Source organism: Pipistrellus hanaki (genome assembly GCF_964339955.1).
Source record: "Pipistrellus hanaki genome assembly, chromosome: 4".
NCBI lineage: Eukaryota > Metazoa > Chordata > Mammalia > Chiroptera > Vespertilionidae > Pipistrellus > Pipistrellus hanaki.
The window spans coordinates 92,488,727-92,560,460 of record NC_140506.1 but is presented as its reverse complement, the minus strand read 5'-3'; the positions used below and the strand labels follow the sequence as shown (position 1 = coordinate 92,560,460).

The 71,734-nt window shown below is 47.3% G+C and overlaps 1 protein-coding gene and 2 pseudogenes across 4 annotated transcripts; 2 read left to right on the top strand and 1 right to left on the bottom strand.

The window, feature by feature from the left end:
* Positions 1-6,806: 6,806 nt before the first annotated feature.
* On the top strand, positions 6,807-7,167 carry LOC311621761 (eukaryotic translation initiation factor 1-like; annotated as a pseudogene). The gene has a single exon. The product of its transcript is annotated as a eukaryotic translation initiation factor 1-like (transcript).
* Positions 7,168-19,520: 12,353 nt separating this feature from the next.
* On the bottom strand, positions 19,521-47,042 carry LOC311621304 (tryptase beta-2-like; the record flags this gene model as incomplete). 2 transcript variants are annotated; one of them, XM_084881243.1, is made up of 6 exons in its annotated part: positions 19,521-19,857; positions 19,929-20,092; positions 20,246-20,511; positions 20,624-20,798; positions 46,715-46,775; positions 46,975-47,042. In XM_084881243.1, the coding sequence occupies 5 exons, from the start codon at positions 46,773-46,775 to the stop codon at positions 19,693-19,695; spliced, it is 831 nt and encodes a 276-aa protein (XP_084737369.1). In that variant the 3' UTR covers positions 19,521-19,692. The 2 variants fall into 2 exon arrangements, with proteins under 2 accessions (XP_084737369.1, XP_084737368.1); XM_084881242.1 differs by lacking the exons at positions 46,715-46,775; positions 46,975-47,042 and adding an exon at positions 20,940-21,003.
* LOC311621053 (eukaryotic translation initiation factor 1-like) lies at positions 31,254-31,596 on the top strand (annotated as a pseudogene). Its single transcript has one exon. The product of its transcript is annotated as a eukaryotic translation initiation factor 1-like (transcript).
* Positions 47,043-71,734: the final 24,692 nt, after the last annotated feature.

Genomic DNA, 71,734 nt, shown 5'->3' with positions numbered 1-71,734 from the left:
AGGCTCCTTGTTTTGGAAATGCTGTTAGAAACCCGAGTCTGGGCTTCATTGGTGTTAAGCAGCACCGGCATAGATCATGGTGGACCCCAAATTACCTGAGCCTCCAAAATACACTCCTCAGGAGGGGGAATGGGCCCAGAAAGAAGGGGGCAAGAGAACAATGGAAGGCTGGTGGATACTCCCAGATCACTGGGTCTAGGTCCCAGAACAGTTAGCCCATAAGGTAGTCTTCCCACAGCATGGACTCACTCATTTAGAAAAGACTGCTCTAGAAACTTTGTTAGGCAGGTACTACGTAATTGCCCATCTACTCTCCTTGTGTGCCCCAGTCTCTCAGCATTGCCTCCTCTGTGCTCAGAATAATGCCAAGCAGGGTCCTGTGGGACCCATAGGAGTTCAGTGCTGTGGGCAAGCTCCTTTTGAGGACTTAGACATAGATTTTAGAAATAGGGCCTAGCAGGGGGAATAAATACCTTCTAGTCTTTGTTTGCACCTGTTCAGGTTGGGTCAAGGTGTATCCCACTCACACTGAAAAGGCGAGAGAAGTCACTAAAGCATTGCTGAAGGACATAATTCCGATGTATGAAATGCCTCTGACCATAGGGTCCGATAACGGCCCAGCTTTTGTAGCAGAAATAGTACAACAGGTAGCCAAGGCTTTAGGAATTAGATGGAACCTACATACAGCTTACAGGCCTCAGAGTTCAAGGAAAGTGGAGCACATGAACCAGACTCTAAAGCAGGCTATGGCTAAGCTTTTCGAAGAGACAACCTTACACTGGACAGATATCTTGCCCCTTGTACTCCTGTGGATACACTGTACCCTGAGGGTCAGGGTAGATTTCTCTCCCTTTGAAATTTTAGATGGTAGACCCCCTCCCTTAATTCGGCCAAAGGGAGATTTGGGGGAAGTAGGGAACTTAGAAATCCATAAACAACTACAAGGACTTGGAAATACTGTCTTTGAGGTCCACAGGTGGATTATTGACCGATGACTAGCCATCTCTCTAGGAACAGCTGTACATACTTATAAAACGGGAGACCAGGTTTGGGTAAAGGATTGGAAAAAGGAGCCCCTTAAGCCTACCTGGAAAGGACTCTATGCAGTCATATTACCACCCCCATAGCTCTTAAGGTTGCAGAACCCACCATTCCTGGGTGAAGACAGCCCACCAGCCAAGTGACATCCAGTCTGAGTGGAAGGTGACCTCTGACCAGAAACACCCCCTGCAGGTCACTGTCAAGAAGACAGCAGACCTGGCCAAGCAACCTGCTCCAAGGAATTCAGATAACACCTGCTGAATTCTCCCTAACACTAATCTTTCTTATCCCCTCCTAAGGTAACATGCTCTAGTATTTCTGGATAATCACTGGCTTTATCTGATAATTCTTATTTTGTCTTTTTATGAGTGCCAGCAGAATCTGAGACTAGTACCAGGAGGAGAACTCATGTGCTCTTGCTGGGACACAGAAGCACCATAAAATTACTGCTCCTCACACAGCAAGGAAAGACAGGCCTTATCATAAATTGTTGGATTACACCTTGTCATGCCATCCTTTGCTCCTTGCTTAGAAACGCACTACCAAAATAATCTAGACTGGGTAGTCCACGAGAAAACCCAATCAAGCTAGATTTTGTTAGTTATACTTATCAGCCTGCAGCATGTTAGGATTCTACTACCAAATGCCCTTGGGGAGTTGGGGGGAGGAATTGTATTGGACGGAAAAAATAATAATAGGACCTGTCACAGCCAATGTGCAGCTAACTAATGTTGTCAATTCAATTTACAATTTAGTATTTTTGTTGTTATTAATCCTCACCAAGGAGATATATATATTATATTATTATATTATATATATTATATTATTATTATTTTGGTGGTCTTTTAGATAGAGTGCAGGGAGGGGAAGAAGAGAGACAGAGAGAGAGAAAAACATCAATATGAGAGAGACACATCGATTGATTGGCTCCCGCAGGCATCCTGACCAGGGCTGAGGAACAAACCTGTAACCCAGGTACATGCCCATGACCAGGAATCAACTCTCTAACCACTAGGCACACTGGACAGGGGCAATTCACAGTCTTTCTAATGCGAAAAATGATTGTGTTTTTGAACAATCGCTTCTCAAACAGCCTTCCACAATGGATTAAGTTGGAGAATCAAGGTTCCACTCTATTGTCAAAGAGCAGCATGCTCTTCTTTTTTCTGCTTTTGCGTACACTAATGTTACAGATACATTATTCTTAATAGTCAAAAGGCAAAAATAACTCAAGTGCCCACGACAGATGAGTAGGTAGGTAAAATGTAGTCCATCCACTCAATGGAACATGATTCAGCCATAAAACCAAGGAACCCCAGGTGGTTCCAGCAGCCCCCAGAAGTTTGGGTAGAGGCCTGCCCACACCTGGGTCTCAGACTTCTGCCCCCAGAAGGTGAAAATCCCTCACTGCTGCCTGAGCCACCCAGGCTGGGGCACTTTGTTGTGGAGCAAACCCAGCTGTCAAGAAGCAGCAGGAGTAAGAAGCCAGAGACACTTCCTGCTGGAGTTCAAGTGCTGGTTGCAAGCAGGCATGCTCACCGACTGGAACTGAGTTCCCCGGAGAAAGGAAACGTGGGGCTCGGCGGGGTGGCAGAGAGCAGCAGGGAGTGGAGGTGCCCATGGTGTCTCTGTTGGGGGCGGGGAGGGCTGGGCACTAGCAAAATACAGGGTGCGTGTGCATTTTTCTGTGAGTGCCTTCTCCCAAGTCCTGATGTGCAGAAAGCCTGTAGCCTTGATCGCAGCATAGCCTACACCAGTGTTTCCCACCCTTCTCTCATGATGAGAATCACCTGGTGGAGTTGTTAAAACACAGATTCCTGAATCCCAACTAAGAAGTGCTAAACTAGAGTTTTTGGGAACATATAGGTAAAATTGTATACTTAACTAGTGCTCTAAGACAGATTTTATATACAGAACACTAAGTTAGGTATGCAATTTTACCTATATGTTCTCAAAAATTCTAGTTTAGCACTTCTTAGTTGGGATTCAGGAATCTGTGTTTTAACAACTGCACCAGGTGATTCTCATCATGAGAGAAGGTTGGGAAACACTGGCCTACACAACCACCAGACATCTGGCGACAGGAAGAACCAAGGACCGGACCATCACATCAGCAGAATGGTTTGCAGCCAGCAGAAGTTTGTAAAACCCTGCCATCCCTTCAATCACCGCTGATTGCTTTTTGGGCCTCAGCCCCGCTGCACACAGGTGCCTGAAATAAAAGCTCGATACGTGATGGCTTCATATCACAGGTGAGTGACCTGGCCAACTGTGAACTCTTTAGATCTTATTCATCTTAAAATCAGGTGCTCTAACAGAAGACACTGAAGAGGGGAGAAGGGAGACTACCTAGTGCCAGTCTAGCACTTTCTCAGTTCTTATGTCAGCAAAATACATTTCACTTACCCTGGCTGGTTTGGCTCAATGGTTAGAGTGTCAGCCCTCAGACTGAAGGGTCTCAGGTTGGATTCCAGTCAAAGGCACGTACCTCTGCTGCAGGCTGGATCCCTGGACCTGGTCGGGGTGTGTGAGAGAGGCAACCAACTAATATGTCTCTCTCACCTCCATGTTTCTGTCTCTCCCCCTCCCTTCCACTTTCTCTAAAAGTCAATGGGAAAAATATACATAAACTGATGAACAAAAATAGATCCATAGACAAATGCAGGGGATATGTGTGTGGGGGGGGAGGAGGGTCAGAGAGCAACAAAGGACTTGTATGCATGCATGTTAACATAACTAAGGGACACAGACACTGAGGTGGTGAGGGCTTCCCTGGGGTGGGAATGGCTGAGGGTCAATCAGGAGAAAAGGAGACAGATGTAAAACTTTAGACAATAATAAAAAGTAAAAATAAATAGGATCAAAAAAATAAAATCCTGGGGTGAGGGTTAACAAAATAAGAAAGAAATTTCACTCAAGGATTTTCTTGTCAAATACAATTGTGTCTTGTAACCCAAGGTTAATTCTCTTTTCAATCAAAGCAAAAGACTTTAATGATAACCTTTTACTCCCAAAACCTGCCATCCAAACGTAAAAGTTAGCTCGCCATCTGTCCTGAAAAATCCTGTGGGTGGGACTTCTGTGGGAGTGAATGGCTGAACATTGATAAGAGTTTACAGCTCTCGGGTGCTGCATCCTCCTCCCATGGTCAGCAAATATCTGTCCATTTTACTTGGACCTTTTGTCCTTTAGCTCAACTGTACAATTTCCTCTCCGAAATCTTGCACGTGTTGATCATGTAAAGAGCTGCCTCGCCGCACCCATGTTAGTTCTGACATTGTGTGCAGATGGCCTTGGGAGATCCGTGTACACTGCCATGTTGTTCCTGGTAGCCTCCTCCCCTCTCCCCTGATCCTCACTCCTTTTGTGTGTTTCTGATCGCTGTGTGCTGCCTGGAGTCACCTGCACTGTCTGGGCCTCCCTGTCCATCATCCCTCATTCAGAGGCAGCACAACTCTGAATGGTGTAAAATGGACTACATTTTATCTGCTAGCATTAGGGTAAGTAGGATGTTTGCTGAGGGCTCTGGGAGAGCCACCCTTATCATTTAAAGAAGTCACCTATGGCCTAAGTTTGCTATGAGTTTCATCACAAACTGTGGTTGAATTTATCAACCAAATAAAAATTTTTTTTTCCATATCTATTGAGATTATCAGATGGCTTTTATAATCTATTTCTGCTCCGTTAATGTGGCATTTTGCACTAATTGCTGTTAAACTATGGTGGTTTAGACCTTCCTGGGTCTTTTGGTAATTATTTTATATGTTGGGAGTTGATTTGATAATGTTTTACTTTGGGTTTGTTCAATCTATGTTCATAATGGAAAGTTGCCTGAAATTTCCATTTATTGTCTGTGCCTGGTTCTGTGCTCCAGTGTGTCAGGCAGCTGCCTCCTTTCTGTTCCCTGGAAGATCGCTGGACCTTAAGTCTCAGTGTAATTCTTCCGGAAGCCACGCTGTGCTGTAACTCTCCCATGTTCTACTTTATATTTTAGTTCTGGGTAGATGTTCACCACCCAGAAGCTGGCCTTTCATGAATCTACATCTGGTCCTGCTTCCCATTCTCCTAAAGTCAGTTCCCATGAGTTATACTTGCCTAAAAGTTGTCCATGTCACCTGAGGGCAAATTTGTTTAATGTGGTTGTTCATACTAACCTTTTCTGATTAAAAAAAAATCTTTATCCTGTCCATGTTTCTGTTCATCTCTTTAGTGCTAATATTACAGGCAGAGTGCATGAAATTCGTGCATGAGGGACACCAGCCCCCCCCCCCCCTCGCACCCCGCTGTTGGAGTGTCCCTCAGCTTGGCCTGCACCTTCTCCAATCTGGGACCCCTTGGGGGATGTCCAACTTCTGATTTTGGTTTGGGCCTAAACTGGCAGTTGGACATCTCTCTCACAATCCAGGACTGCTGGCTCTCAACCACTCACCTGCCTTCCTGCCTGATTGTGCCTAACCACTTCTGCCTGCCTGCCTGTTACCCCCTACACTCCCCTGCTGGCCTGATTGATGCCTAACTGCTGGCCTGATCACACCCATTTGCTCTCCCCTGCCAGCCTGATTGCCCCCAACTGCCCTCCCTTATTGGCCCAATCGCTCCCAACTGCCCTCCTTGCTGGCCTGGTCGCCCCCAACTGCCCTCCCTGCTGGCCTGGTCACTCCCAACTGCCCTCCCCTGCCAGCCATCTTGTGGCGACCATCTTGTGACAATGGCATGATGTCACCTATGCTTTTATCATATAGGATTATCTGTTCATCAGTTTTCCTGCCTGACCAATCTTGCCAGAGGTTTGTCTATTTCATTAAACTTAAGGAACTCACCTTGAGCTTTGCAACCCTGTAATTTCTTTATCATCTAGTCCAGGTGATTCTTTTCATTTATTTTTAATTACCCCTGACTTTCTTCCCTTAGTTGGCTGATCTTTTATTCTCTTCCTTATGCTCCCTCTCTCGGTTTCCTCTGACATCTTTTTTCTCATTTATTGACTTCAACAGGACATTCTCTGTTCTGTTTATACTATATCCAGAAAGGACTGCTCATCTCCCTCCACGTGCAAGCCCCAGTGTCTCTGTGAATGTTAGGATGTGGTATTGTCAACATTGTGAGTCATGTATACTTTTTAATTTTCATTCTGACATTGCTTTAGATTCTGAAATTCTAAAGTATAGAAGTATATTTTTTTAATATCACAGTGTAGGAGGGCTTGTGCCCATTTTGATATAAGTGTGAGAAAGCTTAAAATACAAATGTATCCTGTTGTCTTCCAATACCAGGTAACTGAAAGTGACCTCTGAGAACAGAAATTCAGGCTCAGTATTTGCTGAGGGCGTAAACAAAGGCAGAGAAATACATGGCCAGTGTCAGTTACAAAGATGGGCTACAGGACGCCCCTCATAAACTCAGACAGTGAACTTGGCAAGTGGCCTTGTCGCATGGTGTTCGCTGTGATCTGCTCCTGTCCAACGTCTATCAAAGTTATATGTGACTATATGTCTGCATGTATCGGAGCTTCCCAATCCATGCAACTGGACAACCACACACAGACACACACACATACACACACACACACACACACACACACACACACACACATGCACGTATGTGAAGTCCTTCATCCGGCATGGTTCAATATTCAGGCTCTGAAAGAGGGGCTGCACTCAAATAAAAGAGACAAGACAATAAACAATAATTTGGGCCCCAGTGACTGAGCAGCCGCTCAGCAACCTCCTCTTGAATCCCCCTCGCCTCTGGACGCTCTGTCCCCGCTGCCTGCCTTCTCCCGCCGCAGCCTTCCCCAGGCCGTTTCCACCCAGGAAAAGGAATCTTATTGTATGTCCACTGCCCAGAACCTCCACTCTTTCCACCCCTTTGCTGATGCAAGTAAGGGTGATGATCGGCTTCCCGGTGGCGCTGAGGATTATATCCACACAAGAATCCAACAGAGAAACGGCTGCAAGACCCTTATTTGCCTGCAATCGTACTGTCATTGAGCACCCAGAATATGGAGAAGTAACTCAACTGCAGAGTGACCAGTGCAAGAACATATGCCAGTTCCTCCTCGAGATTGGACTGGCTAAGGACGACCCGCCGAAGGTGCATGGGTCTTATGTGCTTTTGGGTCACTGAAGCTTATGTGAGGGTTTCTTTGTATTGAGTGGAATTTCCCATCTGTCCCTTGTCACAAGTTTAAAAACCTCACAGCTGGTATAATGTCACCATTTGGGTCTGCTTTTAGCTTGGACTAGTGTGGCTCCTTCATGCAGGAAACTGAAAAGAGCCATGCTCTCGAGTCTTGAAGTCCCTCATTTACACAGAGGCCAAGCCTGGCAGTGTCCAGCCTGAAACAGCAACACCGTGAGGTTTCAGCCAAACCCATTTTCTGGCCAAAGCTCCTCACCAGATTTCCTTGCCCTCAGAGAATGTCTCCCCCTGAACAGCCTTCAGTGAAGCTGAGAGGAGAGGGCTCAGGCAGCAGCGCCATGTGCACCACTAGAGGGAGCTTTCAGTAGCCAAAGGTCTCCCCCTGACCAGGTGGATGGAGCTCAGAGCAGCCTGCCACCTTCCCTCCAGGAAGTGTAAGGACTCATAGTTGTCCAAACGCCATAATTTGAGACCAATCTTCTATCTAAGTTAAACTTTTGACAAGGGAACAAATTTCAAACTGAATTGTCAGTCATGTAGTTTTAATGTTATTTAAATGAAACTTGTTTTCAGAAACACCTAGGAAAAAAAAAGAAACAATAATTTGGAAATATTGGAGAACCATGCGAGAGCCTAGATCAAGAGGAAGAACTCTGCATGGGCCTTGCCTTCCTTTTATTCAGTTTGGGATACATCTATAGCCCTTAGGCAGGCAATTTCCAATAATAGACAGACTATCTTATCAGTAAAGATGTACATGACTGTCTGGTAGGAAAGTTGCTTCAGCTACTGTTGACTGAAATATACAGTGGGTGCACAGCTCTGACCTTTGCTAGAGCTCAAGGGTCACCAGCTTTCCTGACTCCTTGACCAAACCTCTCTGCTAGTGAAAACAATGGGCGGCTTCCCACACATATATGCTCACATACATGCAGAAGATGGTGCATGGGCACACGTGGAGAGAGGCCCTAGGAGGCTCCGGGTGCAGGGGGACCAGCCTGGGGCTGAGAACCCAGTCATGGGTGGCAGTCTGCCTGCGGGACCCTGGGCTTCCAGCCTTCTCTCCCAGCATGCCCTGGAGCCAGGGGGAGCAGCCAGGCCACTGCACCTAGCCCCTCTTCTGGCAAAACTGATCACCTCAGGAGAAAGCAATCCAACTAACAACCAAGACACTGGGAACATCCCTCAGAGAGGCTGCTGGAACCTCCAGCTGTGAGGCCTGTGTGGTAGGAGCACAGTAGGCAAACCCTAGGGATCCCGGGTGATGCCAGTCAAAACTCCTACCCATTAGAACACGGTGGGTCCCAGGGTGCCTGGGCCTCAGGAGGAGGGAGAGTGGAGAGTGGGGAGCCAGCAGGAGGAAGAAGCCACATCAGTCTGGGTGTCACAGGCTGGCACCTCCACGTCTAGGACAGAGGCCTGGCTGTGGGAGGACAGCACCAGGAAAGGAGTCAGGGAGCAGCACACAGAACTCGGGGGCCTTGGTCAGAGCCCCAGTGGGCACTGCGGAGAGGGGTGCTGCCTGGTATCCGTTCCCAGGTGCTGTCCTCGGTGAGGAGCAAAGCAGTCCTGTGGACACAAAGCTGCGCTGGGGCCTGTGTCCCTCTGAGCAGTAGGGCAGAGTGAGGGAGATTCAGTGTCCTTGTCTGTGTGCTCGCAGTCGTCCTGAGATTTGGTGGGGCCCCAATGGAACAGTCAGTGATGTGAATGAGGGCCTCTGGGAGCCTCCCTGCCCCGAGTCCAAGACCTCCACTGTGACACGTGAGGACCCGTGGACGCTGGCACAGTGCTGCCCACAGAACACCCACCCACCCTCGCTGTCCAGCTACCACTGAGGTGCTGCACAATGGGGCTGTTAGGTAACAGAAGCTGTGCTTTTTGCCCACCTGCCCTCAGCCTTCCCGATTAGGGCTCTGACATCCTCATCACAGTTCCGGCTTTGGTCCTGTCCTTGATCAAAAAACCCTAGTGCACTGTTGGTGGGAATCCGGTGCAGCCATTGTGGAAAACAGTATGGAGTTTCCTCAAAAAACTCAAAATGGAACTGCCATATGACCCAGTAATCCCACAGATTTTGTGATCCCTAAACACCACCAGGTAGCCGAGTCCGATGCAATAGCAGATAGCCCATATTCAATGCTAGCATGGTCTCTGTCCCACTTACACAGATAGCTGTGTGGTGGAAGAGAGAGAGCTTCAACAGATCAAAGGGTTTTATGGGGTGGTGATGTCACTATTTTGGCTGACCCGGATTGGTTGGGGGAAGGTTAGGGTCTAGTTACACAATGACATGCAAAATGGATGCTTAGGAGTTAGCCCCGCACTGCCCTTTCACCACTTCTAGGAATGAATTTCAAGAAAACAGAAACACCAATCAGAGAACAGAAACACCAAACACCCACCCAGCTCCACCCTCACTCTGGGCATCCATTCCTCTCACTCAGACCCAGCACCCTGGGCCCTCCAATGGCAGCCTGAGGCCATAGGGACCCCTGCTCAGAGCAGAAGACACTGCACTGCCCACCCTCCCTCCCACACAGCTGCTGGCTCAAATGCCCACGAACACGTTATCTCAGCGTCCCTCATTTTATCTTTTTTTTATTAATCCTAAACCCAGGGTATTTTTTCTGCTGGTTTTTTAGAAAGAGTGGAAGAGAGGGGAAGAGGAGAGACAGAGAGAGAGACATCAGTGTGAGGGAGACACATAGATTGATTGGCTTTGGCAGACATCCTGACCAGGGTTGAGGAACAAACCTGCAACCCAGGTACATGCCCTTGACCAGGAATCAAACCCACGACTCTGGTGCAGGGACCAACGTTCTAACCACTGCCCAGGGTCCATTTACATTCTTTCTTTTTAAAAAAGATATCTATTATTATTATTTTTAATTTTTATTGTTTAAGGTATTATAAATTGTAGTATATGTCTCTCTCCACTGCCCTCCACTGACCTCCCCCTGGCCTCCCCTACCTACCGGCACTTGCCCTCATCCCTCCACTCCCAATGTCTTGAGTCTGCTAGTTGTGCTTATATGCATGCAAGTCCTTCGGTTGATCTCCTACTCTCTCCCAACCCTCCCCTACCTTCCTGGTATAGTTTGATAGTCTGTCCAATGCTTCTTTCCCTCTGTCTAATTTTGTTCAACAGTGTGTAATGTTCTTTATTACCCGTAAATGAGTGAGATCATGTGGTATTTTTCTTTCACCGACTGGCTTATTTCACTTAGCATAATGCTCTCCAGATCCATCCATGCTGTTGCAAATGGTAAGAGTTCCTTCTTTTTTATATCAACATAGTATTCCATTGTGTAGATATACCACAGTTTTCTAATCCATGCATCTGCTGATGGGCACTTATGCTGTTTCTAAATCTTAGCTATTGTAAATTATGATGCTATTAAAATAGGGGTGCATACATCCCTTCTGATTTTTTAAAAATATATTTTATTGATTTTTGTACAGAGAGGAAGGGAGAGAGATAGAGAGCTAGAAACATCGATGAGAGAGAGTCATCGATCAGCTGCCTCCTGCACACCCCCTACTGGGGATATGCCAGCAGCCAAGGTACATGCCCTTGACCGGAATTGAACCTGGGTCCCTTCCGTCCCCAAGCCGATGCTCTATCCATTGAGCCAAACCGGTCTCGGCCCTTCTGATTTGTGTTTCTGTTTTCTTGGGATATATTCCTAGAAGTGGGATTCCTTGGTCATATGGCAGTTCCATTTTTAGTTTTTTGAGGAAACTCCATACTGTTCTCCACAGTGGCTGCACCACTCTGCATTCCCACCAGCAGTGCACTAGAGTTCCTTTTTCTCCACATCCTCACTAGCACTTGTCATTTGTTGATTTGTTGATGATAGCCATTCTGACATGTGTGAGGTGGTACCTCATTGTTGTTTTGATTTGCGTCTCGGATGATTAGTGACTTTTATCATGATATCACGTGTCTCTTGGCTTTCTAAATGTCTTCTTTCAAAAAGTGTCTATTTAGGTCCTTTGCCCATTTTTTGATATGATTGTTTATCTTCCTTTTGTTAAGTTGTCTGAGTTCCCTGTAAATGTTGGAGATTCAACCCTTACCAGAGATAACTATGGCAAATATGTTCTCCCATGCAGTGGGCTTTCTTATTGTTTCATTGATAGTTTTTTTAGCCATGCAGGAGCTTTTTATTTTAATGTAGTCTCATTTGTTTCTTTTCTCTTTAATTTACAGTGCCCTAGGAACTGTATTGGTAAAGATATTGCTATGAGTAATGTCTGCTATTTTGTTGCCTATGGTTTCTTCTGAGATTTTTTCTTACATTTAATTTCTTTATCCATTTTTAGTTTATTCTTGTGTATGGTATAAATTGGTGGTCTAGTTTCATTTTTTTTTTTTTGCAAGTATCTGGCCAGTTTTCCTAACACCATTTATTGAAGAGAATGTCTTGTCTCCACTGTATGCTCTTGCCTCCTTTGTCAAATATTAATTGAGCATACCAGCTTGTGTCGATTTCTGGGTTCTCTGTTCTTTTCCATAGATCTATATGCCTGTTCTTGTGCCAGTACCAGACAGTTTTGAGAATAGTGGCTTTGCAGTATAGCTTAATATCTGGTATTGTGATCCCTGCAACATTATTCTTCTTTCTCAAGATTGCTGCAGCTATTCAGGGTCATTTTTATTCCAGATGAATTTTTGGAGAATTTGTTCTTGGTCTTTAAAGTATGCCATTGGTATTTTAATGGGGATTGCATTGAATTAATAGGTTGCTTTAGGTATTATGGACATTTTAATGATGCTGATTCTGCAAATCCATGAACATGGTATATTCTTCCATTTGTTCATGTCTTCCTCTATCTCTTTTTTTTTAGTGTCCTGAAATTTTCTGAGTGCAGGTCCTTTGTCTCCTTGGTTAAGTTTATTCCTAGGTGTCTTAATTTTTTTGTTGCAATGGTAAATGGGGTTGCTTTTAAAATTTCTCTTTCTGTGAGTTCATTATTGGTGTATTCAAAAGCCATAGACTTCTGGGTGTTAATTTTGTAACCTGCTACATTGCCTAATTCATTTATTAAGTCTAATAATTTTTTGATGGACTCTTTGGGGTTTTCTATTACAATGTCATTTCATCTTCGAATAAGGGCTGTTTAACTTCTTCCTTTCCAATTTGGATTCCCTTTATTTTTTCTTCTTATCTGATAGCAATGGGTAGTACTTCCAGTACTATGTCGAAGAGGAGTGGTGAGAGTGGGCATCCCTGTTTTGTTCCTGTTCTTAAGGGAAATGGTTTTTGCCCATTGAGTATAATGTTGGCCTTGAGTTTGGCATATATGGCTTTTATTACGTTGTGGTATGATCCTTATATTCCCACCTTGCTGAGAGGTTTTTGTTTGTTTGTTTGTTTGTTTTGTTTTTGTTTTGTTTTTTATCAAGAAAGCGTGTTGGATTTTGTCAAAAGCTTTTTCTGTATCAATGGACCTGATTATATGGTTTTTATCTCTCAGTTTGTTTAGGTGTTGTATCACATTTATTGATTTGAGGATATTGTACCATCCTTGCATCCTTGAGATAAGACCCAATTGGTCATGGTGTATGATCTTTCTAATGTAATGCTGGATTCGATTTGCTAGAATTTTGTTGAGGATTTTTAACATTTATGTTCATCAGGGATATTGGCCTGTAATTCTCTTTCTTTTTATTGTCTTTATCTGGTTTTGGGGTTAGGGTAATGCTGGCTTTGTAGAAACAGCTTGGAAGTGCTCCTTCCTCTTAAATTTTTTTGAATAGTCTGAAGAAGATGGGTTTTATTTCTTTGAGCATTGGGTAAAATTTCCTGTGAAGCCATCGAGTACAGGACTTTTGTTTGTTGGAAGTTATTTTTTTTATCATTATTATTACTTCTTCAATTTCCTCCATAGTTATCGGCCTATGCATGGGTGGGGACCCTTGGCCTGGCTGGCAATTAGGGCTCATCCGGGTTGGCAGGCAGAGGAGGGATCCAGGGAGGTTGGCTGTGGGAGTGCATTGACCACCAGGAGGCAGCTCCTGCATTGAGGTCTGCCCCTGGTGGTCAGAGTATCATCATAGAGATCAGTAGACTGGTCATAATGGTCCCTTAGGCTTTTATATGTATTATATACATGAGATTTGGGGTTGTTCTCTGGTCAATTTTTCTTCTATCTTAGATTGATCTGATTTTGTTGACCATATCAGGGGTTTCCTACCATAAACTGTTTTCCCCCCTTTCTTTGTTTGCTTTTTGTTTGTTTTCTTAATCCTCATCTGAGAATATTTTTCCATTGATTTTAGAGAGAGTGGAAGAGAGAGGGGAACATAGAGAGAAGCACGTCGATTAGTTGCCTCCTGCACCTGCCCTGACCAGGGCCCAGATCAGGGATGAGCCTATGACCAAGGTACTTGCACCTGACTGAAATCAAACCCGGGACCTTTTGGTCCTCTGCTGACTCTATCCACTGAGCCAAACCGGCTAGGGCTCTTTCCCTTTTGTTGGGTCCAAGTTCCTCAGCCAGGGACATGACCTCTTTGGATGTGGGAACTGGAAGAAAATAGGAGTGGCTGTAGGAAGGTGGGTCATGCTTTATTGCAAACAAAGCGGTCACAACCGGCTGGCCAGTGGCAACTTATATACTCACTCAAAGAGCAGCGGCCTAGGGCTAGTTAGTGACACCTGTGCTCATTATAATAGCAGGTTATGTGAGAGTGCACCTGTACAGCACCAGTAGTGCAATACTGAGTCATGGCCCTTACGCATGCAGATGGCAAAGAGCCTTAACAGTAATACTGCTGTGTCACTGCCTTCATGCATGGCCCGTGGGCCTTTAGCCTCTGGCGCACTCTGGTCAGGCAGGGCCCCACACCTTTGGTCCTGTGTGGAGGGGGCTGGCTCTGGTGTGAGGACCTGGAAACTTATTGGCCGGTGATGTCTGCTCCTCTTTCTTCATCCCACCTGTAGGGAGTGTCCCCTGAATTCCTTCTATTCTGCCTCATGACTTTATTTTTTATTTTATTTTAAAAAATATATTTTATTGATTTTTTACAGAGAGGAAGAGAGAGGGATAGAGAGTTTGAAACATCAATGAGAAAGAATCATTGATCAGCTGCTTCTTGCACACCCTCTACTGGGGATGTGCCCGCAACCAAGGTACATGCCCTTGACCGGAATCGGACCTGGGTCCTTTCAGTCCGCAGGCCGACGCTCTATCCACTGAGCCAAACCGGTTTCGGCTGCCTTATGACTTTAAATCCGGGGGGGAGGGATGACAGGCAAGGTCACCAGTCCCTGGGTACAGACAAGGCTGAAAGGTCCTGAAGTGGGGACAAGTGGACTTGAATGGCCTCTTGCAATGGGAGGCTCCTCCTGCCTCCTGTCTGGGCCTTTTCTCCCCACCGTGGCCCTGACCCCTCCACAGAGGGCAGGCGCCAAACCAGCGGCCGGTCGTGTCCCAGGAAGGTTTCTCGCCCCTCGCTGGGAGAATCCAGAATCTTTGCTGAAGGCGCCCTGGGACCCCATCGCCCTCTGACCCCACACCTATAAGTTGTGGAGAGGCAGGGGCAGGTGCCAGAACAGCAGGCCTGACCTGGTGTCACAGAGGAAGCCCCCACGGAGGAGGGTCCCGCACATACTTCGCTGGTTGTCTGTGAGAATGGAGGCTCTGAAGGGAGGGAGGGTATGGATCCTGAGCACCCCCTCCCCTGCTTCCTCTGTCATCTGTGTGGCCTCAGGAAGGTACCTCCTCCCGTGCCACCCATCGCCCTTCCCCCCTCCCGGTGCCCATTGATGCAAACATTACAAGACCACAGGGCTCCTGATGGGTGTTCTCCTCAAGGAGGAGGTGTGGGTGCCATTAGGTAGTTTTATTGACTTGCAACAAGTAAAGGAGACAGGATTCACATTTAAAGGCCCACCGCCCCGAAGGGAGGCTTAGCTGTTGCTCATATACAGTATGTGGTTAACTACACATTGACTTCAGCTTTGCAGCTGGCTACACTTACCTAGCTGGTTCCTGTCAAGCTCATCCTGCTTATACTGGTTAGGCCCCCCTCATGACTGGGTGCCTGTGTAGGCAGTGAATGGAGGCTTGGGGCACATGGGTTGTCTCCTGGGGTCTTAGCCACACCCTCCTGGGGAGCACATTGCTGCTGTGAGCTGGGCACGGGCTGGATTGAAGGGGAGATGAGAGGGGTTGGGTGAACTGGGAGAGACTCAGGAATGAGGGGAATGGCTTGGGTCCCTGGAGGGTTTCTCCTGGGTGTGGCCAAGGGTGCAGAAGGCCAGCCAAGGAGTAAAAGTTCAGAAACAAGGAAGGAGGGAGGGACCCCACCACCTGGAAGTGCCCCACCACTCAGACCTCTGTGTGCAGACAGCCCTAGGCCACACTCCCAAGGAGGAGCTGGTGTGTCGTCGCCACCTGCTGGCCAATTTAGGGAGATTTTGCTCTTGGGCCTGGGACCCCAGAGAGGGAATAATAACTACAGGTTTCGTTAGATCCATTAGCTAAAGATCTGTGTGCTCCAAAGCTTGGCCACACTGAATTCCTGTTTTTCTGGCAGAAAAATGGGTTGCTGCTCAGATCTTTCAAGGCAAATATCTTTAAGAAAAGACTTCTAGCCCTTGTCAGTGTGGCTCAGTTGGTCGGAGCATTGTCCTGTGTAACGAAAGGTTGTAGGTTCAGTTCCTGATCAATGAGTGTTCAGAAGGCAACTGATGTTCTCTCTCACATTGATGTCTCTCTTTCTCTTCCCCTCTCTCTAAAATCAATAAGCATATCCACGGGTGAGGATGAAAAACAAAAAAAGACTTCCATGATGAAAAATTTTAAATTAGCTTTATCTTGCATGCGCACATAATTAAATGAGCCAATATTAAGTCTACAATTTGAGTTGGACCAATGCATACAGTCACATAAGCACCACCATAGTCCAACTGGACAACCTTCCACCACCCCTTTGCAATCAGCCCCACGTGCCCTCTGGGGAGGGTCAGTAAAGACCCAGGAGGGAGGGAGGATGGAGGAGGAGCTGAGGTCAGGCCCAGATGTTCCTTGTGTACACCCTGAAGTGAGGGCTCATCACGTCCATTTGTCCCACAGGGACCCTGCAGTCCAGGCAGTGAGTGGCTATCTCAGGGGCACACAATCAGACTGAAACCGGACACAATGGATCTGAGACCGCCTGCCATTACTTGAGCCAAATTCAGCAGAGACAGTTGAATCATATGTGAGTATTTATTCCAATAATGCCGGCAGTGTGGGGAGAGCAGTCAGTCATCCTTGGAATTCTGCTCTGACCAGTTGGCTGGTTATAGACACACGAGGGAGAAGCTAGTCATGTGCAGCTGCAAGTATAACAGGGAAAGGGGAGGGCAGGGTCTGCAGTCCGGCCTTCAGGAGCTCAAAGTCCAATAACAAGGTGGCCAGCCTTCTGTGATGTACAAACAGCTCAGTCCGTTCCTGGGGCCGGAGAATGGTCAGCGTTCCTGAGGCAAACTCGCGTAGGGGGTCAGGGTCAGGCACAGCCACCAAACCAAAGCACATCCTGTCCTTGGTCTGTTCTCAAATGTAGTTCTTTTCTGAGTCACGGACCCACCCAGGCATCTGATCTTCTTACAGCCTTGTCTCCTCCTCCCGTTCCCCAGGGTCTGTAAGGAAACTCTAATCAATAGTGAGGGGAATCATCACTAAACACCTGAGGCTCTGTTCTTCTCACCTACTATCCAGACCGCAGCAGGCCTGCCTGGTGTGGCTCAGGGGTCCAGCATCGACCTATGAACAAAGACGTCAAGGTTCAATTCCCTCTCAGGGCACATGCCCAGGGTTGTGGGCTGGATCTCAGTGTAGAGCATGCAGGGGGCAACCAATTCATTATTCTCCCTCATAATTGATGTTTCTATCTCTCTCTTCCTTCCTCTTTGAAATCAATAAGAAATTGTCTTCGGGGGGCGGGGGGGAATACCCCAGCAGGACCCATCATCACCCCAGACACCAGGCTGCAAACCTGGGCCTTTCCTCCTTGCCTGGCACAGGTGATGTCAGTGCTGCCCCCTCCTGGAAGCTCGCCGCAGTTCCCAGGCACCTTGGCTCCTCTGTCCTCGGGGAGCCTGGTCTTGGGGTCCTCACAAGGATCCCAGCTCAACGCCCAGCTTGAACCCAGCAGAGACAGGTCAGGCCCTGTGACCAGACTCTCCCCTCCCTGCCCTCCCCCGTGCCCCTGTCCCCATCCCCACCTTCAGGTCCTGTGACCAGGCTCTCCCTGCCCTGCCCTCCCCAGTACCCCTGTCCCCATCCCCACCCTCAGGTCCTGTGAAGTCCACCAAAGACCAGCCGGACACAGCTCCAGCTGCCCAACTACGGCAGCCCTCCCAAACAGTCCTCTGTCTGGCCAGCGCCTGGTGACCCAGCTGACTAGGGCTTCTGGGAAGGGCTAAGACTTTCTGGTCCCAACCCCCCACTGCCTGCCTAAATCCAAATCAGGCACCCCATGGGAGCCCCCTCTCTGAGATGTGGAAACTGAGGCACGGGGCAGGCTGCCTGAAGACTCACCAGGACCGAGCTGCTCCGGGAACAGCCAGAACTCCGTCCCGCCAGCACCCGGCCCAGAACCTCAGCTCAGAGGTGCGGGAGCCACGTGGCTCCGATGAACACGGACGTAAGTGGCACCACCTCTGGGTGCAGGCTGTGTGAACAGGTGGCAGCCGCACTCAGGAGGTGACCTCAGGAAAGGGGAAAGTGCCCTTTCTGTCCAGCTCAGGGAGTGGGGCTGCAGCCCAGGCTGGCCCGGAGGCCGGATGCTGCCCAGTGTGGGGAAGGGCAGGTCCAGAAGAATACAGTCCTCTGCCTTCTGGACCCCCAGGGCCTTTCCTGGTCCCCACATGATGGGACTTCAGGGCCTTCACATGTTTTAACTCATTTGCCTCAAACTTTGAGACCCCTCATTCCACCATCACCCCATACATGGTTTCCTGCAGGACCCCCAAGCCCCTGATTGCAGGCCTGCTCTCCAACAAGAAACTCCGATCACCATGGGTGTGGCCTTCTCCATGACTGACATAACTCGGTTCCATTTTCCAGGAGAGCACAGGGAGGGGTGGCGCACCCCAGAGTGCCACCCTCGCCCGGACCTGGTGTGCGGGTCAACAGCAGCCAGTGACCATGGGCCTGCACAGAGCGCCCTCAGGAGAACCCATGTGGGCACAGAGGAAGGGCTGTCCCCTCACAGCTCCCTTGGCCCAGAGGAAGGCCCGCTGACCCTCCCTGATAAGCCAGCACTCACTGTGTCTGTCACTGCCGCTGGCTGAGCGCCTCCAGATCCCAGGGCCAGACAAAGGGAAGCGGGGTTCCCGGCCTCCTCCCTGCTCCCCCAGTGTGGGTGTCTCAGCCCCAGGGCCCCCATGTCGCTTTCCTTCCTTGCATCCCCACCAGAGGAGCCCTTGTCCCTCAGTGTCCCCAGAACAGCCTGCACTGTGCAAGGTGAGCAATCCAGGGAGCTCAGCTCCCGACCACAGTGGCAGCCCCGAGAGAGTTGGGTAGAGAGGGAGGGGGGAAGGTGGTGGCCGGCCCCTCTCTGCTCTCACACGGAGGAAGGGCAGAATTCTGGCTGCAATCATATGGTTAAGGGTGACAGGGAAGGAGGTGGTGAGCTCCCCACCACGGTGTCCACAGCGGGGAGGCTCAGGTGAGAGGGCAGAGGCCCTCCCATGGAGCTCGGGCAGCGGAGCTTGGGCATGGTCGCTGTGCCCAGGAGACAAGTCGCATGCACAGCAGCCGAAGGCACAGAACCAGTGGCCACGGGACCTGAGCAGTGACAGGAAGCTCGCTCGGCAACCACTCATCCAAGTTGCGGACACATTGGACAAGGGCCTGGGGCCGTCAATGTTGCAGGCGGACACCTGCCCCCTGAGAGTCTCCTGATGTCCACATGTGTGTGCACAGTGCGGCCTGAGACTGAGGACGGGGCTGAGAGGGTGGGCACTGCGTGGTAGGAGGGTCCCAGGGTGTGGGGCCAATCGTCTATCTACATTGTGACCCCAATGCTGGGTACCTGGCTGCCCTTAGAATTATCCTGGTTCATAGGTCAATGCTCAACCGCTGAGCCACTCTGGCTGGGCTAGAGTCGTCTTTTAAATGCTCTGTGTTGCTTTCTGTGTCCTGAATTCCCATGACCGCTCCCTGAGGAGACACAGCCCCAGGCACCAGGGGCTGAGGAGGGGGTGTCCCCCGGCAAGGCCAGTGCTCAGGGCTGGGTTCCCACCTTGGCTGTGTGTCTGTCACTCGAGCCCTCCCTCCCCCTCGGTGAGGCCCACAGCAGGACACATGGCCACAACCACATGTGCTCTCCACACACTTTAATTAGGGGCAGTGCCCACCACCCATCCCTGGGCTGGGAAGGGTTTTCTGGTGGAGCTCAGAACAGGGTGCAGGGAGGTGGAAAGGGCAGACACTGGGCAGGAAGCAGTGGTCGGGGACAGGAGGGGGCTGGGTTCTTCTCAGCCGCAGGTGGCAGCCCGAGGGAGGGGCTCAGGGCTCCTTGGGGACATACTGGTGGATCCAGTGCAGGTAAGAGGTGATGCGTGTGTAGATGCCGGGCTTGTTGGGTTTGCCACAGCCGTCACCCCAGCTGACCACACCTGCCTGCATCATCGTGCCGTTGACCTCGCAGACCAGGGGTCCTCCAGAGTCGCCCTGGGGAGGAGAGGGGTCAGCAAGGGGCTGCAGAGGTTAAGGGGTTTGCCTCGGGGGAGGACACAGCGCACCTGGCAGGGGCCCCTATTCTTGGTCCCCGCACAGATCATGTCCTTATGGACGATCCGGACGTTGTCCCCGGTGTAGAGGCCAGCGTGGTATTCGGAGTCACATTCGCTGTTTTCCACGATGGGGACCTTCACCTGCTTCAGGGGGTACGGCGGGGGGAGGGGCACTGAGGCGAGAGGAGAGCATTCAGCACCAGGGAGGAGGCCAGCACTGCCCCAGCCTGCTGTCAGGACCCCTCCCCCAACGGAAACCAAAGGTTGGGTTTTGGGTGTAACTGGTCCCCACTCCCCCAAGCCCTCCAATGGTGCCTGACACTCACCTTCCTCTTGCACACCACCCCAACCTGTCACCCAGCAGGGGGTGCCCGGAGAAAATGTCTCCATGGCAGGGGGCAGAGCCACCCACTGATATTTGCCAGAGATCCTCACGGGCTCCTCCAGCTCCAGCAGGGCGATGTCTGCCCCGTTCTCGGCGGTGTAGTAGTTGGGATGCACGATGACCTGGTTGACGGGCAGCAGCTTGTCCCGGTAATAAAGGTGCTGCTCCCGCAGCTGCACCCTCAGGTCTGTGGGGTCTGTGATGTCCCTGGAGGGAGGGGCACCTACTCAGGGGACTGAGCGGCCTCCTGTCCACCCAGGAGGGAGTGGGGATGCAGTCCCAGGTCCAACCACACCCACCAGCCCACATGGGCACTCACGGTCCCACGCAGTTTGCGGCGGTCAGCACCCACTGGGGGTGGATGAGGGAGCCCCCGCAGATGTGTTTCCAGTATTCGTCTTGTAGGAGTCTCAGGCTCACCTGCCAGGGCCACTTGTCTCCAGGGGCCTCCTGCCCCCCCACGATGCCCACTCTCTCCCGGTCCTGGCTCGGGGCTGGGGCAGGAAACACCCTCAGGACACATACCGGCCCCTGTGCCCACACAAACCTGGGCTTCTCTGAGCCCACCACCCCTTGTGGAGCAGGTGGGGGGAGGGGGAGGGGCAGGGACAGGGCTGAGCAGGGTCAGGACTCACCAGGGGCCGCGTGGTCCGGGCTCAGCAGCAGGAGGGGCAGTGCCAGCACCAGCAGACTCAGCATCTGGAAGGAGCCAGGAGGGGCTGCTTGACCCAGGGGGGCTGAGCCCAGCAGGGGTCTGCAGGGTGTGGGGGCAGATGGAATCGAGGACCCCGGGATGAGGGGTCAGTGCAGATCCAGGGTCTGAGGTCCTGCTGCTCCAGATGTGAGGCTCAGCTACTCAGTGCACTAACCCCAGGTAGTGGGGTCTGGTGGGGTGCTTACCTTGACAGGTTGCTGCTGCTATTGCCCCAGCCCAATCTTCCCTCCCATTTATCCTTCCAGTTGGGATGGGTGGAGGGTTCAAAAGAGGAGTTGCTCAATCCTCCAATCAGGGGTGGAGGAAGTGGATGATTCAGACCCAGGGCCCTGATTCCCCTGCCAGGATTCCTTGGGTATCTGACAACATCCATGTCCGGGTGTTATCTAAGCAGTTCTGCTGATCTCCATGATACCTTGCTATCTTGGGATCTAAGTGTCATCACTGAGGGACAGGCAGTTGGAAATGACAGTTAGATAACAAGCAGCTAGTGCCACTTCCCCTTGGACACCCCCCAGCCAGGCCCCACTACCCCTGGCCCCCGCCCTCCACAACCAAGGCTGACCACTATCCCTGCCTGTTCATCCTTTCAGCTCCTCAGTCTCTTGGGCTTGCTGGTTACCAGAGCCTCTAGCCCACCTCCCCCAACACCCAGAGGCCTGATCCTTTTCTGTCACCCACTGCCATCCAGATGGCCCCTCCTGTGGCCTAGGGGAGCCTCGGGCTGCCCCCTACCCTGACCAAACACCCGCCTGGCACTGGGACCCATCTGTCCCTGGTTGGCTCCTACACATCTGTCCCAGGTGACCAAGTGCTTGGTCCCGTTCCTCTCCAGATGTTGGGTCAGCTCTTTGCCCTGTGACCTCAGTTCCTTGATAAGGTCCAGCAATGTCTTGATTTGCAGTTTGTGAGTGATGTTCTTCCTAGCCGTCTATAGGAAGAACATCATTCACAAAGTGATGACTAAGGCCTGGAATACATGCAAAGGTGGTTTAACATGTGAAAATTAATCCATGTAATTCATCATATTGACAAACTGTAAAAGAACAGCTATTATCTTATGCTTAGTGGAAGCATTTTTTTTTTTAACACAATTCAACACCCATTTCAATCCAACAGAAATTCTCAGCAAATTAATCAAGACAGCATGCTATAGTTATTTCTGTTGAATTGAAATGGGTGTTGAATTGTGTAAAAGTTTTTTTCTGCCGCTAAGCATAGGACAATAATAGCTACTCTTTCATAGTTTGTCAAAATAATGAATTACGTGGACTGATTTTCACATGTTAAACTAATTTTGCATTCCTGGAATGAATTACACTTGACCGTGATGTGTCAGCCTCTCCATATTTGGAGGAACTCAATTCACCAAAGTTGGTTTAAGGATTTTGGTGGCTCGCTCTAGGAGGGACACTGGTCTGTAGTTTTCTTCCCATACAATATCTTTGGTTTTCTTATGTAAACTTCTCTGGGTCACAATGTGTTATCTAGATCCCATCTATATAGCTCCTGATTCAATCTGCTAATATCTTGTTGAGGATTCTCATGTTTATGCTGATGAGGGATATTGTTCTGTAGTTACCTTTTTATGTAATGTCTTTGACTTATTTTGGTATGAGGGTAATCCTGACCTTATACAAAGGAGTTGGGTAGTGTTCTCTCCAACTAGGATAGATTATGTAGGTTTGGTATTCTTTCTTTCTTAAATGTTGGGTAAATATTTCAGGGAAAACATCCGGGTTTGGAATTACCACAAAGTCAGGCTTGAATGACACAATCATTTTCTCATGATTCTTTGGTCAGAGGCATGTCCTGGGTCTCAGAGGCTAAAGCCCAGGTATGGGCAGGGCTGCATTCGTCCCGGCGGCTCTAAAAGAGAATCAGTTCCTGGACACTTTCAGCTTCTAGCGGCCCCCCAAGTGCTTCAGCTCCTGCCTGTCCTCCATCTTCAAAGGACGCCGGGAGCATCTCTCCGACACCCACCATCCCCTGCCCACAGCTGGGAAGAGCCTGTGATTTTAAGGACTCACCTAAGGACACTGGGTGCATTTGGACGGCCTAGGGAACTCTCCTGTCTCAAGGCCATCACCTTAGTCACATCCACAAAAGCCTCTGTCCCGTGAGCCCACAGGCAGAGGCACAGGCGCAGGGGTGAGGATGAGGACATCTTGGAAGGGCCATCCTTCTGCCTCCCAAGCACAATGGGCTGCCAGTGGGGAGAGAGGGTCCCAACGCTGGAGGCTAACTGGGGTGGGACAGGTGAGGGCCCCATCTCCCTTCCTGTGGGGGCCTAGATGGCACTGTGTGATCCAGGAGGCGGATGACCTGTGTTCCTGCAGACCTACCTCTAGCCCCTAAACTGGGGCCACATCAGGCCCCCAGAGGCCTGGACAGGTGGTGCCATTGCCATCCTTATCATCATCAGGGTCAATGTGGAACACCCACTTCAGAGCTGAAGCTGTTGGCAGGACTTGGTAGGAAGGAGACAGGTCTGCACCCCAAGAAGACTGGTCCGGGATCATCAAGCAATGTCTCAGTTCCCCCAGATCTGAGGAGATCACTGACCTACAATGACATCCAACTCTGCCTGTGATTGGGAGCTAGCTGGGGGTTCTGGAAGTCCTGGCCCCTCCCAGGGCCCCATAATCAGCTCAGTGATCTGGTTCTGGCACGACAGGGGACGGTTAGGAAGGGCTGCCCCGGGCTGGGCAGCTGGTGATGTGTCTCTCTGATCTGTGGTGGAGACCACAGGACCTGCGGACGGTGAGGCAATACTCCTCACAGGGCTTGAGATGTCTCTCTTAGGCTCATTTGGGCCTGGAACTCTAGGTTTGTATTTCTTATTTAGAAATATACTTTTAAATTTTAGAACAGGTTTAGATTCATACCCTACACCCAATTTCCTCTATTATTAACATTTTTAATAGTATGATCTATTTGCTATAATTAACTAAAGGCCCAGTATAGGAAATTCATGCATGGGGTTAGCTCAGTCGAATCTGCATCCTCTCACAGTCTGGGACTGCTGGCTCCTAACTCCTCTGCCTGCCTGCCTGATCACCCCTAACCATTTGCTTGCATGCCTGATCACCCTTAACTGCTCACCTCCCCTGATTACCCCTAACTGCCTTTGCCTCAGCCCCAGCTACCGCAGCTTTGTCTGAAAGGACATCAGGAATGACATCTGGAAGGTTGTTTAGCTGTCTTGTCTAATTAGCATATTACTTTTATTTTTATAGATGACCCAATGTGATACACTATACTAAGTATAATTTCTGGGTTTATTCGGATGCCCTTACTTTTCCCACAATGGCCTCTTTCTTTCCCAGGATTCCATCCAAGCCCCACATGACATCTAATTGTCTTATCTCCTTAAGGTCCTCTGGGCTGTGACAGTTTCTCAGACACCTGGCTCTTCTTGAACAATTGCTGCCTCAATGATAGAATCAGCCATTTCTCCAAGGCTCCTTGTTTTGGAAATGCTGTTAGAAACCCGAGTCTGGGCTTCATTGGTGTTAAGCAGCACCGGCATAGATCATGGTGGACCCCAAATTACCTGAGCCTCCAAAATACACTCCTCAGGAGGGGGAATGGGCCCAGAAAGAAGGGGGCAAGAGAACAATGGAAGGCTGGTGGATACTCCCAGATCACTGGGTCTAGGTCCCAGAACAGTTAGCCCATAAGGTAGTCTTCCCACAGCATGGACTCACTCATTTAGAAAAGACTGCTCTAGAAACTTTGTTAGGCAGGTACTACGTAATTGCCCATCTACTCTCCTTGTGTGCCCCAGTCTCTCAGCATTGCCTCCTCTGTGCTCAGAATAATGCCAAGCAGGGTCCTGTGGGACCCATAGGAGTTCAGTGCTGTGGGCAAGCTCCTTTTGAGGACTTAGACATAGATTTTAGAAATAGGGCCTAGCAGGGGGAATAAATACCTTCTAGTCTTTGTTTGCACCTGTTCAGGTTGGGTCAAGGTGTATCCCACTCACACTGAAAAGGCGAGAGAAGTCACTAAAGCATTGCTGAAGGACATAATTCCGATGTATGAAATGCCTCTGACCATAGGGTCCGATAACGGCCCAGCTTTTGTAGCAGAAATAGTACAACAGGTAGCCAAGGCTTTAGGAATTAGATGGAACCTACATACAGCTTACAGGCCTCAGAGTTCAAGGAAAGTGGAGCACATGAACCAGACTCTAAAGCAGGCTATGGCTAAGCTTTTCGAAGAGACAACCTTACACTGGACAGATATCTTGCCCCTTGTACTCCTGTGGATACACTGTACCCTGAGGGTCAGGGTAGATTTCTCTCCCTTTGAAATTTTAGATGGTAGACCCCCTCCCTTAATTCGGCCAAAGGGAGATTTGGGGGAAGTAGGGAACTTAGAAATCCATAAACAACTACAAGGACTTGGAAATACTGTCTTTGAGGTCCACAGGTGGATTATTGACCGATGACTAGCCATCTCTCTAGGAACAGCTGTACATACTTATAAAACGGGAGACCAGGTTTGGGTAAAGGATTGGAAAAAGGAGCCCCTTAAGCCTACCTGGAAAGGACTCTATGCAGTCATATTACCACCCCCATAGCTCTTAAGGTTGCAGAACCCACCATTCCTGGGTGAAGACAGCCCACCAGCCGAGTGACATCCAGTCTGAGTGGAAGGTGACCTCTGACCAGAAACACCCCCTGCAGGTCACTGTCAAGAAGACAGCAGACCTGGCCAAGCAACCTGCTCCAAGGAATTCAGATAACACCTGCTGAATTCTCCCTAACACTAATCTTTCTTATCCCCTCCTAAGGTAACATGCTCTAGTATTTCTGGATAATCACTGGCTTTATCTGATAATTCTTATTTTGTCTTTTTATGAGTGCCAGCAGAATCTGAGACTAGTACCAGGAGGAGAACTCATGTGCTCTTGCTGGGACACAGAAGCACCATAAAATTACTGCTCCTCACACAGCAAGGAAAGACAGGCCTTATCATAAATTGTTGGATTACACCTTGTCATGCCATCCTTTGCTCCTTGCTTAGAAACGCACTACCAAAATAATCTAGACTGGGTAGTCCACGAGAAAACCCAATCAAGCTAGATTTTGTTAGTTATACTTATCAGCCTGCAGCATGTTAGGATTCTACTACCAAATGCCCTTGGGGAGCTGGGGGGAGGAATTGTATTGGACGGAAAAAATAATAATAGGACCTGTCACAGCCAATGTGCAGCTAACTAATGTTGTCAATTCAATTTACAATTTAGTATTTTTGTTGTTATTAATCCTCACCAAGGAGATATATATATTATATTATTATATTATATATATTATATTATTATTATTTTGGTGGTCTTTTAGATAGAGTGCAGGGAGGGGAAGAAGAGAGACAGAGAGAGAGAAAAACATCAATATGAGAGAGACACATCGATTGATTGGCTCCCGCAGGCATCCTGACCAGGGCTGAGGAACAAACCTGTAACCCAGGTACATGCCCATGACCAGGAATCAACTCTCTAACCACTAGGCACACTGGACAGGGGCAATTCACAGTCTTTCTAATGCGAAAAATGATTGTGTTTTTGAACAATCGCTTCTCAAACAGCCTTCCACAATGGATTAAGTTGGAGAATCAAGGTTCCACTCTATTGTCAAAGAGCAGCATGCTCTTCTTTTTTCTGCTTTTGCGTACACTAATGTTACAGATACATTATTCTTAATAGTCAAAAGGCAAAAATAACTCAAGTGCCCACGACAGATGAGTAGGTAGGTAAAATGTAGTCCATCCACTCAATGGAACATGATTCAGCCATAAAACCAAGGAACCCCAGGTGGTTCCAGCAGCCCCCAGAAGTTTGGGTAGAGGCCTGCCCACACCTGGGTCTCAGACTTCTGCCCCCAGAAGGTGAAAATCCCTCACTGCTGCCTGAGCCACCCAGGCTGGGGCACTTTGTTGTGGAGCAAACCCAGCTGTCAAGAAGCAGCAGGAGTAAGAAGCCAGAGACACTTCCTGCTGGAGTTCAAGTGCTGGTTGCAAGCAGGCATGCTCACCGACTGGAACTGAGTTCCCCGGAGAAAGGAAACGTGGGGCTCGGCGGGGTGGCAGAGAGCAGCAGGGAGTGGAGGTGCCCATGGTGTCTCTGTTGGGGGCGGGGAGGGCTGGGCACTAGCAAAATACAGGGTGCGTGTGCATTTTTCTGTGAGTGCCTTCTCCCAAGTCCTGATGTGCAGAAAGCCTGTAGCCTTGATCGCAGCATAGCCTACACCAGTGTTTCCCACCCTTCTCTCATGATGAGAATCACCTGGTGGAGTTGTTAAAACACAGATTCCTGAATCCCAACTAAGAAGTGCTAAACTAGAGTTTTTGGGAACATATAGGTAAAATTGTATACTTAACTAGTGCTCTAAGACAGATTTTATATACAGAACACTAAGTTAGGTATGCAATTTTACCTATATGTTCTCAAAAATTCTAGTTTAGCACTTCTTAGTTGGGATTCAGGAATCTGTGTTTTAACAACTGCACCAGGTGATTCTCATCATGAGAGAAGGTTGGGAAACACTGGCCTACACAACCACCAGACATCTGGCGACAGGAAGAACCAAGGACCGGACCATCACATCAGCAGAATGGTTTGCAGCCAGCAGAAGTTTGTAAAACCCTGCCATCCCTTCAATCACCGCTGATTGCTTTTTGGGCCTCAGCCCCGCTGCACACAGGTGCCTGAAATAAAAGCTCGATACGTGATGGCTTCATATCACAGGTGAGTGACCTGGCCAACTGTGAACTCTTTAGATCTTATTCATCTTAAAATCAGGTGCTCTAACAGAAGACACTGAAGAGGGGAGAAGGGAGACTACCTAGTGCCAGTCTAGCACTTTCTCAGTTCTTATGTCAGCAAAATACATTTCACTTACCCTGGCTGGTTTGGCTCAATGGTTAGAGTGTCAGCCCTCAGACTGAAGGGTCTCAGGTTGGATTCCAGTCAAAGGCACGTACCTCTGCTGCAGGCTGGATCCCTGGACCTGGTCGGGGTGTGTGAGAGAGGCAACCAACTAATATGTCTCTCTCACCTCCATGTTTCTGTCTCTCCCCCTCCCTTCCACTTTCTCTAAAAGTCAATGGGAAAAATATACATAAACTGATGAACAAAAATAGATCCATAGACAAATGCAGGGGATATGTGTGTGTGGGGGGAGGAGGGTCAGAGAGCAACAAAGGACTTGTATGCATGCATGTTAACATAACTAAGGGACACAGACACTGAGGTGGTGAGGGCTTCCCTGTGGTGGGAATGGCTGAGGGTCAATCAGGAGAAAAGGAGACAGATGTAAAACTTTAGACAATAATAAAAAGTAAAAATAAATAGGATCAAAAAAATAAAATCCTGGGGTGAGGGTTAACAAAATAAGAAAGAAATTTCACTCAAGGATTTTCTTGTCAAATACAATTGTGTCTTGTAACCCAAGGTTAATTCTCTTTTCAATCAAAGCAAAAGACTTTAATGATAACCTTTTACTCCCAAAACCTGCCATCCAAACGTAAAAGTTAGCTCGCCATCTGTCCTGAAAAATCCTGTGGGTGGGACTTCTGTGGGAGTGAATGGCTGAACATTGATAAGAGTTTACAGCTCTCGGGTGCTGCATCCTCCTCCCATGGTCAGCAAATATCTGTCCATTTTACTTGGACCTTTTGTCCTTTAGCTCAACTGTACAATATCCTCTCCGAAATCTTGCACGTGTTGATCATGTAAAGAGCTGCCTCGCCGCACCCATGTTAGTTCTGACATTGTGTGCAGATGGCCTTGGGAGATCCGTGTACACTGCCATGTTGTTCCTGGTAGCCTCCTCCCCTCTCCCCTGATCCTCACTCCTTTTGTGTGTTTCTGATCGCTGTGTGCTGCCTGGAGTCACCTGCACTGTCTGGGCCTCCCTGTCCATCATCCCTCATTCAGAGGCAGCACAACTCTGAATGGTGTAAAATGGACTACATTTTATCTGCTAGCATTAGGGTAAGTAGGATGTTTGCTGAGGGCTCTGGGAGAGCCACCCTTATCATTTAAAGAAGTCACCTATGGCCTAAGTTTGCTATGAGTTTCATCACAAACTGTGGTTGAATTTATCAACCAAATAAAAAATTTTTTTTCCATATCTATTGAGATTATCAGATGGCTTTTATAATCTATTTCTGCTCCGTTAATGTGGCATTTTGCACTAATTGCTGTTAAACTATGGTGGTTTAGACCTTCCTGGGTCTTTTGGTAATTATTTTATATGTTGGGAGTTGATTTGATAATGTTTTACTTTGGGTTTGTTCAATCTATGTTCATAATGGAAAGTTGCCTGAAATTTCCATTTATTGTCTGTGCCTGGTTCTGTGCTCCAGTGTGTCAGGCAGCTGCCTCCTTTCTGTTCCCTGGAAGATCGCTGGACCTTAAGTCTCAGTGTAATTCTTCCGGAAGCCACGCTGTGCTGTAACTCTCCCATGTTCTACTTTATATTTTAGTTCTGGGTAGATGTTCACCACCCAGAAGCTGGCCTTTCATGAATCTACATCTGGTCCTGCTTCCCATTCTCCTAAAGTCAGTTCCCATGAGTTATACTTGCCTAAAAGTTGTCCATGTCACCTGAGGGCAAATTTGTTTAATGTGGTTGTTCATACTAACCTTTTCTGATTAAAAAAAAATCTTTATCCTGTCCATGTTTCTGTTCATCTCTTTAGTGCTAATATTACAGGCAGAGTGCATGAAATTCGTGCATGAGGGACACCAGCCCCCCCCCCCCCCCCCTCGCACCCCGCTGTTGGAGTGTCCCTCAGCTTGGCCTGCACCTTCTCCAATCTGGGACCCCTTGGGGGATGTCCAACTTCTGATTTTGGTTTGGGCCTAAACTGGCAGTTGGACATCTCTCTCACAATCCAGGACTGCTGGCTCTCAACCACTCACCTGCCTTCCTGCCTGATTGTGCCTAACCACTTCTGCCTGCCTGCCTGTTACCCCCTACACTCCCCTGCTGGCCTGATTGATGCCTAACTGCTGGCCTGATCACACCCAATTGCTCTCCCCTGCCAGCCTGATTGCCCCCAACTGCCCTCCCTTATTGGCCCAATCGCTCCCAACTGCCCTCCCTGCTGGCCTGGTCACTCCCAACTGCCCTCCCCTGCCAGCCATCTTGTGGCGACCATCTTGTGACAATGGCATGATGTCACCTATGCTTTTATCATATAGGATTATCTGTTCATCAGTTTTCCTGCCTGACCAATCTTGCCAGAGGTTTGTCTATTTCATTAAACTTAAGGAACTCACCTTGAGCTTTGCAACCCTGTAATTTCTTTATCATCTAGTCCAGGTGATTCTTTTCATTTATTTTTAATTACCCCTGACTTTCTTCCCTTAGTTGGCTGATCTTTTATTCTCTTCCTTATGCTCCCTCTCTCGGTTTCCTCTGACATCTTTTTTCTCATTTATTGACTTCAACAGGACATTCTCTGTTCTGTTTATACTATATCCAGAAAGGACTGCTCATCTCCCTCCACGTGCAAGCCCCAGTGTCTCTGTGAATGTTAGGATGTGGTATTGTCAACATTGTGAGTCATGTATACTTTTTAATTTTCATTCTGACATTGCTTTAGATTCTGAAATTCTAAAGTATAGAAGTATATTTTTTTAATATCACAGTGTAGGAGGGCTTGTGCCCATTTTGATATAAGTGTGAGAAAGCTTAAAATACAAATGTATCCTGTTGTCTTCCAATACCAGGTAACTGAAAGTGACCTCTGAGAACAGAAATTCAGGCTCAGTATTTGCTGAGGGCGTAAACAAAGGCAGAGAAATACATGGCCAGTGTCAGTTACAAAGATGGGCTACAGGACGCCCCTCATAAACTCAGACAGTGAACTTGGCAAGTGGCCTTGTCGCATGGTGTTCGCTGTGATCTGCTCCTGTCCAACGTCTATCAAAGTTATATGTGACTATATGTCTGCATGTATCGGAGCTTCCCAATCCATGCAACTGGACAACCACACACAGACACACACACATACACACACACACACACACACACACACACACATGCACGTATGTGAAGTCCTTCATCCGGCATGGTTCAATATTCAGGCTCTGAAAGAGGGGCTGCACTCAAATAAAAGAGACAAGACAATAAACAATAATTTGGGCCCCAGTGACTGAGCAGCCGCTCAGCAACCTCCTCTTGAATCCCCCTCGCCTCTGGACGCTCTGTCCCCGCTGCCTGCCTTCTCCCGCCGCAGCCTTCCCCAGGCCGTTTCCACCCAGGAAAAGGAATCTTATTGTATGTCCACTGCCCAGAACCTCCACTCTTTCCACCCCTTTGCTGATGCAAGTAAGGGTGATGATCGGCTTCCCGGTGGCGCTGAGGATTATATCCACACAAGAATCCAACAGAGAAACGGCTGCAAGACCCTTATTTGCCTGCAATCGTACTGTCATTGAGCACCCAGAATATGGAGAAGTAACTCAACTGCAGAGTGACCAGTGCAAGAACATATGCCAGTTCCTCCTCGAGATTGGACTGGCTAAGGACGACCCGCCGAAGGTGCATGGGTTGTAAGTGCTTTTGGGTCACTGAAGCTTATGTGAGGGTTTCTTTGTATTGAGTGGAATTTCCCATCTGTCCCTTGTCACAAGTTTAAAAACCTCACAGCTGGTATAATGTCACCATTTGGGTCTGCTTTTAGCTTGGACTAGTGTGGCTCCTTCATGCAGGAAACTGAAAAGAGCCATGCTCTCGAGTCTTGAAGTCCCTCATTTACACAGAGGCCAAGCCTGGCAGTGTCCAGCCTGAAACAGCAACACCGTGAGGTTTCAGCCAAACCCATTTTCTGGCCAAAGCTCCTCACCAGATTTCCTTGCCCTCAGAGAATGTCTCCCCCTGAACAGCCTTCAGTGAAGCTGAGAGGAGAGGGCTCAGGCAGCAGCGCCATGTGCACCACTAGAGGGAGCTTTCAGTAGCCAAAGGTCTCCCCCTGACCAGGTGGATGGAGCTCAGAGCAGCCTGCCACCTTCCCTCCAGGAAGTGTAAGGACTCATAGTTGTCCAAACGCCATAATTTGAGACCAATCTTCTATCTAAGTTAAACTTTTGACAAGGGAACAAATTTCAAACTGAATTGTCAGTCATGTAGTTTTAATGTTATTTAAATGAAACTTGTTTTCAGAAACACCTAGGAAAAAAAAAGAAACAATAATTTGGAAATATTGGAGAACCATGCGAGAGCCTAGATCAAGAGGAAGACCTCTGCATGGGCCTTGCCTTCCTTTTATTCAGTTTGGGATACATCTATAGCCCTTAGGCAGGCAATTTCCAATAATAGACAGACTATCTTATCAGTAAAGATGTACATGACTGTCTGGTAGGAAAGTTGCTTCAGCTACTGTTGACTGAAATATACAGTGGGTGCACAGCTCTGACCTTTGCTAGAGCTCAAGGGTCACCAGCTTTCCTGACTCCTTGACCAAACCTCTCTGCTAGTGAAAACAATGGGCGGCTTCCCACACATGTATGCTCACATACATGCAGAAGATGGTGCATGGGCACACGTGGAGAGAGGCCCTAGGAGGCTCCGGGTGCAGGGGGACCAGCCTGGGGCTGAGAACCCAGTCATGGGTGGCAGTCTGCCTGCGGGACCCTGGGCTTCCAGCCTTCTCTCCCAGCATGCCCTGGAGCCAGGGGGAGCAGCCAGGCCACTGCACCTAGCCCCTCTTCTGGCAAAACTGATCACCTCAGGAGAAAGCAATCCAACTAACAACCAAGACACTGGGAACATCCCTCAGAGAGGCTGCTGGAACCTCCAGCTGTGAGGCCTGTGTGGTAGGAGCACAGTAGGCAAACCCTAGGGATCCCGGGTGATGCCAGTCAAAACTCCTACCCATTAGAACACGGTGGGTCCCAGGGTGCCTGGGCCTCAGGAGGAGGGAGAGTGGAGAGTGGGGAGCCAGCAGGAGGAAGAAGCCACATCAGTCTGGGTGTCACAGGCTGGCACCCCCACGTCTAGGACAGAGGCCTGGCTGTGGGAGGACAGCACCAGGAAAGGAGTCAGGGAGCAGCACACAGAACTCGGGGGCCTTGGTCAGAGCCCCAGTGGGCACTGCGGAGAGGGGTGCTGCCTGGTATCCGTTCCCAGGTGCTGTCCTCGGTGAGGAGCAAAGCAGTCCTGTGGACACAAAGCTGCGCTGGGGCCTGTGTCCCTCTGAGCAGTAGGGCAGAGTGAGGGAGATTCAGTGTCCTTGTCTGTGTGCTCGCAGTCGTCCTGAGATTTGGTGGGGCCCCAATGGAACAGTCAGTGATGTGAATGAGGGCCTCTGGGAGCCTCCCTGCCCCGAGTCCAAGACCTCCACTGTGACACGTGAGGACCCGTGGACTCTGGCACAGTGCTGCCCACAGAACACCCACCCACCCTCGCTGTCCAGCTACCACTGAGGTGCTGCACAATGGGGCTGTTAGGTAACAGAAGCTGTGCTTTTTGCCCACCTGCCCTCAGCCTTCCCGATTAGGGCTCTGACATCCTCATCACAGTTCCGGCTTTGGTCCTGTCCTTGATCAAAAAACCCTAGTGCACTGTTGGTGGGAATCCGGTGCAGCCATTGTGGAAAACAGTATGGAGTTTCCTCAAAAAACTCAAAATGGAACTGCCATATGACCCAGTAATCCTACAGATTTTGTGATCCCTAAACACCACCAGGTAGCCGAGTCCGATGCAATAGCAGATAGCCCATATTCAATGCTAGCATGGTCTCTGTCCCACTTACACAGATAGCTGTGTGGTGGAAGAGAGAGAGCTTCAACAGATCAAAGGGTTTTATGGGGTGGTGATGTCACTATTTTGGCTGACCCGGATTGGTTGGGGGAAGGTTAGGGTCTAGTTACACAATGACATGCAAAATGGATGCTTAGGAGTTAGCCCCGCACTGCCCTTTCACCACTTCTAGGAATGAATTTCAAGAAAACAGAAACACCAATCAGAGAACAGAAACACCAAACACCCACCCAGCTCCACCCTCACTCTGGGCATCCATTCCTCTCACTCAGACCCAGCACCCTGGGCCCTCCAATGGCAGCCTGAGGCCATAGGGACCCCTGCTCAGAGCAGAAGACACTGCACTGCCCACCCTCCCTCCCACACAGCTGCTGGCTCAAATGCCCACGAACACGTTATCTCAGCGTCCCTCATTTTATCTTTTTTTTATTAATCCTAAACCCAGGGTATTTTTTCTGCTGGTTTTTTAGAAAGAGTGGAAGAGAGGGGAAGAGGAGAGACAGAGAGAGAGACATCAGTGTGAGGGAGACACATAGATTGATTGGCTTTGGCAGACATCCTGACCAGGGTTGAGGAACAAACCTGCAACCCAGGTACATGCCCTTGACCAGGAATCAAACCCACGACTCTGGTGCAGGGACCAACGTTCTAACCACTGCCCAGGGTCCATTTACATTCTTTCTTTTTAAAAAAGATATCTATTATTATTATTTTTAATTTTTATTGTTTAAGGTATTATAAATTGTAGTATATGTCTCTCTCCACTGCCCTCCACTGACCTCCCCCTGGCCTCCCCTACCTACCGGCACTTGCCCTCATCCCTCCACTCCCAATGTCTTGAGTCTGCTAGTTGTGCTTATATGCATGCAAGTCCTTCGGTTGATCTCCTACTCTCTCCCAACCCTCCCCTACCTTCCTGGTATAGTTTGATAGTCTGTCCAATGCTTCTTTCCCTCTGTCTAATTTTGTTCAACAGTGTGTAATGTTCTTTATTACCCGTAAATGAGTGAGATCATGTGGTATTTTTCTTTCACCGACTGGCTTATTTCACTTAGCATAATGCTCTCCAGATCCATCCATGCTGTTGCAAATGGTAAGAGTTCCTTCTTTTTTATATCAACATAGTATTCCATTGTGTAGATATACCACAGTTTTCTAATCCATGCATCTGCTGATGGGCACTTATGCTGTTTCTAAATCTTAGCTATTGTAAATTATGATGCTATTAAAATAGGGGTGCATACATCCCTTCTGATTTTTTAAAAATATATTTTATTGATTTTTGTACAGAGAGGAAGGGAGAGAGATAGAGAGCTAGAAACATCGATGAGAGAGAGTCATCGATCAGCTGCCTCCTGCACACCCCCTACTGGGGATATGCCAGCAGCCAAGGTACATGCCCTTGACCGGAATTGAACCTGGGTCCCTTCCGTCCCCAAGCCGATGCTCTATCCATTGAGCCAAACCGGTCTCGGCCCTTCTGATTTGTGTTTCTGTTTTCTTGGGATGTATTCCTAGAAGTGGGATTCCTTGGTCATATGGCAGTTCCATTTTTAGTTTTTTGAGGAAACTCCATACTGTTCTCCACAGTGGCTGCACCACTCTGCATTCCCACCAGCAGTGCACTAGAGTTCCTTTTTCTCCACATCCTCACTAGCACTTGTCATTTGTTGATTTGTTGATGATAGCCATTCTGACATGTGTGAGGTGGTACCTCATTGTTGTTTTGATTTGCGTCTCGGATGATTAGTGACTTTTATCATGATATCACGTGTCTCTTGGCTTTCTAAATGTCTTCTTTCAAAAAGTGTCTATTTAGGTCCTTTGCCCATTTTTTGATATGATTGTTTATCTTCCTTTTGTTAAGTTGTCTGAGTTCCCTGTAAATGTTGGAGATTCAACCCTTACCAGAGATAACTATGGCAAATATGTTCTCCCATGCAGTGGGCTTTCTTATTGTTTCATTGATAGTTTTTTTAGCCATGCAGGAGCTTTTTATTTTAATGTAGTCTCATTTGTTTCTTTTCTCTTTAATTTACAGTGCCCTAGGAACTGTATTGGTAAAGATATTGCTATGAGTAATGTCTGCTATTTTGTTGCCTATGGTTTCTTCTGAGATTTTTTCTTACATTTAATTTCTTTATCCATTTTTAGTTTATTCTTGTGTATGGTATAAATTGGTGGTCTAGTTTCATTTTTTTTTTTTTGCAAGTATCTGGCCAGTTTTCCTAACACCATTTATTGAAGAGAATGTCTTGTCTCCACTGTATGCTCTTGCCTCCTTTGTCAAATATTAATTGAGCATACCAGCTTGTGTCGATTTCTGGGTTCTCTGTTCTTTTCCATAGATCTATATGCCTGTTCTTGTGCCAGTACCAGACAGTTTTGAGAATAGTGGCTTTGCAGTATAGCTTAATATCTGGTATTGTGATCCCTGCAACATTATTCTTCTTTCTCAAGATTGCTGCAGCTATTCAGGGTCATTTTTATTCCAGATGAATTTTTGGAGAATTTGTTCTTGGTCTTTAAAGTATGCCATTGGTATTTTAATGGGGATTGCATTGAATTAATAGGTTGCTTTAGGTATTATGGACATTTTAATGATGCTGATTCTGCAAATCCATGAACATGGTATATTCTTCCATTTGTTCATGTCTTCCTCTATCTCTTTTTTTTTAGTGTCCTGAAATTTTCTGAGTGCAGGTCCTTTGTCTCCTTGGTTAAGTTTATTCCTAGGTGTCTTAATTTTTTTGTTGCAATGGTAAATGGGGTTGCTTTTTAAATTTCTCTTTCTGTGAGTTCATTATTGGTGTATTCAAAAGCCATAGACTTCTGGGTGTTAATTTTGTAACCTGCTACATTGCCTAATTCATTTATTAAGTCTAATAATTTTTTGATGGACTCTTTGGGGTTTTCTATTACAATGTCATTTCATCTTCGAATAAGGGCTGTTTAACTTCTTCCTTTCCAATTTGGATTCCCTTTATTTTTTCTTCTTATCTGATAGCAATGGGTAGTACTTCCAGTACTATGTCGAAGAGGAGTGGTGAGAGTGGGCATCCCTGTTTTGTTCCTGTTCTTAAGGGAAATGGTTTTTGCCCATTGAGTATAATGTTGGCCTTGAGTTTGGCATATATGGCTTTTATTACGTTGTGGTATGATCCTTATATTCCCACCTTGCTGAGAGGTTTTTGTTTGTTTGTTTGTTTGTTTTGTTTTTGTTTTGTTTTTTATCAAGAAAGCGTGTTGGATTTTGTCAAAAGCTTTTTCTGTATCAATGGACCTGATTATATGGTTTTTATCTCTCAGTTTGTTTAGGTGTTGTATCACATTTATTGATTTGAGGATATTGTACCATCCTTGCATCCTTGAGATAAGACCCAATTGGTCATGGTGTATGATCTTTCTAATGTAATGCTGGATTCGATTTGCTAGAATTTTGTTGAGGATTTTTAACATTTATGTTCATCAGGGATATTGGCCTGTAATTCTCTTTCTTTTTATTGTCTTTATCTGGTTTTGGGGTTAGGGTAATGCTGGCTTTGTAGAAACAGCTTGGAAGTGCTCCTTCCTCTTAAATTTTTTTGAATAGTCTGAAGAAGATGGGTTTTATTTCTTTGAGCATTGGGTAAAATTTCCTGTGAAGCCATCGAGTACAGGACTTTTGTTTGTTGGAAGTTATTTTTTTTATCATTATTATTACTTCTTCAATTTCCTCCATAGTTATCGGCCTATGCATGGGTGGGGACCCTTGGCCTGGCTGGCAATTAGGGCTCATCCGGGTTGGCAGGCAGAGGAGGGATCCAGGGAGGTTGGCTGTGGGAGTGCATTGACCACCAGGAGGCAGCTCCTGCATTGAGGTCTGCCCCTGGTGGTCAGAGTATCATCATAGAGATCAGTAGACTGGTCATAATGGTCCCTTAGGCTTTTATATGTATTATATACATGAGATTTGGGGTTGTTCTCTGGTCAATTTTTCTTCTATCTTAGATTGATCTGATTTTGTTGACCATATCAGGGGTTTCCTACCATAAACTGTTTTCCCCCCTTTCTTTGTTTGCTTTTTGTTTGTTTTCTTAATCCTCATCTGAGAATATTTTTCCATTGATTTTAGAGAGAGTGGAAGAGAGAGGGGAACATAGAGAGAAGCACGTCGATTAGTTGCCTCCTGCACCTGCCCTGACCAGGGCCCAGATCAGGGATGAGCCTATGACCAAGGTACTTGCACCTGACTGAAATCAAACCCGGGACCTTTTGGTCCTCTGCTGACTCTATCCACTGAGCCAAACCGGCTAGGGCTCTTTCCCTTTTGTTGGGTCCAAGTTCCTCAGCCAGGGACATGACCTCTTTGGATGTGGGAACTGGAAGAAAATAGGAGTGGCTGTAGGAAGGTGGGTCATGCTTTATTGCAAACAAAGCGGTCACAACCGGCTGGCCAGTGGCAACTTATATACTCACTCAAAGAGCAGCGGCCTAGGGCTAGTTAGTGACACCTGTGCTCATTATAATAGCAGGTTATGTGAGAACACACCTGCACAGCACCAGTAGTGCTACTGCTGAGTCATGGCCCTCGCGCATGCAGATGGCAAAGGGGCCTTAACAGTAATACTGCTGTGTCAGTGCCTTCATGCATGGCCCGTGGGCCTTTAGCCTCTGGCGCACTCTGGTCAGGCAGGGCCCCACACCTTTGATCCTGTGTGGAGGGGGCTGGCTCTGGTGTGCGGACCTGGAAACTTATTGGCCGGTGATGTCTGCTCCTCCTTCTTCATCCCACCTGTAGGGAGTGTCCCCTGAATTCCTTCTATTCTGCCTCATGACTTTATTTTTTATTTTATTTTAAAAAATATATTTTATTGATTTTTTACAGAGAGGAAGAGAGAGGGATAGAGAGTTTGAAACATCAATGAGAGAGAATCATTGACCAGCTGCTTCTTGCACACCCACTACTGGGGATGTGCCCGCAACCAAGGTATATGCCCTTGACCGAAATCGGACCTGGGACCTTTCAGTCCGCAGGCTGACGCTCTATCCACTGAGCCAAACCGGTTTCGGCTGCCTTATGACTTTAAATCCGGGGGGGAGGGATGACAGGCGAGGTCACCAGTCCCTGGGTACAGACAAGGCTGAAAGGTCCTGAAGTGGGGACAAGTGGACTTGAATGGGCTCTTGCAATGGGAGGCTCCTCCCGCCTCCTGTCTGGGCCTTTTCTCCCCACCGTGGCCCTGACCCCTCCACAGAGGGCAGGCGCCAAACCAGCGGCAGGTTGTGTCCCAGAAAGGTTTCTCTCCCCTCGCTGGGAGAATCCAGAATCTTTGCTGAAGGCGCCCTGGGACCCCATTGCCCTCTGACCCCACACCTATAAGTTGTGGAGAGGCAGGAGGCAGGGGCCTGAACAACAGGCCGGACCTAAAGTCACAGAGGAAGTCCCCAAGGAGGAGGGTCCGGCACATACTTCGCTGGTGTGAGAATGGGGGCTCTGAAGGGAGGGAGGGTATGGATCCTGAGCACCCCCTCCCCTGCTTCCCCTGTCATCTGTGTGGCCTCAGGAAGGTAACTCCTCACGTGCCACCCATCGCCCTTCCCCCCTCCCGGTGCCCATTGATGCAAACATTACAAGACCACGGTCTCCTGATGGGTGTTCACCTCAAGGAGGATGTGTGGGTGCCATTAGGTAGTTTTATTGACATGCAACAAGAAAAGGAGACAGGATTCACATTTAAAGGCCCACCGCCCCGAAGGGAGGCTTAGCTGTTGCTCATATACAGTATATGGTTAACTCCACATTGACTTCAGCTTCGCAGCTGGCTACACTTACCTAGCTGGTTTCTGTCAACCTCATCCTGCTTATACTGGTTAGGGCCCCCTCATGACTGGGTGCCTGTGTAGGCGCTGAATGGAGGCTCGGGGCACATGGTTTGTCTCTCAGGATCTTAGCCACACCCTCCTGGGGAGCACATTGCTGCTGTGAGCTGGGCAGGTGCTGGAAGGAAGGGGAGATGAGAGGAGTGGGGGGTGGTGAGCTGGGAGAGACCCAGGAATGAGGGGAATGGCTTGGGTCCCTGGAGGATTTCTCCTGGGTGTGGCCAGGGTGCAAAAGGCCAGCCCAGGAGTAAAGGTCCAGAAACTAGGAAGGAGGAAGGGACCCCACCATCTGGAGGTGTCCCACCACTCAGACCTCTGTGTGCAGACAGCCCTTGGCCACACTCCCTAGGAGGAACCTTTGTGTAGATGCCACCTGCTTGGGGTTTAGGGAGATTCCCCACAGTGGGAATAATAACCACAGGCTTCATTTGATTTATTAGCTAAAGATCTGTGTGCTCCAACGCTTGGCCACATTGAATTCCTGTTTTTCTAGCAGAAACATGGGTTGCTGCTCAGATCTTTCAAGGCAAATATCTTTAAGAAAAGACTTCTATTCTAGCCCTTGTCAGTGTGGCTCAGTTGGTTGGAGCATTGTCCTGTGTAATGAAGGTTGGGGGTTCAGTTCCCGGTCAGTGCCTGTACAGAAGGCAACCGATGTTCTCTCTCACATCGATGTCTCTCTCTCTCTTCCCCTCTCTCTAAAATCAATAAGCATATCAACGGGTGAGGATGAAAAACAAAAAAAGACTTCCATGATGAAAAATTTTAAATTAGCTTTATCTTGCATGCGCACATAATTAAATGATCCAATTTTAAGCCCACAATTTGAGTTGGACCAATGCATACAGTCACATAGGCACCACCATAGTCCAATTTGACAACCTTCTGCCACCCCTTTGCAATCAGCCCCACGTGCCCTCTGGGGAGGGGCAGGAAAGACCCAGGAGGGGGGAGGAGGAGGAGCTGAGGTCAGGCCCAGCTGTTCCTTGTGTACACCCTGAAGTTAGGGCTTATCGCCTCCATTTGCCCCAGAGGGACCCTGCAGTCTAGGCAGCCAGTGGCTCTCTCAGGGGCTCACAGTCAGACTGAAACCAGGCACAATGGGTCTGAGACCGCCTGTCACTACTTGAGCCAAATTCAGCAGAGACATGGTTGAATCATATGTGAGTGTTTATTCCAATAACTAGAGGCTCAGTGCATGAAAATTCATGCACTATAGGGCTGGTCTCTCAGCCTGGCCTGCCCCCTCTCACTGTCTGGGAGTCCTCAGGGTCGGGAGGCGAGCCAGCAATCAGGGGAAGGTGACACCCCCATCATACTTCTGCTGCTGCCATGCTGGTGGAGCAAACCTCGGCCGGTCCAGGGTACCTGAGCCTTGGGCAGCCATGGGTGGCTGGGCAGCTGCCATCCAAGGCTTGTCTGTGCCTCGGGTAGGCCTTGGGCAGCTGTGGGCTGTGGAGACTAAACACCTCCATCTTGTGGCTGTGGGTAACCCCATCTTTGAGGGTGGGACAGTCAATTTGCATAGTCCCTCCTTATTGGCTGTAGGTGTTTCTGACATCTAATCCACAGCATGAGGGTTAATTAGCATATTCCCTCTTTATTAGATAGGATGCCAGTAGTGTTGGGAGAGCAGTCAGTCACCCTGGGAATTCTGCTCTGACCAGTTGGCTGGTTATAGACACACGAGGGAGAAGCTAATTATGTGCAGCTACAAGTATAACAGGGAAAGGAGAGGGCAGGGTCTGCAGTCCGGCCTTCAGGAGCTCAAAGTCCCATAACAAGGTGGCCAGCCTTCTATGACGTACAAACAGCTCAGTTCGTTCCAGGGGCCAGAGAATGGTCAGCAAACTCGAGGAGGGGGTCAGAGTCCAGGCACAGCCACCAAACCAAAGAGTGTCCTGTCCTTGGTCTGTTCTCAAATGTAGTTCTTTTCTGAGTCACGGACCCACCCAGGCATCTGATCTTCTTACAGCCTTGTCTCCTCCTCCCGTTCCCCAGGGTCTGTAAGGAAACTCTTATCAACAGTGAGGGGAATCATCACTAAACACCTGAAGCTCTGTTCTTCTCACCTAGTATCCAGACCACAGCAGGCCTGGCCGGTGTGGCTCAGGGGTCCAGCATCGACCTATGAACAAAGAGGTCAAGGTTCAGTTCCGTGTCAGGGCACATGCCCAGGGTTGTGGGCTGGATCTCAGTGTGGAGCATGCAGGGGGCAGCCAATTCATTATTCTCTCTCATCATTGATGTTTCTATCTCTCTCTTCCTTCCTCTTTGAAATCAATAAAAAAAAAAATAGTCCTTTGAGGGGAAATACCCCAGCAGAACCCATCATCGCCCCAGACACCAGGCTGCAAACCTGCGCCTTTCCTCCTCGCCTGGCACAGGTGATGTCAGTGCTGCCCCCTCCTGGAAGCTCGCCGCAGTTCCCAGGCACATTGGCTCCTCTCTCCTCGGGGAGCCTGGTCTTGGGGGTCCTCACAAGGGTCCCAGCTCAAGGCACAGCTTGAACCCAGCAGAGACAGCTCAGGCCCTGTGACCAGACCCTCCCTGCCCTGCCTTCCCCCGTGTCCCTGTCCCCATCCCCACCCTCAGGTCCTGTGAAGCCCACCAAAGACCAGCCGGACACAGCTCCAGCTGCCCAGCTTCGGGCAGTCCTCCCAAACAGTCCGCAGTCTGGCCAGCGCCTGGTGACCGAGCTGACTAGAGGCCTCTTGGAAGGGCTAAGACTTTCTGGACCCAACCCCCCGCTGCCTGCCTAGATCCAAATCATGGACCCGATGGGAGCTTCCCCTTTGACATGTGGAAACTGAGGCTCAGGGGCAGGCTGCCTGGTGACTGACCAGGACGGAGCTGCTCCAGGAACAGCCAGGACTCCGTCCCGCCAGCACCCGGCCCAGAGCCTCAGCTCAGAGGTGCATGAGCCACGTGGCTCCGATGAACACGGACATGAGTGGCACCACCTCTGGGTGCAGGCTGTGTGAACAGGTGGCAGCCACACTCAGGAGGTGACCTCGGGAAAGTGGAAAGCGCCCTTTCTGTCCAGCTCAGGGAGTGGGGCTCAAGCCCAGGCCGGCCCTGCCAGGCCCCGGGGGCCCGATGCTGCCCAGTGTGGGGCGGGGCAGATCCAGAAGAACCCAGTCCTCTGCCTTCTGGACCCCCAGGGCCTTCCCTGGTCCCCACATGATGGGCCTTCAGGGTCTTCACCTGTTTTAGCTCATTTTCCTCCATCATTGAGGCCCCTCATTCCACCAGCACCGCATACAAGGTTTCCTGCAGGATCTCCACACCCCCAGATGGCAGGCCTGCTCTCCAACAAGAAACCCAGTCACCATAGGTGTGGCCCCTCGATGACTGAGGAGACTCGGTTCTGTGCCCATTTTCCAGAGAGCACAGGGAGGGGTGGCGTACCCCAGAGTGCCACCCTCGGCTGGACCTGGGGTTCGGGTCACCAGCAGCCAGTGACCATGGGCCTGCACGGAGCGCCCTCAGGAGGACCCATGCGGGCCCAGAGGAAGGGCTGTCCCTCCCAGCCCCCTTGGCCCAGTGGAAGGCCCGCTGACCCTGATAAGCCAGCACTCACTGTATTTTCACTGCCGCTGGCTGAGCGCCTGGAGATCCCAGGGCCAGACAAGGGGAAGCGGGGTGCCTGGCCTCCTATTTGCTCCCCCAGTGTGGGTGTCTCAGCCCCAGGCCCCCCATGTCCCTTTCGTTCCCTGCACCCCCACCAGGGGATGAGGAGCCCTTGTCCCTCAGTGTCTCCAGGTCAGCCTGCCCTGGGAAAAGTGTAGATGCGCTTGTGCAAGGTGAGCAATCTCAGCCCACGGACCACAGAGGCAGCCCCAAGAGTGTGGGGCGGAGAGGGCGGTGGCCGGCCCCTCTCTGCTCTCACACAGAGGAAGGGCAGTATTCTGGCTGCAATCAGATGGTTAAGGGTGACAGGAAAGGAGGAGCTGAGCTCCTACTATGGTGTTCACAACGGGGAGGCTCAGGTGAGTGGGCAGAGGCCCTCCCACACGGACCTGCCAGTCTGCACCATGGGCAGTGGAGTTCGGGTATGGACGCTGTGCCCAGGAGGCAAGACGCAGGCACAGCAGCCAGAGGCACAGAACCAGCGGCCCTGGGACCTGAGCGGTGACAGGAAGCTCGCTCGGCCACTGCTCATCTAAGAGGTGGACTCATTGGACGAGGGCCTGGGGCCATCAGTGTTGCAGGTGAACACCTGCCCAATGAGAATCTCCCGATGTCCACATGTGCATGTGCAGTGCAGCCTGAGGATGAGGAGGGGCTGGGGAGAGCGGGCACTGCGTGGTCGGGGGGCCCCAGGGTGTGGGGCCAAGGGTTTATCTACATTGTGACCCCAATGCAGCTTACCTGGCTGCCCCTAGAATCCTCTTTTTAAAAACGTTTTATTCATTTCAGGGAGGAGGAGAGAGAAACATCCATGAGAGAGTCATCGACGGCTGCCTCCTGCTCATTCTCCTTCTGGGAACTGAGCCCACATCCTGGGCATGTGCCCTGACCAGGAAACAAGCCGTGACCTTCTGGTTCATAGGTCAATGCTCAACCGCTGAGCCATTCTGGCTGGGCTAGATTCCTTTTTTAAATGCTTTTTGTTGCTTTCTGTGTCCTGAATTCCCATGACTGCTCCCCGGGGAGACATAGTCCCAGGCACCAGGGCCTGGGGAGGGGATGTCCCCACAGCCAGGCCAGTGCTCAGGGTCGGGTCCCCACAGTGACACACAGTGGCTGCGTGGCTGCCCTTGCAGCCTTCCCTTCCCCTTGGTGGGACACATGGCCACAACCACATGTGCTCTTCCCACACTTTAATGAGGGGCAGTGCCCATCACTCGCCCCCTGGGCTGAGGAGGGGTTGGCTGGGGCTGCTAAGGGCAGGGGGTATGGGAGGTGGAAAGGGCAGACACTGGGCAGGAAGCACTGGTCTGGGGACAGGAGGGGGCTGGATTCTCCTCAGCCCCAGGTGGCAGCCCGAGGGAAGGGCTCAGGGCTCCTTGGGGACGTACTGGTGGATCCAGTGCAGGTAGGAGGTGACGCGGGTGTAGATTAGGGGCCTGTTGGGCTGGGCACAGCCACCTGCAACCAGGTGCCATTGACCTTGCAGACCAGGGGCCCTCCAGAGTCGCCCTGGGGAGGAGAGGGATCAGTAAGTGGCTGCAGAGGCTGAGGGGCGGGGGGACCTTGGGGAATGACACACACGCACCTGGCAGGAGTCACTCTCCTCGTCCCCGGCACAGATCACGTTGTCCTTGACAATATGGACGTTGTCCCCCATGTACAGGCCAGTGTGATATTCTGTGTCACATTTGCTGTTTTCCACGATGGGGACCCTCACCTCCTTCAGGGGGAACCGTGGGGAAAGAGATACTGTGGCGTGAGAGGAGGAGGATGAAGCAGGCTGGGCTGGGAGGCTTTGCCAACCTGCCATGGGATGACACAGGGGCAGGGATGGCACAGGGGGCTGCTACCTCCTTGGTGCCAGACCTGAGCCCAGGCACACGCTGGGCTGCCGTCTTCTCCCCTAAGGCGGGCCTCGTCCTTGACCTCACCTATGCCCCTTTGAGGAAGGAAAGGGAAGGGGTGGGATCCAGGCCCGGGTTCCTTCCAGCTCTGCCTCCAGGCCAGCCTGGCCCCAGGACTCAGTTTTCAGGGCTGGATGGATTGGATGTTTTGTCTCCACTAGTGCCTGAGTGATGCCACAATCAGGTCCCTTGTGGGAGGCCCAGAGCATGTGCCTCTCGCAGGGCACCTGCTCATGCTTAGTGTCCCTAAGGCTTTGCTCTGGATTGTGGGCTCTGGGAGAGAAGATGATGGTGCTGGAGGGTCAGACCGAACTAATCCAGCTGCCCCCTGGCGCCTGGTTCGGGCACCTTGTTGGGGCACAGAGAGAAGAGCAGGCCGGCCTGCAGAGGCTGGCACTGAATGGTTTCCCTTATTAGTAAGAATGCCTGTGTGTGTCTTTTCTCTCCTTCCTACATCCCTTCCATGAAATACCAGGGGAAACTGAGGCATGGTGGCCCTAAGTGACTTCCTTGCTCAGACAACTAGTCCCTTCTCTTGGTACACCCTGCCCCTGCCAGCTCTCCCTGGCAGGGCTCACATAACTCCCTCTCCCTAAGCTGGCCTATTGGCACATCACCTTGGATGCCATTAATGTTTGGGCCCCACGTTGGGTGCCATTAATATTGGAGCCTCTGGGTTGGTGTCCATTAATGCCAGGATACTTACCCCAGCATTACGAAGGTCTCAGCAATCTGGAGAAAGAAGCTGCATGTCCATTCAATAAGGAGCCCAAGACCCTCCACCATCCCTCCCCCCCCCATGCCTAAGCCCTACACCTCACCTCCATTGCCCACATACCCCCAGCCTGTCACCCAGCACTGAGTCCCCAGGGGAAAGGTCTCCGAGGCAGGGGGCAGAGTGACCAGCTGGACATTGCAGGAGATATCCACAGGATCCTCCAGCTCCATCAGGGCGATGTCAAACTTGTCCAGGACGACATAGTAGTTGGGGTGCACGATGATCCGGTTGACGGGCATCAGCTTTTCCCAGTAATAGAGGTGCTGCTCCCGCAGCTGTACCCTCAGGTCCGCAGGATCTTTGATTTCCCTGGAGGGAGGGGCACTTACACAGGAACTGAGAGGGCTCCTGTCCACCCAGGAGGGAGTGAGGATGCAGTCCCAGCCCCAGCCCCCACCTATCAGACTCCATGGGCACTCACAGTCCCAGGCAGTGCGCTGCAGTCAGCACCCACTGGGGGTGGATGAGGGAGCCCCCGCAGAAGTGCATCCAGAATTCGGTTTTGAGTCTCAGGCTCACCTGCCAGGGCCACTTGTTTCCAGGGGCCTCCTGCCCCGCCACGATGCCCACTCTCTCCAGGTCCTGGCTCGGGGCTGGGGCAGAAACACACTCAGGATACAGCCCAGCCCCTGTGCCCACACAAACGTGGGCTTCTGTGAGCCCACCACCCCTTGTGGAGCCTGTGGGGGGAGGGAGAGGAGCAGGGACAGGGCTGAGCAGGGTCAGGACTCACCAGGGGCCGCGTGGCCCGGGCTCAGCAGGAGGGGCAGTGCCAGCACCAGCAGACTCAGCATCTGGAAGGAGCCAGGAGGGGCTGCTTAACCCAAGGGTGCTGAGCTCGGTGGGTGTCTGCAGGGTGTGGGTACAGATGGAGTCGGGGACCCCGGGATGAGGGGTCAGTTCAGACCCGGAGTCTGAGGTCCTGCTGCTCCAGATGTGAGGCTCAGCTACTCAGTGCACTAACACTCAGGTGGGGTCTACTGGGGTGCTTACCTTGACAGGTTGCTGCTGCTATTGCCCCAGCCCACTCTCCCCTCCCATTTGTCCTTCCAGATGGAGTGGAGGTCAGAGGAGGGGTTTTTTGATCCTCCAATACGGGGTGGAGGAAGTGGATGATTCAGACCCAGAGCCCTGATCCCCCTCCCAGGATTCCTTGGGTATCTGATAACATCCATGTCCAGGTGTTATCTGAGCAGTTCTGCTGATCATCGTGATATCATGTTATCTTGGGATCTGAGGGTCATCAGTGAGAGACAGGAAGGTGGAAATGACAGTTAGATAACAAGCAGCTAGTGCCAGTTCACCTTGGATACCTCCCTGCCAGGCCCCCCTACCCCTGGCCCCCGACCTCCACAACCAGGGCTGACCACTATCCCTGCCTGTTCATCCTTTCAGCTCCTCAGTCTCTTGGGCTTGCTGGTTACTTGAGCTTCCAGCCCATCTCCCCCAACACCCAGAGTCCTGATCCTTTTGTGTCACCCACTGCCATCCAGATGGCCCCTCCTGTGGCCTATGGGAGCCTTGGGCTTCCCCCTACCCTGACCAGACACCCGCCTGTCTCTGGGACCCACCTGTTCCTGGCTGGCTCCTACAGCATCTATACCAGGTAACCAAGTGCTTGGTCTGGTTCCTCTCCAGATGTTGGGTGAGCTCTCTGCCCTGTGACCTCAGTTCTTTGATAGGGTCCAGCAATGTCTTGATTTGCAGTTTGTGAGTGATGTTCTTCCCAGCTGTCTACAACCTGAGCTGACCCAGGCCGTGGATACGATGTGAAGTTGGGTCCAGGCTCTGATTTTTCCAAAGAAGTATAGGTCAATCATGGAATGCAAAGTTGGTTTAACATGTGAAAATCAATCCATGTAATCCATCATATTCACAGACTATAAAAGAACAGCTATTGTCTTATGCTTGGCTGCAGAAAAAAACTTTTACACAAATGAACACCCATTTTAATTCAACAGAAATAATTATAGCACACTGTCTTGATTAATTTGCTGAGAATTTCTGTTGGATTGAAATGGGTGTTGAGTTCTGTAAAAAAAAAAAAAAAAAAAAAAAGTCTGCCTGTAAGCCTAAGAAAATAGCTATTCTTTTATAGTTTGTCAATATGATGAATTGTGTGGATTAATTTTCACATGTTAAACCAATTTTGCATTCCTGGAATGAATTATACTTGACCATGATATGTCAGCCTCGCCATATTTTGAGGAACTCAATTCACCAAAGTTGGATTAAGGATTTTGGTGGCTCACTCTAGGAGGGATACTGGTCTATAGTTTTTGGTTTTTTTTTCTGTGTAACATCTCTGGTTTTCTTAGGCAAACTTCTCTGGATCATAATGTGTTGTCTAGATCCCATCTATATAGTTCTAGATTCAATATGCTAACATCTGAGGATTCTTGTGTCTATGCTGATGACGGATTATGCTGATGAGGGATATTGGTCTGTAGTTACATTTATTTCTATGTAATGTCTTTGACTAATTTTGGTATAAGAGTAATCCTGACCTTATATAACAAAGGAGTTGGGCAGTGTTCTCTCCAACTGGGACAGATTATGTAGGTTTGGTATTCTTTCTTCCTTAAATGTTGGCTAAATATTTCAGGGAAATCACAAAGTCGGGGCTGTGATGACACATTCATTTTCTCATGATTCTTCGGTCAGAGGCATGTCCTGGATGTAAAGTCCATGTGTGGGCAGGGCTGCATTCCTCCCGGAGGCTCCAGGGCACAATCAGTTCCTGTCCTCTTTCAGCTTCTAGCGGCCCCCCGAGTTCTTTAGTTCCTGCCTTTCCTCCATCTTCAAAGGCCGCTGGGAGCATCTCTCCCACACCCTCCATCTCCTGCCCACAGCTCAGAAGAGCCTGTGATTTTAAGGACTCACCTGAGGACACCTCGTGCATTCAGAAGGCCTAGGGAACTCTCCTGTCTCGAGGCCATCACCTTAGTCATGTCCACAAAAGCCTCTGTTCTGTGAGCCCACAGTCACAGGCACAGATGCAGGGGTGAGGATGAGGATATCTTGGAAGGGCCATCCTTCTGCCTCCCAAGCACAATGGGCTGCCAGTGGGGAGAGAGGGTCCCAAAGCTGGAGGCTAACTGTGGTGGGACGGGTGAGGGCCCCATCTCCCTTCCTGAGCCCTGGCCACAGACTGATCTTAGACCCCAGTAGTAGACTGATCTCGGAGGCTGGCCACCGGCTCTCACTGACACTCCACCCCCTCCAGGAACTGGCGTTTCCTGATTTGCAGCTTGTGAATTCCGCTTGAGTTGGTCAGCATATCTGGTCTGTCTGTCCTGCCTCTCCACCATGGGGCCCCAGGACAAGCTGACAGTTCTCTTTTTTAACCAAAGAGAGCAGCCTTAGAAGGCCCCTTAGCAAACTTCCTTCTGCTGTGGGCTTGATGCCTGGTGCCTTGGCAGCCATCTTGTAACCACAAGGGGAAGAGCTGGAGATGAGAGACAGCGCTCCGAGCCTGGCACAGGGGAGAGGAGAAGGGCCTGCACCCCCAATCACTGCACCAAGGGACCAAACCAACCTTGGGGTTTTTAAAGGGACCGTGAGCCTGCTCCTCTATTTTGTTTGCTTGAAACCACTGAGATGGTGCTTCTGCAGCCATAAAGCAACCTTAAAGATGGCGGCCGGTGGCATAACAGCCTCCAAAGATAGGCCAGTCCTAATGCCCAAAGCTGTGAACATGTGGAATCAAGACTGCCAATCGGCTGACCTGGAGGGTTATCTGGACGGGCCCCACGGAATCAGGAGGGTGCTTCTGAGTGAAAGAGGGAGGTCAGAGAGTTTGGGAGAGAGACAGAGACTGAAAATCTATGCTGCTGTCAGGGAAGATGGGAAACAAGCAGGAGCCACAGAAGCTGGAAAAGTCCGGGCCAGGTTCTGCCTTCGAGTCTCCAGAAGGAATGCAGTCCTGGGGCACCTTGACTTTGGGCTCAGTGAGCCCACGTTCCGACCTCTTTCCCCTCGAATTGTAAGATAATACACTTTCATGTTTCAAGCCACCGGATTTGCAGCGATCTGTTTCAGCAGCAACGAGAGACATCCTTCCGTGCACCTGACTTCCTGTTCTAGAAACCCCAGCCTGCTTTTCCTCAAGCCCTGTCTCTGCACCCTCTCCCGCTCCCTCACTGTTGGCCCCCAGTCACCAGTTCCAGAGGATTCTGTCCGCCAGCCCTCCCTCCTCAGCCTCCACCGTCCCTTAGAGCGGGGCTCCCGGCCCCATGGGCAGCCTCAGCACAGCGGCTCATGGATGCTGAAGCTTCAGGCCCCTGACTTGAAATGCTCAATTATTTTACTTGTGCATCTGTGTCTGTAAGGAAAGCCCGACTGGACAGGGAGCATGCAGCTAGGATCCCACGTGGCCCCACCTCCACCACTTGCCTGCTTCCCTGGACAGGCTCTTGGCCACCTGCTCTTCCATCCGTTGGCATCCTGGACACCCGTCAACCTCCCCCTGCCCACTCCTGCCCAGCAGCCACACTGCCTTGTGCTGGGGAGGGCGGCCGGGCTCAGGCAGGGGGAGGGTCGACGCCAGTGCTCACCTCCCGAGCTGCGTGATGGCTGGTGCCATCCTGCTGCGGGGTGTCTGCTGCGTGGCCAGAGGCCACAGTTCAGCCAAGTCAGCGAGTCTGACCTGCTGCCCACGACTGATACGGCAGCAGGAGCCACCATCTTGGGTTCTTAGTACCCTTAGTACCTTAGTACCCTTTGAACAAAAAGGCCTTGTACTGAGACCCTCAGATTACGTAGCCCTTGCTGCCACAGGGTCATCCCTCTGCAAAGCTGACCTGCCACTCCCTCTGGACCCCAAGCACATCACCCCTGTGTTTCTGCTTCTTCCTTCTGCCGGCTTCTTCCCATCGCTGTGGTCACCTGTCAGTCCTTCCATCTGCAAGCAGCCAAAGGTTCCTTCCACCACACTTCCTCCTCTCCTGCTCTCTTTCTCGTCCAGACAGTCTCCAAAGCTGTCTCCCTGTCCCTGCTTCCTCCCTGCACACCCAATCCTCAGCATCAGGGCAGAAGGTGCCCTCACTTCTGCCTGGAAACTGCTGCCGCTCTCGCCACCGCCAGGGCAGGAGGTCTGCTTCAGTCCTGATCTTCCCACAGCATGACCTCCCCCTCGTCCCTGCACCTCTGCCCTCGCTCTTCGGCTGCTGCTCGCTGCTTGCTTCTGCTCAGTTCACCTCCCAGGGTCTTTCAATGGTTTTCAGCCTTGCCTGCAGAGCTCTGATTTAACCAGAGCTTCCACAGGAACCCAAGCTACCGGGCCGGGGGACTTCCGGGCGGCGAGCAGGCGGAGACCCCGGGAGACTGGCAAGTCTGGTGAGGGCACGGAGCTCCAAGCCTCTGCCCACAGCGTGTCCTGTGCCTCCGATATCAGCTGCTCCTGAGCTGCGTCCTTTCACAATCAGCCAGAGCCAGTAACACATCTCTCTGGTGTGTGAGCTGCTCCAGCGAGTTAATGTAACTTCCGAGGGGGCGCTGGAAGCTTCCATCTGTGGCCGGCTGCTCAGAAGCACAGAGGACAGCCTGGACTGCCACTGGACTGGCTGATGGTGCCTGAGTGCAGGCGAGGAGACTTATAGGCATCAACCCTCAACCTGTGGGATCTGACCCCATCTCCAGACAGACAGTGTCAGCATTGAGCTAGTTCAGTGTTTTTCAACCTTTTTTGGGCAAAGGCACACTTGTTTCATGAAAAAAATCACGAGGCACACCACCATTAGAAAATGTTAAAAAATTTAACTCTGTGCCTATATTGACTATATATAAAGTAATTCTCTTGAATCGGAATCAAATAAACACAAAGAAAGTATTTTATAATTACTTTATTATGAAATATTAAGTAAACAAAATAGTGAAAAATTATAAAATTCTTGTCTTGTCTGCACCTACGGCACACCAGGCAACATCTCGCGGCACACTAGTGTGCCGCGAAACAGCAGTTGAAAAACGCTGAGCTAGTTCTTGTGGTACACACACACATTCACACACACACACACACACACACACACTCACACACATACACACACTCACACAAATGCACATGTACACAATTCGAAATTGGTGTCAGAATGGTTCCTGGTTACCCTTAGACACCATGACCTGGCCATTCTCCAGATATCATAACCTGTCTCCCTAGTCACCATGACTACTATCCTCTAGTCACCGTGATCTGTCTCCCCTAGACACCATGACCAGTCTCCCCTAATCACCATGACCTGTCTCCCCTAGACACCATGCCCTGGCCACTGTAGCCAGACTACCCTACACCTTTGTAAACCCCAAGCCTTTCCTCATGCCCTTCCCACACTAAGCATACCCTCCCCCCCTTCTCGATCAGGCATTCTGTGGTCAGCAGAGGGACTCTTTCAACTTGTTTTTGCAAATACTGTATTCTTTGTCACGCATGTTCACTGAAGTCTCTGTTCCATCATCTCAGCAGTCAGCGATCTGAGAGAGATTTTCTTAAACACCTTGAGCCAAAAAGAAGAGCAATACAAAAAAGAAAACATGTCCTCAGTCTTTGTAGATTGTCTCTGAGTTGAGATACCTCTTTAGTGTTTAGCTAGACTGACCCCAACTCTGTATTAGCCTTCACCTGGTTGTGCAGAGCCTAAGGCCAGCCAGGGGGTGCGGCTGAGGTTTTTTCTGTGAGTGCATTCAGGCCTGGAGTAGGCATTGCACTCCGATTCCCTGGTATATGAGGGAGACTTTCACAGCCATGTATTGTCATCCTCAGCCTTCTCCTCCCCAGGTTTTTGGTCTGTCTGCAGTTTACCCTGTCCATCATTCCTTCCCCAGTTGGATAATATACATCTTTAAATTCTTTCAACAGACACTGTGTAGGAAGTTGCTCTAGCCCTGAGAGTTTCAAGGGCAGCAAAACAAGAGAACGTTCCTGAACCAACCCCTCAGGGATTACAAGGCAGACCAAACTGTACATCCACAGTCATTTGATAGCTAGGTCTCTTTGCTCTTTCAAATCCTGGCAAGGGACACCAAGACCACTGATCTCACAGCCGCCACTGACCTGCGGAGTGGGGGATGGCAATCAAGTAAACAAAAATGCCACAGCACTTTCTTACCTAAAGATTACCAGTCTCTTTATTCTTTTCATCTCTAAAGGTTTGATTTGATTCCAGAAAAGTTTATTCTGACAGTTTTTGTCATGTAATGATTGCTTCAGTGGAAGAACTGATTCTTAGAGTTCCTTATTCTGCCATGTTTTCTTGGTGATATTTCGTGGTGTGTTTTTTAATTTTTTTTAAAAATAAATCTTTATTGTTCATATTATTACAAATGTTCCTCTTTCCCTCCTCCCTCCATTGCTTCCTCCACCAGGTTCCCACCCCACCCTCTGCCCTTTCCCCACCCCCCATTGTCCTCATCCATAGGTGCACAGTTTATGTTCAGTCTCTTCCCTCACTCCCCTCTCCTCTTTTCCCCGAGAATTATATTGTTCATCAGGTTTTTTAATTCCCTTGGTTTTTAGATTCACTTTTTGATAGTTACATATATGTTGTTCATAATTTTTATCTTTATTTTCTTCCTCTTCCTATAGAACCCCCTTCAGCAATTCATATCTGGTTTGGCAGTGATCAACTCCTTTAACTTTTCTTTTATTTGTGAAGCTCTTTATCTGGCCTTTGATTCTGAGTGATAGCTTTGCTGGGTAGAGTATTTTTGGCTGTAGGTACTTGTTATTCATCACCTTGAATATTTCTTGCCATTCCCGTCTGGCCTGCATAGTTTCTGTTGAGAAATCAGCTAGAAATCGCATGGGTGCTCTTTTATAGGTAACCACCTGCTTTTCTCTTGCTGCTTTTAATATTCTCTCTTTGTCTTTTGCTCTTGGAATTTTAATTATGATGTGTCTTGGTGTGGTCCTTTTTGGATTCCTTTTGTTTTGGGTTCTGTGTGCTTCCTGGACTTGTAAGTCTATTTCTTTCACCAGGTGGGGGAAGTTTCCTGTCACTATTTCTTTCAATATGTTTTCAGTATCTTGCTCTCTGTCATCTTCTGGGACCCCCATAATTCTGATGTTGGTTCACTTGAAGTTGTCCCAGAGGTTTCTTACACTATCTTCAACTTTCTGAATTCTCTTGTCTTCTTGCTTCTGCGGAGGAGTGTTCTGGCTCTTTGTGTTCCAAGTCTTTGACTTGATTCTTGCAATCTTCCATTCTGTTTTTAGGACTCTGTATAATATTTTTTTATTTCAGAGAATGTATTCTTTATTTCTTCTTGATCCTTTATTATTTCTAGTTGATCTTTTATTATTTCTAGTTGAGCCCTTTTCATATCTTCATAGGTCTTCTTTATTTTATTGGCCTTTTCTATGAGATTCTTGAAAAACCTTATAAGCATGGTTTTGAACTCTGTATCCAGTTGCTTTTTGTCCTCCATTTCTTTCGTTTGTGACCTGTTTCCTTGTCTCAGCATTTTCGCTGCTTCCCTGAATTGGAAGGGTGGGAGGACCAGCTGTATCTATGCCAGGAGACAGCCTTATTAGACTAGACTTGGAAAACTGCAAGAGCGTCTGTGCTCAGCTTGGATGGGGCGGAGTTTCAGGGTGGAGCCTACAGCATTGACTACAGGTTAGCCCCGCCCTATGAGGTTCCTGAGTCTCAGTGTTCTTCAGTGTCCTTTGGTACTAGCTGCAAGCACCTCTGAGAGAAAGGTGCCTTAGAGTTTCGCCTGCTACCAGACAGTTTAGTCTCTCCCCCGAGCCCACAACCGGGGTTCTGTGCAGTTGGAAGTGAGGTTAAGAGCAGTCTGGAGCTTATGTCTCCTTCCCGCTAGAGCAATCCAGCGGCTCAATCAACAGTCTGTCCTCTGAGCGAAATGTGCACGACTCAAGGGCTCTGCCTTTCAATGCTCCCCTGAGGTTCCTCCTTACAGCTCAGATTCCCTCTGTATGAGACTAGGGCCTGAGGATCTCGTCAAGAACTGGGGTTCAGTGCTGTCAGAACTGGGGCTTAACACAGTCCAGAGCTTTTGTCTCCTTCCCGTTAGGGCAATCTAGCAGCAGAGTCAACAGTCAGTCCTCTGTGCGCAATGTGCGTGACTCCAGGGCTCTGCCTTTCGCCACTCCCCTGAGCTTCCGCCTTACAGCCCAGATTCCCTCTGTATGTGTCTGGATCCCCAGGGTCTCACTCAGAACTGCGGTTCAGTGCTGTTGGAACTGGGGTTCAGCACAGACCGGAGCTTTTATCTCCTTTGCTCTAGGGAACGCCAGCCAGGCACTCAGCTGCCCCTCTTCTCTGGCTCCTTCCTCTCTGTGCACCCAACGTGTCTCCGTACCTTAGGCTTTTACAGCTCCTCTGATTTTCCTTCTGGTTTTCTCTTTCCTTCTCATTGTATAATTTCCAGTCAGTCAACTTTCCTGCACTTCTGGATAATGTCCACTATATATTTTAGTTGTATTTTTTGAAATTGTTGTGTGAGGCTGCAGTTAGGCGGTTACCATGCCGCTGTCTTGGTTTCTCCTCTGTCCCCAGCTTTCTATTCCTACATTTCTCAAGTAACCAAAGCAAATAAGGAGAAAACAATTTTAACCCTTTATTTTCATGTATATGTATGTGTATATATACAGACAGTTCATGACTTACAATTTTTAAACATATATATGTATGTGTTATATATATATATATAATTGATTTCAGAGAGGAACAGAGGGAAAAAGAGAAACATCAATGATGAGAGAGAATCATTTATTGGCTGCCTCCTGCATGCCCCCTACTGAGGATACTGGAATTTGAACCCATGACCCGGGCATGTACCCTTGACTGGAATTGAACCCAAGACCCTTAAGTCCACAGGCTGACACTATTCACGGAGCCAAACAAGCTAGGGCATGACTTAAAATTTTAAGAAATAATTTTTAAACTTTACTATGGTGTGAAAGCAATTTCATGGAAACCATACTCCAAATTTTGAATTTTGACCTTTTCCTGGGCTGGCAGTCTGTGGTACGATCCTCTGTGGTTATGCATGTGATCACAAGGGTAAACGACTGATGCTATGGCTTATGGTATTCAATGTATTTTTAATATAACTTTTTCAACTTTGTTTGTAATCCTATTGTAAGTCAGGAAGCATGTGTGTTTGTGTGTGTGTGTGTGTGTGTGTGTGTGTGTGTGTGTCTGTGTGATCATATTTTTAAGAGAATTAGGTTTCTGTACATATGCTTTTTTTCCAAACAGTTTTGTTTGATTTTTTCTGGATGCTAAATATATAGTCCATTTATATAAATGAATAACAAGGAATGATTATTGTGTTCTGGATAAAGCACTGGGCACAGCCTGTGGGCAAGTGGGACTCTTTCTCAGAGAGAAGTCAAGTTCATCAGGCTGGTGTTGCTCTACCCATGAACTAGAATGTCATGTTTGATTCCTGATCAGGGTACATGCCTGGGTGAGGGCTTGATCCCTACTGTGGGATGTGCAGGAGGCAGCTGATGAAAGATTCTCTCTCATCATTGATGTTTCTGTCTCTCTCTACTTCTCTCTTTCTCTCACTGAAATCAATAAAATAAAGAGAAAGAGAAATCAAGTCATTCTAGGATATCAAATTTAGTTGGCAAAGAAATGAAAAAGATACTTTTTAAAAAGCATTTCATGAAGGAGATAATACTGTGAAAAAATACATGGTATGCCATAAAGCAGTAGAACAAATAAAGAATGTCTTATAATAGATGATACATTAAATCAATAGTGAAAAATTGGAATGATATATGGGAAAATCTGTTTGATGGATAGTTATTAAGATGTCACTTTCAGGTACTATTCATTCGGAAAGTTAAGTGTCTTTGCAATCAGAAAAACAATTATGTGGTTTTGAAAGTCTTGGATCTTCACTATTTATCAGGTCATAACTTTTCTCCCTGCTCATTGCACAAGCATTTCACAGAGATTGCTGGGTGCAGAGGTGTTTTCCAGGAGCACAGAACCACAAGCAGGCAAGCAACCAGAACAATGCAGCAAGTGCAGATCTCTGTGCCTATTGTTCTGGAAGCACAGGTGGAGGGTGCATGGAAAAAATCCCAGAAAACTTCACTGAGGAGGTAACATTTGAATTGTCTTTTAGGATGAAAATAAGTGTGTCTGGCAGACCAGGGGGGGGGGGGAAGTATCTGCTTTAATCACACTTAACTCAGTCTGCTCTGCCACTAGGAAATATATCATATATCAATGAGCTGGTACACAAAATGTGTGCACATTAAAAGGGGATTAATTAGAGGAAATAATTTAATATTGCTATTTGCCCTTTCTCTATAATAGAAGTGTGAGAAATGAAAGAAAATTAGTGAAATGTATATGAAAACCTTCCTCCTATCAGAGTCTGGGGCATACCATGGGTACCAGAATCAAATCCCTGCCCATCCATGTGCGCCTCAAAATTGCATGAGACCCACATCTGGCCGTCCCTCCCCTCCTTTGGGCTAGATGCAGACCCTGCCAGTCCCACCCTTGTCATGCCCTGCTGGGCAGGGGGTGTATCCTCAGGTCCCCCGGCCTCGCACCAGGATAGGGAGTGTGGCCAGAGGTCCCCCGCCCCGATCAGAGCGTGAGCTGGACCTTGAGGTCCTCCTTCAAGCCCCGCCAGGTGGGAGACATAGCCTGAGATCCCCTGTCAAGGCCTTCTGGGTGGGGGGCATGGCTTGAGGTCCCCCGGCAAGCCCCACCAGGGTGGGGGGCATGGCCTCAGGTACCCCGGCCCGGTACCAAGAGGGGAGCGTAGCCTCAGGTCCTCTGTCAAGCCCCACTGGCAGGCAGCACAGCTTCAGGTCCCGCATCAAGCCCCACGGGTTGGGGGCACGGCCTGAGTTTCCCCGACCCAGCACTGGGGGTGCACCTTGAGGTCCCTTGTCAAGACCTGCTGGGTGGGGAACATTACGTGAGGTCCCCTGTCAATCTCTGCCAGGCAGGGGGTGCAATCTGAGGTCCCATGACCTGGCACTGGGGCGGGGGCGCAGCCTGAGTTCCCCTAGTCTAGCATCAGGACGAGAAGCACACCCTGAGGTCCCCTGTCAAGCCCCACAGCAGTGGGGGAGTACGTGGCCTCGGGTCCCTGCTGATTGTTCATTAAGGATCCTTATGGAACTTGGCCTCAGCTGTGGTTGCAGCCATCTTTGTGACAGAGTGATGGTCAATTAGCATATTCCCTCTTTATTAGATAGGACAGCAATAATGAGAAAAATGAAAGGGATCAATTCATAATTTGTGTTAAACCCTTCCAATAAGTTACAGAATGTAGTTCATAAACCAAGTTATGAGTCAAATTGTAATTTCTCATTATGTCAATATAATATTTGTTCTGTTTGTGAAATTTAGTTGTTCACGTTGTTCATGGAGGGGTAAGCTCTTTATAATATTCATTGAAAAAGCTTTGAGTTATAGAGCTATATGTTTTAAACAAGAAAATAAGTTCTAAGTTGTAGACTTCTCTGCATGAGTAATATGAAATATTCCACCACATTCTGAAATGGGTTATTCTTTGGGAAAATGCTGCAATTTAATTTTTTGATCTCCATAAGTCTTTTTTTATAAAAAGAATTGCATAGTGAAATGCAAGTGAGATATTTTAATAATTGTTTATTAATTGCCAGCATTGTTCTTAAGGAACTATGGACATCTTCGAAATCTTCTCACTCAAATTGTTAAAACAATAATTTTCACCTTGGAGACAGCTTGATGGTTTCTCACAAAACTAAACATACTCTTACCAACAATCATACTCTGTGGTGTTTACCAAAGGAGTTGAAAACGTACTTTCACACAAAAGCCCTGCACATGGATGTTTATGGCAGCTTTATGTATAATTGCCAAAACTTGGAAGCAAACAAGATGTCCTTCAGTGGGTGAATGGCCAAATAAACCCTAGTCCATAGAGACATTGAAATATTACTCAGCACTAAAAAGAAATGAGCTATTAAGTTGTGAAAAGACGTGGAGGAAACAAATGCCTATTACTAAGCGAAAGTAGTCCATCTGAAAAGGCTACACCCTGTTTAATTTAAAATATATGACATTCTGGAAAAGGCAACTTATGGCAACAGTAAAAATATGATTTCCAGGGGACAGAGGAGGGAAGGGATGAATAAGCAGAGCACAGAGGGACTTTAGAACAATAAAACTGCTGCACATGACACTATCATGTTGGATACATGTCATATATTTGTCCAAACCCATGACACACACAATCTCAAGAGTGAACCCGAGGTTACAGTGTGGGCTCTGGATGCTCAGTGCACAGGCTTCATCTGTAAGGAATGTACTGCTCTGATGGAGGACGTGGATCATGATGGAGACCCTGCAAGTGTGGAGACGGGATATCTCTGTACCTTCCATTTAATTTTGCTGTAAATCTGAAACTACTCTAAAACATAAAGTCTATAAAATCATGCTGTTTTTTTTATTTAATTAATTAAATAAAAAGAGAAGTTCTAATTTGATTGCACAAACCACCTTTATATTTGAGCCCAGATAGACAGAATTTTTATTATGTATTATCATTAATTCACCTAATCTGAATACATATTTCATAGTATTCTATTTTGCCCATCAAGTGGTAAATTAATGTCAAATGTTTGATATTTTACTTAGCATTATCATATTAATTTAGAGGTTTTTTTAATTATATTTTTAATCACAGTTCTTTTATATAAATTCTTTACATTGATCGAGACACAGAAGTTTTTGTCAAATTGAATTACATATATTAGGCTTTAAGTGTTCCTTATTTATAGACAACCCTAAAAAATAATAATATTAAGGATACTATTCTCCTGATCTGTTACGTTTATGAGTTCTTTGCTATCTTATTTGTTTATACATATATAGATAGATAGATAGATAAATAGATAGATAGATAGATAGATAGATAGATAGATATGTGATACATTGGACATTATAATTTCTTTTCATTCATTTTTTTTCTTCTACATATAGTATTTTTAATTCAATTCTCACAAAGCTCAGTTTAGAACCCATTCCTTATACTTTTGATATTTCATTAGTTTTCATAATTACAATTGACCCATTACATGGAAACTTAGTTTAAAGCTACTCAAAAGCAATTATTCTGATCTACTGAGGAACTTCAAAAGTTGTTCTCCTGTCTTTTCCCTCTCCTAGCTTATGTCATTTTAATCATGTGGTCCCTCCTGTTTCACAGAAACACAGTCTCCTTTTGGTTTGCTTTAAGGTCATTCTTAATTTACACTTTTATTAAAAACTGCCATTAGTGACATCATGGGTGGGCTTTAAGAATATCATGCTTAAGTAAGATAAGTCAGACAGAAAAAGTTAAGAGCCACATGATTTTTACACATGTGTGGGATATAAAACTTAAAGCAACAAATAAGCAAATATGAAAAACAAAAACTCGCAGATACAGTCAACAGAATGATAGTTACCAGAGGGAAGAGAAGTGGGGCAGGGGGTAGTAAAGGATAAAGGAGGTCAAGTATATGGTGACAGCTTGGGTGGTGTGCATACAATGATCATGTATTATAGAAATGTACACTTGAAACCTCTATGATGTTTTTAACCAATGCCACCCCAATACATTTCAAAATAATAAAAACGTACCTAACAGCCATCTAATTTTGTTATGTATAGGTACATATACTTTCTATTTTCTAATGATCACCTGATTATATAATTTTCTCATTGCTTTTTACAGAAGTGGAAGGAAAGGAGGGAACCCACAGCCCAGACACATGCTCTTGACTGATAATCCACCGATGACCCTTGTGTGGGTGTGCCGGTACTCTAATCACTGAGCACACCAGCCAGGACTATTGGGTGCATCTCTTTTAAATTTATTTATTTTTATTTTTATTTTTTTAAAAATTAAATTATATGTGTACACATATTACTATTACCAACTCCAGCTCCCATACATGCCCTCCCTCCCCAGAGTTTTGTGTCCATTGATTATACTTATATGCATGCATACAAGTCCTTCGGTTGATCTCTTATCTCCTCCATATCTCCCTACCCTCCCCGCTGTAATTTGACAGTCTGCTTGTTGCTTTACTGTCTACATATCTATATTTTGTTCATCAGTTTATAATGTTCTTTATTATCCATAAATGAGTGATGTTATGTGGTGTTTCTCTTTCATTGATTGGGTGCATATCTTAATCTTTGTGGCTGGTAGAGAAATTCCCTTTCTTTGCGAAGGCCAAGGTTCCCCAAACTTCTAGGTTTCAAATTTAAAATAGATGTATTATTTGTATCTCCCTCAATTTCTTTTCTTTTTTTAAAAAAAATATATTTTGTTGATCATTACAGAGAGGAAGAGAGAGGGATAGAGAGTTAGAAACATCGATGAGAGAGAATCATCGATCAGCTGCCTCTTGCACACCCCCTACTGGGGTTGAGCCCACAACCAAGGTACATGCCCTTGATGGGAATCGAACCTGGGACCTTTCAGTCCGCAGGCTGATGCTATCCACTGAGCCCAACTGGTTTCAGCTGGGATTGCTTCTTAATTTCTCTTTCTGATAGTTTATTACTGGTCTATAAAAATGCCAAAATTTCTGAATATTAATTTTGTAGCCTGCTAATTTATTGAATTCCTTTATCACTTCTAGTTTTTTGGTGGTGTCTATGGTTTTCAGAATATAGTATCTTGTCATCTACAAATAATAGCTTTAGTTCTTTCTTTCCAATTTGGATGCCTTTTATTTCTTTTACTAGTCTGAATGCTGTGGCTAGAACTTCCAAGGCTGTGCCAATTAAGAGTGGTGAAAGCAGACATCACTCTCTCATTCCTGATATGAAGGGGAACACTTCGTTTTTGCACATTGAGTAGGATGTGAGCTATCATATATGGTCATTATTATATTGATGTTTGTTCCCGCTATTTACACTCTCTTGAGCATTCTGCCTTATGAACCAGCAATTCCACTTCTGGTAATATATCCGAGGAAACCTGAAACACTGATTCAAAAAATATAGGCAGTGTTATTAACAATAGCCAAGATTTGGAAGCAGCCCAAGTGCCCCTCAGTAGATGAGCAGATAGAAAACCTTTGGTACATTTACACAATGAGATGCCCCTCAGGCATAGAAAAGAAGAAAATCTTACCTTTTGCAACAACATGGATGGAAATGGAGATTATTACACTAAATGTAATAAGCTCCCACCAGAGGAAGACAAATGCCATAGGATCTCACTTATATGTGGAATCTAATGAACAGAACATTTAAGCAAACAAAATAGAAAGAGAAGCACAGCTGCATAGATCAGATTGACGGCTGGATTGTTGGGGCCCGGAATAAAGGAGGTGGGTGGAATAAGGGGGGAGATTGAAAGTAGTAAGGAATAAATGGCGATCTAAATAACTTTAGTTTGGGTGATCAATATGCAGATGACGTTTTATTGAGTTATAGAGCACTTGAAACCTGTATTGTTTTATTAACCATTGTCAAACCAAGAAATTCAATAAAAATACTAAAAAATTACAGAAAAAAACAAAACAAACAAAACTCATTTCTGCCTCGCATGTGTGGCTTGGTCTTTGAGTGTTGACCTGTGGACATGAGGTCACTGTTTCATTCCTGGTCAGGGCACATGACCTGGCTGCAGGCTCCATACCCAGGGAGGGCAGGAGGTGCAGCAAGCAACTGATCTAGGATTCTCTCTGATCTTTGACATTTCTATCTCTCCTTCTCCCTTCCTCTCTGAAATCAATACATTTTTTTAAAAATAATAAAAAATAGCAAACTCTTTCCAAGTCACTCTGTCTTCCTCTATCTCTCCCTTCCTTTCTGAAAATCAATAAAAATATAATTTTAAAAAAATTAATAAAAATTGCAAACTTTCTAAGTCACTCTTATCTTTAAGAGAAAACTTTTAAAACATTACTATACTATGATTAAATAAAAGTTATACAATATAAATTTACAATGAATTTAAAACAAAGGCACAACTCATTAATAAGGGAAAATGTTTTTTTTTTCAGTGTCCTCAATTTTTATCCTGTAGAAAATTAAAAGCTATCTTATAATACAAAACATAATTTTAGATACTGAATCATTCTTGGGTAGACACTGTAGAAAGTACTAGACTTTTTAAGATGTATTTTATAGTGTACTTAGTATTAGATGTACTGGAATGAGGCAGAAAATGATGAGGAGCATAGAGAGGATTTTGAATCTCAACAGGATATATACTTGCATCTTTTTTTTTTTTTAGAAAATGGGGAAAATAACTTAATGTAACATATATAGATAATAGACTTATTAGCCATCATATAGAAAATAAGGACACATAGTGAATGCTAAAAATGGAATTGGTAGCATGTAAGAAATTTTATTTGCTTTACCCATTTAACAAAATTCCCAAAGGAACAGATGAATATATAATATGTTACTTTGCAAATACATTCTAGACTCAAGTACATGCTATGTTAACAAAACACTTTCATTGAAATATGAGGGCTGAGTACAGGGTAGGGGTATTACAATCTGTACTATTAAATTTCTAAGGTGCTTACGGTCTTGTGCATCAGGCATGTATTCATAGGTGGCATATGCAGGAGGTATAATAAAGTTGGATAGAGGGTAAGACAGTATCTGGGATGTGCAGCCTGCCTTCTTCCTCAGGACAGTGCTAGGTGGTATTAAACACATTCTAGACTCCAGTACCTGCTATCCTAACAAAGCACTTTCAATGAAATATGAGGGCCGAGGACAGGGGAGGGGTATATTAAAGCCAATATTAAAACCAATCTATATTATTAAATTTCTAAGTTTCTTAGTCTTTTGCACCATGCATATATTCATAGATGGCATATGTTGGGGGTATAATAAAGTTGGATAGATGTAGCGCAATATGTATGGTCTGCCTTCTTCCTCAGGAAACAGCTAGGTGGTATTAAAAGGGGCCGTTTGCTCACATTGCTGGGATGGTTGTAGAGATTGTGGTGGTAGATGTGCATAAAAATATTGGCTACTATGCTAAAACACTTTCCTAATTAATCAAGGATGTATAATACTATACGTACTGGCTACCAGTATATCCCTTAGTGTTTCAATATGATGTCAGAGGAATATAATGTGGTCCTTTCTAGGTTATGTCATTTCAGCTATTACAATGGAAGAAATTATTATGTTGAAGCTAATTTGCATTAGTTAGAAAACATGTTACAAACAACAGGCAATGGCTTAGGCTAATCGAGGAAAAACAATCTAAGAACTTATTGAAGAGCTAGAGCTGAGTATCAATGGCTTAAAGTAACAGTTTTAACAGCCCGATCTTCCAAAAGAGAGGAAGTGAAGAGTGGAAAACTTTCATTTGAGTTGCAGACAAGGGATAACTCATCACTACCACCACCACCACTACCACCCCGATGTCTCTCCTGTTTTCCTTCCAACTTATCAGTACAGATTGGTCAGGGATAGATGTTCACTGGGGGTAACTGGGTCGGATGATGACAGGAAGGCAGAGAAGTAATGACTTCACTTGACTGGTCTGACTTGCCCGCATTTTGGGCAGAAAACAGACTCTCTTTTTAACATAAAAAGTAGAAAATACTCAGAAAAAAACAGCAGCAACTGTAATCCATCTCTTAGCTTCTATGCACTTGTGGACACACGGGTGGATATATAGTTCTCATACATGTGTTTTTATGGGGAAGGATGCAGCACAAAATGAAAAGTTACAAGACAATCTAATATGAATACATAAGGGTATCCAAATTGTCATAGTACAGGTTTAAGGTTTAATAATTTCAGAAGTGTAAAAGCTACAAATTATAAAGATCATTTAAACGTGGATCTATTTTAATTTCCATTTTCCCTTATAGTTTTGGGAATTAAAAATAATAATTTTTGAATTTTCTTTTTTTTTTCTTACCCTCTGAAGATGGTAGGGAGAGAAATATTAACACTGACAGTTAAAAATGTACAAAGTCAATTATAAATGACATGCATGTAAATAAAAATGGAAATAGTGTTTTTCAAGTTGGTAGCTGTCACCCTTCTAAAATTACATTAACCTTAAATATGCACTATGACATTTTGGAAACCTGTAACGTGTGTGTATAAATATTAATATAAATATTAGAGTATCTTGTAATTGTTCATTGTGTGCTGCATGCTTCCCCATGGATATGTATGTATAAGAAGTGTATATGCACCTGTGTTTCCACAAGTTCATAGGAGGTTAGAGGTGGATTATAGTTGCTTTTGCTTTCACCCATGCAGTACCTTTTTGTACCTCCATAATGTCTGTCTTCCAGCCAAATAATTGTAAAGGTGAATACATTACAGGAAGATACTGAAAAAAAACAAAACAAAAAAAAAACAACGTATATCTTCATTTAAAGAAAGGGATATAGGAAAATATGTAATTTTTTTTAACAAAGGCCAATTTCATGAAAAAGTGGTAGTGGGTATAGGGGAGGAAAATTTCAATCTGTACTATCAAAATTTTGTGGTGTTTATAGTCTTTTGCATCAAGCATGCGTCAAGGATGGTATATAATAGACTTGGATAGAGGAAAGGCAGTATGTGGATGGTGTGTGCTGCCTTCTTGCCCCTCAGGAAAGTGGTAGGTGGTATTACAAGGGGCTGTCTGCTGAGACAGGTGGTGGGGTGTAGAGATGGTGGTGGTAGGTCTGAGTAAAAAGGTTGGATACTAGGTCTGCTTGAAGAGAATGGAGTCTAACCTTCACTTCCTCTCTTGTAAGGGCTGAAAAACAGCCTACTTAAAACAAACTAGTTGTACTGGTTTGTCTTCGTGCCAAAATGTTTTTCCTTCTGGCATCATCTAAACGTTGCTTTATTCTCTGCTCTTCTTCCTCTGACGCTCTTCGGACTTTAGTCATGGCATCATGGTAAACGTGGCAGCTAAAGCCCTCCCTGACCCCGCACTCCACATGCTCCTGGAGGACTTCTAAGCTCGGGAACACCCGGCAGCAGGCCATGCACCTGACCCCACTGTCCTGGGCCACCAGCCACTCAGGCGTCTTAGCCGTGGGATACCAGCTCTGAGCGGGAGGCTGTGCTGGACTGTCAGCCTCCCCCCTTTTCTCCTGGGCTCTGCTGTCTAACAGCGGCTCAGGGGCAATTAGGTGTTTATCCCCAGACATGTGAGAAGCCGGGACATTTTTATGGACCTTTCCAATATAGAGCATTTCTTCCATTTTGATCTTTTTTGAGGGAGGCACCCACCCTTCCTTTGTATGGTATGAGACGACCACACCCCTTTTCAATTGTACACGCATGTAGTAAATTTTCTTGAGCCTTTTCTCTGTCCCAGGTTCTGGGAACATAACGGGCTCGGTATTAGTAAGCGCACGGGAAGGAATTTTGCTATGTGAATAATCAGAGGAGTCCTTCGTTTGCTCTGAGACATGGGACACAGGCATCTCCTTGATTTCTAGGAAAAAAAATTTGAAACATAAAATGATTAGAAAATATATGGAAGGACTGTAGGATTTAAGGTACCCATGCAGTATGTGACCATGTGAAGTAAAAATAGATATATATGTGATATTTCAGAATTCTATGTGTGGTGTGCTGTATCTGAGGTATTGATATGGTAGAAGTATGTAAGAATGAGGATGATTAGCACATTCATGTAGAGTTTTGGACATAGCTGGGAAGTGTTTCCATGTTGCTAAAAGAGGATGGCAAATGGGTGAGTACATGCTTGTTATGTGGAGTGACAGCGCATGTGAACAGTGCAGGAGTGGTGCCTGTTCTTACTGTGAGACAGTGCGATTGAGAGCATTAGGGGGGGATGTGTCTGAGCTCTCAGAGTGTGCAGTTCTATGAAGGTCTCAGGCCTGGTGCATGAAGTGACATATGGTTAGTTAGGGGCACAAGACATGAAAGTTCCTTTCCCTTAGGGCATGTGAGTTTGACCTAAGGAGGTTATCTGTCTGAGGGTAGGGGGATTATTTATGTAATGAATGTATAAATTGGAGAGTCTGAAAATAATTGGGTGAAGAATTAAAGGAAGAGTGTATCTAGGTAATGCTGCTGGAGAATTGGAAAGATAGATGAGGAGGGAAGGCCTGTGTATAAGAGAGAACTAGAGGAAAGCAGCAGAAATGAAGCCTTACCTGGTATGGAGGGGGACAGATGTGTGAGAGAGTGTGAGGATCTGAGTTTGTGCTCATCTGAGGGGAAGGCTCTGAGTAAACTCCCATGCATATGTCAGCACTGTTCTCTGCCTCAGGCACAGCTGGGCCGGTGCGGTGCTGCTGTGTTGGGGATTTCTTCAGAAGGACTTAGCTGTGTTCTGGAAGGCACAGTCCCTCCTTGTCCCTCTGCAGAAGCCTTAGTACTGGTCCTTCTGCCCTAAAGCCCCTTGCCTGTCTTTGAGGGGAAAGTGAACTAACAGAGAGTAGACTGAGGAACTGACCTACATCTCTTGACCAAACTCAGATCCCACCTGTGTATTCCTTGCCATCCTCATCAAGACGGGGACGCTTGGATGTGGTGGAGACACCGATAAGATGTTCTGAGATGTCAGACTTTTCTCCAGCTGGGTGACTACAAGCTGGGGCCTCCACGGGTGACTCAGGCTGAGGCACCTTGTCTTGGCTGATGCGGTGTTCTGGGCAATGGAATAAAATAGAACATTGAGATGAGGCATTTGCCAAACTCTGTGTCAATTCAAAAATTACTTCTTGAGTGCACATGACATGTGAGGCATCATAAATACACAGGACACCTCTTCTCATAGAAGTTAATACGAGTTTTCCATTTCAAATTCCATTAACTCCAAACTATAAGTAAACTTGCTAAATGGTGTGTTTTGTGAATATCAGTGGGATTGGGTATCAAAGTGTTATTTGAATGTAATGTGCTTGCTGTGTTGGTTAAAACTGGGTTAAGGTTTGATGTAGGGTGGATTTGGTATTTGCTAATGTGAATATGAATGAACTTTGTGTGACTGGAAAGGTTAAGGTTATGTGTGCTTTCTGTCTGTGTGTTAGTTTAGTACATATTTATGTAAGTAGATTGCATTATCATCAATAATGATACATTTATGTGCTTTAAATAAGGAATGTTATTACTGAGAATATACTCTGAAACTAAGAGCAGTTAGTGTATTTGCAAAATGTGAGGGAATAATTAAAGGGGATTGAAAATGAAGGCATAGCCGAAACCGGTTGGGCTCAGTGGTAGAGCATCGGTCTGCGGACTGAAGGGTCCCGGGTTCGATTCCTGTCAGGGGCATGTACATTGGTTGCGGGCAAATCCCCGGTGGGGGGTGTGCAGGAGGCAGCTGGTCGATGTTTCTCTGTCATCGACGTTTCTGGCTCTCTCTCTCTCTCTCTCCCTTCCTCTCTGTAAAAAATCAATTAAATATATTTCTTTAAAAAAAGATAAAGAAAAAGAAGGCATATAAAAGAAATAATACCTGTGCTTTGAAAAAATGGCATAGAGTTCAGAAAAGGAGGTATAACATTAGGTGTGTGGTTACATGTGATTGTCTTAGAAATCAAAAGTATGAACGATTGAGTACTGAAGGGATTAAGATAGAATATGAGAACTATGTCCTAGCAATCTAACGCTTAAGCATTCAGCGAGTAGAAATGTGTCCATAGTGAAAAATACATGCAATAGTATACCCACAACATCACTTTTTCAAGCAGTTCCGACTGAAAGCAACCCTATTGATCAGGTAATTATAGTCAATTAAAAAATAATATTCATGAAATGATATACTTGTACCAAGAAGGAACAAAATGAACAGCATACATAACATGGATAAATTCCACAAATATAGTGATTAGTGATAGGAGCTAGACACAAAGTCTAATTTAAGCCCTTGTATTTCCATACAATGTAAAAAAAAAAGATACTAATCTAGGGTCTTAGGAGTCAGAGAAATTAGACCTGTTTGCATGGTATGGACAAAAATCCATGCATATGGAAGATTATAGGGAAATGAATGATGGGACAGGGATAGCAAAGGGGTTTTATATGGAATGAATGTGAATGGGAAACTGGCTATGAAAACATATGGATGTGATGGTGTCTTTGTCTGGGTATCTCTGCACTCTACCTCAAGTTCAGTTCTTGAGGATCCTACCACATTGGGCCTTTGATAAGTTAGTGCTTCACGCATTCTTGGTAATATGACATGCCCTTGGCAAGCTCACAGGAACATATCCTTCCATGTTTCTTTGATAAAACTCTCACCCCGTTAAGCCCACCCACATTTAGTCAAATAGAACACTGTTCTCCACTGATCTCCTTGGGCTCATTCCAGCTGTTTTCAGTGCTTTCCATTGGAAAGTATTGCTTCCACGCTGACCCCACTAAGAAGATGAGAATCATTGGAGTATCTGTTTGTACTGGGCAGCCAGTTGTCCATTATTTCTCGGGTTGAGTTATGGCCACTGCCTTGTGTCTGTGCTGCAAAGCATCTTCTGGTGAATCGAGCTTTGCTGAGAAATTAAATAAAAATAATAGCTATGTAGTCCATGATTGTAATTTGTGTATTTATCTGTCCATTAAACAAGGGCTCTACCATGTACCACATTCATTGAGCACACGTGGCCTGATTAATATTGTTATGTGGTTCGTATGAAAATATTAAGTGCACAGAAGTAGTTATTGTATAATATAGATATGTCCTAGGTATGTGTTTCCCAAAGTGTGGTATGCGTACCCTCAGGGGTATGGGAAGAGTTTGGTGGGCGTACACATTGCACCGGAGTTTGGTGGGGATATGCACTCCACCACGCTTAGCTGTGCCTAATTCTATGTTCTCATGAGTACGAAATTATAGAAGGGGTACACATATGTCAAATGTTTGGGAAACACTGTTCTAGGTGACTGGGTTTGTTCAAAGTGGTTTCTTTGAAAATGGGACAGAGATTGCTGTCTTCATTCAACGTGGACATACAACTCTCTTATCTTTGTGAGCTTCCCTTGCAGGCAGTTCAGACCATGAGATTACATTTCTACACTGGAAAATGAATGTAAATGACATGTGCCATTTCAGATTTCGCCATACAAACCTCGTAAGTTTCCCTTGGTCAACTTCTGTTTCCTAACTGACTGGCTTGCAGGGTTCTCAAAGGCTCCAGTACCAGAAACTTTGCCATCTGGTTGTTGGGATACTGGGAAAGAAAGTTTCCAGCATAAGAAAGGTAGATGAGGTATGTGAAGGCTATAGGGGTTACGATGTCCGTGACCCACATGAGAATTTGGAGTGATAATCCATGTACATGTTCTATTTCACAAAAAGTGTGTGGGATACTTTGAGGTGTTTACATGGTATAACAATGTGGGAATGCAGATGTAGTTTTGTATGCAAGTATTTTTGGAATTATATGTATGTATTAGAATAATTCTGGTGAGTGTTTTCCATGTTGATAAGGGGGAAAGGGAATGAGTATGTGCATGTTTGCAATGTGGTATGACAGCACAGGTAAATGGTGCAGGCCTGGTCCTTGATCTTACTGTAAGACCGTGATACTGAGAGTATTAGGGAGGTTTGTATGAGACTCAGAATATTCAGTTCAGTGAAGATCTGAAGGCCTGGTATCTGAAGTGCCATATAGATTAGGAAGGCAACAGATGAAAGCAAATTTTCTTCAGGGCATATAACTTTCTTAGAGTTCTAGCTAAAAAGGTTATCTGTGTGAGGGGATGTGGATTATTTATGTAAGAGCATGTAAATGGGTGAGTCTGAAAGTGATTGTGTGAAGAAATGAAGGAAACAGTGCACCTGGTAATGCTGCTGGAGAATGGGAAAGACGGCTGAGGGGGGAAGGCCTGTGTATATGAGAGAACTAGGGGGAAGCAGCAGAAATGGAGCCTTACCTGGTATGGAGGGGGACAGATGTGTGAGAGAGTGTGAGGATCTGAGTTTGTGCTCATCTGAGGGGAAGGCTCTGAGTAAACTCCCATACACGTCAGCACTGTTCTCTCACTCAGCCACCGCTGTCCTGGTGCTGCTGTGTTGGGGATTTGTGATGAAGGACTTAGCTGAGTTCTGGAAGGCACAGTCCCTCCTTGTCCCTCTGCAGAAGCCTTAGTACTGGTCCTTCTGCCCTAAAGCCCCTTGCCTGTCTTTGAGGGGAAAGTGAACTAACAGAGAGTAGACTGAGGAACTGACCTACATCTCTTGACCAAACTCAGATCCCACCTGTGTATTCCTTGTCATCCTCATCAAGACGGGGACGCTTGGATGTGGTGGAGACACCGACAAGATGTTCTGAGAAGTCAGACTTTGCTCCTGCATTCTGATTACAGGCTGGGGCCTCCTCGGGTGACTCAGGCTGAGGCACCTTGTCTTGGCTGATGCGGTGTTCTGGGCAATGGAATAAAATCGAACATTGAGATGAGGCATTTGCCAAGGCCTGTGTCAAATCAAAAATTACCTGTTGAGTGCACTTGACACGTGAGGCATCATAAATACACAGGACACCTCTTCTCATAGAAATTAATACGAGTTTTCCATTTCCAATTTCATTAACTCCAAACTATAAGTAAACTTGCTAAATGGTGTGTTTTGTGAATATTAGTGGGATTGGGTATCAAAGTCTTATTTGAATGTAATGTGCTTGCTGTGTTGGTTAAAACTGGGTTATGATGTGATGTAAGGTTGAGCCATTGAGCTACATCTCTTGATTAAGTTCAGATCCCAGGAATGCACGCTTGGATCTGAACTTAATCAAGAGATGTAGCTCAATGCTGTTAGAGAATGGGAAAGACAGATGAAGAGTGAAAGCTGTGTACATGAGAGA